The 70,749-nt window shown below is 47.3% G+C and overlaps 4 protein-coding genes across 8 annotated transcripts in view; 2 read left to right on the top strand and 2 right to left on the bottom strand.

The window, feature by feature from the left end:
* Positions 1-2,771, top strand: part of LOC130402989 (potassium voltage-gated channel subfamily C member 1-like) — a 12,321-nt gene extending 9,550 nt beyond the window's left edge. Inside the window, exon 4 of the mRNA XM_056607084.1 lies at positions 2,650-2,771. Coding sequence (XP_056463059.1) covers positions 2,650-2,771 — 122 coding nt within the window. The remainder of the gene's footprint in view (positions 1-2,649) is intronic.
* A 2,961-nt stretch (positions 2,772-5,732) lies between these two features.
* On the bottom strand, positions 5,733-12,594 carry LOC130403398 (tryptophan 5-hydroxylase 1-like). 2 transcript variants are annotated; one of them, XM_056607735.1, is made up of 11 exons: positions 12,470-12,594; positions 10,956-11,117; positions 10,614-10,797; positions 10,039-10,139; positions 9,849-9,916; positions 9,497-9,693; positions 8,565-8,700; positions 7,785-7,911; positions 7,161-7,256; positions 6,554-6,687; positions 5,733-5,907 (listed from the first exon to the last, which is right to left on the bottom strand). In XM_056607735.1, exons 1-11 carry the CDS (start codon positions 12,563-12,565, stop codon positions 5,733-5,735), a joined length of 1,476 nt encoding a protein of 491 aa, XP_056463710.1. In that variant the 5' UTR covers positions 12,566-12,594. The 2 variants fall into 2 exon arrangements, with proteins under 2 accessions (XP_056463710.1, XP_056463709.1); XM_056607734.1 differs by lacking the exon at positions 12,470-12,594 and having other exon boundaries at positions 10,956-12,385.
* Positions 12,595-28,295: 15,701 nt separating this feature from the next.
* LOC130403385 (AP-2 complex subunit alpha-2) lies at positions 28,296-46,444 on the top strand. Of its 2 annotated transcripts, XM_056607712.1 has the most exons (23): positions 28,296-28,586; positions 29,588-29,656; positions 31,552-31,694; positions 32,060-32,253; positions 33,463-33,592; positions 33,846-33,947; positions 34,143-34,251; positions 35,869-36,019; positions 36,514-36,682; positions 36,950-37,087; positions 37,882-38,064; positions 38,536-38,633; positions 39,140-39,371; positions 40,154-40,357; positions 40,798-40,935; positions 41,633-41,796; positions 42,103-42,185; positions 42,280-42,370; positions 42,614-42,736; positions 43,328-43,444; positions 43,562-43,631; positions 43,866-44,000; positions 44,265-46,444. In XM_056607712.1, the coding sequence occupies exons 1-23, from the start codon at positions 28,520-28,522 to the stop codon at positions 44,340-44,342; spliced, it is 2,988 nt and encodes a 995-aa protein (XP_056463687.1). In that variant the 5' UTR covers positions 28,296-28,519; the 3' UTR covers positions 44,343-46,444. The 2 variants fall into 2 exon arrangements, with proteins under 2 accessions (XP_056463687.1, XP_056463688.1); XM_056607713.1 differs by lacking the exon at positions 40,798-40,935 and having other exon boundaries at positions 44,265-46,442.
* Positions 45,013-58,950, bottom strand: usp8 (ubiquitin specific peptidase 8). 3 transcript variants are annotated; one of them, XM_056607710.1, is made up of 19 exons: positions 58,815-58,918; positions 58,085-58,255; positions 57,540-57,684; positions 57,333-57,418; positions 57,033-57,165; positions 56,417-56,459; positions 55,817-55,991; positions 54,855-55,017; positions 54,613-54,754; positions 53,808-54,115; positions 51,601-52,008; positions 51,431-51,505; positions 50,980-51,296; positions 50,646-50,864; positions 48,661-48,871; positions 47,840-48,076; positions 47,409-47,551; positions 46,913-47,045; positions 45,013-46,617 (listed from the first exon to the last, which is right to left on the bottom strand). In XM_056607710.1, exons 2-19 carry the CDS (start codon positions 58,189-58,191, stop codon positions 46,459-46,461), a joined length of 3,204 nt encoding a protein of 1,067 aa, XP_056463685.1. In that variant the 5' UTR covers positions 58,192-58,255; positions 58,815-58,918; the 3' UTR covers positions 45,013-46,458. The 3 variants fall into 3 exon arrangements, with proteins under 3 accessions (XP_056463685.1, XP_056463686.1, XP_056463684.1); XM_056607711.1 differs by lacking the exon at positions 58,815-58,918 and adding an exon at positions 58,679-58,808; XM_056607709.1 differs by having other exon boundaries at positions 45,014-46,617; positions 58,854-58,950.
* Between the last annotated feature and the right edge of the window lie 11,799 nt (positions 58,951-70,749).

The raw sequence follows: 70,749 nt of genomic DNA, 5'->3' as shown, positions 1-70,749 counted from the left end.
TGTCTCTCTCTCTCTGTCTCTCCGTCTGTCCGGCCCGTCTGTCCGTCCTTGGTTTCTCCTGCTCTGCGGTTTCCATCTCAGAGCTCCGCCCCTTGAACCTTCCCCTCTGAACAATAGCCCTGCACCCCTTTAATGGCCGGGGAGTTTCCCACTGACCCCATCAAACCAGGACAAGGACATGTTCTCTTTGTGTGAGAAGTAATTCTCCAATAGAGGGAAGCTCTCAAGTCTGGGCGCCTTTGTCCGTCTTTCTCTTCCTTTCTCTTTGTCTCTTCACTCTGTTGTCCTTCAATTCTTCACACTTACCAGCTCCCTGTCTCTCTCTCTCTCTCTCTCTCTCTCTCTCTCTCTCTCTCTCTCTCTCTCTCTCTCTCTCTCTCTCTCTCTCTCTCTCTCCATCTCTCCTCTCCTATCCTGAGAATGTGACGGGCGTGGTTGATGCAGCCGTGATCTCTGTCCCCACCCTTTCCCAGATGCTTGGGATTTCAACGCTGTCTGATTTAAATACATACCGACTGAAGTTCTGCGTGTGACCTGAAGTCACGACTGGGCCAAGTCCTTCTCCCGCTCTCTCGTACCTGAGGCGAGGACAGACGCAGCCCGCCCTCCTCCACAGACTCCTCCCACATTGGAGCGTCAACAACAGGGTGTTTAGGGTTCCTTGATGGTTCCTCCGGTCCAGATGTTCTGTGAATGTCTCTTGAGAACACGACCGTGTGAGCAGGCTCCGTCGAGTCAGTACAGGAGGAAGGCGGGTCAGAGGTCTATGAGGGAGCGCTGAACTGGTTTCAGTGTTAGTGTTGAGTGTGTTACTTTGCAGCCGCAGGCGCGGGTTCTGCTGGTATCTAGCTTATGTTGCACGGTGCACCCCCCCTTCACCATGGCACTAATGCTGTTACGATCGGTACGACCATTGCTTTTTTCTCTTTTTCCTCCTTCTTTGCACACAATCCATGTAGCTATCTGATGATATGGGGTTAAAGATCAATATTGAATATTGAATGAATTTAATATTTTTCTTGTTTGTTGTTTGATTCGATCTTTGTTTACTTTAATTTAATTATTTGGTTTTATACATTGTCATTTTGATCAGCAATCATGTGTTGGACAATTAGTGCAATGTCTGTCCTTTAATTTAGTCTCTCTTGTTTGTTTTTGTTTTTCATGAGACAATAACATTGTTGTTACTGCCATGGTATGAAGATGAACCAATATTGTTAATTGATTCACAGATTTTCTTATTTATCATTTATTTATGGTATCACTTTTATCCATGCTTCCAATGTCAATGTAAATGATTATACAATATATATTTTGTATAATCTTTGTATTTTTGTAATTATAATTTTTTTTACCCAAAAATATTCACAAACCACGAGCACCTCATAACGCAAAGAGCCACCACAATGTGCTCTGAACTGAAAAGCTAAAGATCTGATGCTCTCACAGTATCGGAAATCCAACACATGCACATTGATATGCAACGTGGAACTGAAAGAAAACAAATAAGACCAAAGACCGTCCTGAAATATGCATGAAATAAACTGTTCGTACGAAAGTAGTATTTCTGCTTCTTTTTGTTAATTTAACGAAAGAATCATGAATGCCCCTCCTTCTCCCTCTGTTGAGCTTCTTTGTTTCTTAGCAACCTGTGAGATGACCTTTGACCTTTGGCTCTGAGGTGAAAGGTCGTAGCAGGATCCCGGCGACCGACCAGGGCTGCATGGCGGAATGCATCTGCAGCATGGGCCGATGATGATGATGATGATGATGATGATGATGATGATGATGATGATATTTACTGACTCATTCCACCGAGGAAAACGCAGGTTCATGCATGCTTTGCCAGAGCATTCTCCGTAAGATGTTTGGCACTCGCCACCACCTCCACCCCCACACCTCACCCCCCCACCCGTAGAACCTCTGTCAGACACCTTCACGTTTGCAGGCTTGATATACGGTAGAAGTTCCCCCACAACAACCTGAGATGGAGGCGGAGAACAATCAGGAGCAACATCTGTAGTTCTGTATATTGGACACGTTTCAGAGGACACTCAAACACCCTCACACACATTCACATGCCAACCTCAGCTCCATGCTTTATCTCGGTCAGAGATACTATGTTGTGTACTATATGTTTACTTTTTGTAACTCTAGTTCTTTTTGACCATGAAGTAAGATCAGTCAGATCATATATCATCATATACCCAGCGTGTTGTGGCTCAGGTCCCATCGCTCGCTGAGGGCTGACCTCTCCTCTCCTCCTCTCCTCCTCTCCCCCTCTCCTCCTCTCCCCCTCTCCTCCTCTCCTCCCCTCCTCTCCTCCCCTCCTCTCCTCCCCTCCTCTCCTCCCTCCCCTCTCCCCTCATCCTCTCCTCCTCTCCTCCCCCCGTCCTCTCCCTCTCCTCCTGTCCTCCCCTCCTCCCTTCTCCTCTCCACCTCTACTCCTCTCCTCCTATCCTCCTCTCCTCCTCTCCTCCCCTCCTCCCCTCTTCTCCCCATCTCCTCCTCCCCCTCTCCCCATCTCCTCTCCTCCTCTCGCCCTCCTCTCCTCCTCTCCTCCCCCCGTCCTCTCTTCCCCTCTCCTCCTGTCCTCCCCGCCTCCCTCCTCCTCTCCACCTCTCCTCCTCTCCTCCTCTCCTCCCCCAGGCTCTAAGCGGCGGGGGCGGACCAAACGGGAGAAGCAGTCGGTGTGTGTGATGAACCAGGGCGTGCCCACCACCCTCTGTCGCGGCCACACCCTGCCCTCCCCCCCTCCCAAAGCGCCGTAGTGGGGGCATGAAGTAAGTCTGGGGGGGCAACGGACCCCGTAGGAGCCCCCCCCTGTGGGTCTCTCCCCGTGTGTGTGTGTCCGTCGCTGTGTGCCATCTAAAACTCATTTGCATAACGGGGCAAGAGGCCGTGCGCCGAACAAATTGAAATATGAATATGGACAAACAGGGATTTACAATACATAATATGGATGATATTCAAGCATCGGTAAAAGATATAAGCAATGACTGACAGAGTGTTACTGCTGGCCTGGACCGTGTTGCTCACACTCGTGTGTAATGGCCGGACACATGGAAGTGTGTATGTGGGGGTGCAGATGGAATTCTGTTTGTGTGTGTGAGTGCATTTGTTTGTGTGCGATTTCTGTTTGCATGGGTGTGTTTGTGTCTGTGTGTGGGTGTCTATGGGTTAATGTGTGTGTATGCGTGTGCATGTACGTGTATGTGTGTACACAATCAACCCTCAAGCTCCATCTCTGCCCGGACGCTGTGTCTGTCCTCGTTGTGAGAGGCCGAGTGTGATGTTCCATCCTGTCTGTTGGCATGGAGCCGGCCCTCCAGTACCTCCTGTGGAACACAGCCGGCGCGCCGTTGGCTAGTTCTTCTAAAACAAGGGGATATAGCGGCCTGGGGGAGGAGCGCTGTGATTGGTCGGTTTCAGGGTAGCATGGGGTCTTTTTGAAACTATCACAATGTATGCGTCGATAGACTTTCCTCTATTAGCATGGTTATTTATAAATTATGTACATTTATACTTTACACAAAATGTAATATTTACATTTTATTGGAAGAATGTCACCTCTGTGTTTGTTTTGTAAGTGTCCTATGTCCCCCACTAGACGTAGGACTGAAGGACCAGCTGTTTAGCGAGTACGTTGTGCCATATTCAATCTTTACCCAAGAGCAGAAGCTGCTCTGACCAGATCAGGCAGTCCTTGAGTTGGTCAGGGTGGACTCTCCTCTCTCTTGTGCATGATGTCAGGTGATGTGTCTATGCAAGGTATGATTCATGAGTTAGCTTTAAGTGAGTGTTGAGTGTTCTTGAATTGCATTACTGCTTGATCTGACTGAGAACACTTCACATTGGAGCCAGAGGCGAGATGCCCACGGAGGAGTCTAGGGCTAACAGCAATATCACCACAAACAAGGTTTTTATATGACCTATTTAATATGGATTCATATTTTCATGAATTAACATTTGGTATTCCTGGTAAGGGCAGGTTTGCTTTTTTTAGCTCTTTATCGATCTATCTTTCTGTCGATCTACCTATCTATCTTTCCATCGATCTAAAAATCTATCCATCTTCCTTTCTATCAATATTTATATCTATCTATCTATCTATCTATCTAGCAATACTAATCTCCGCTTTGCTCTTAAATTATAATTTCGAGTTTAATTTTATTTTCCCTGAAGAGACCCGATCACATCTGTTGAAACAAAAGAATCACGGACGCATGTCTGGTTATGATTGCTGAGGCAATTGTGTCTCATTTATTTTGTGTGTTGTAGTTTTACAATTGAAATAGAAATTAACAATTGAAATGAAAAATAAAGTATGCATCTATATTGTTGTTTATACACGTTGTCCTCTATTCTGTGACCCCCTAAGGATCAGTGTTACCTCCTAAATCCTTGTGGATTGTGAAGGTGAGGCGTGTTTGTTCAACTCGCTGGACCCTCTCTCTCCTAGCAGACACTTGAGGAGAAAATGTCCCGGCCAACAGTAGTGCCAGGTCTAATGCTGAGGACAAAAGGTTTCACTAGGATGCTGGCATTTAGGATCATGATGCCAGTCCTGTCCTAGGCGTGTGTATGTGAGAGAGGGAGAGAGAGGGAGAGAGAGAGGGAAAGAGAGAGAGAAAGAGAAAGAGAGAGAGAGAGATGCGAAGGGAGACAGAGGGAGTAAAGAAAAGAGGGAAGAGGTAAGAAAGGAGGCATAAAAGAAAGTTGGTCAAGCAAGAGTTGGTGAAGCAGCCACCTAGTTTGGTCAGGTTACCATGACTACACACCGAGCCAAGGACGCACGATTCAGAGGACCCACTAGCCAGCACCTAATTTATTTATTATCTATTTATTTATTATTATTAAGTTACTTGCCTATTTAATTATTTTTATTTATATATATTTTGGACTTTATATATATGCATTTATAGATCATTTGTATGTATGTATTTATTTATTTACTTATGTATTTATTTATTTATTTTCATCAACTCAGAGGTATTTAAAACTCTTATGAATGGACTGGATTCTTCTAAAATGGTCTGCTTGGAGGATTATAGAATTAATGATTAAATTAGGGTAAAATAAAGTAAGATGGACCTTACTTTATGGACATTACAGGTCATGATGTTGGAGAACAGCTGCTTTGGAATAGTTTAATAGACAGGAAGGATGAATAAAGCAACAAGCTTCTACAACAGCATTACAACTGCAAAATGTGGTTTCACATGCTAAGATACAGATGATAGACAAAGACACATTACAGAAGCTACTCTATGAAGCCCAGTTACCATAACTACCTTCTGATGCTCAACAAACTAAAGCTCTAAAATCAAAAGGGACACCAGCATCAAGCTGTTGTGTTTATATTCTCATCATCTTCTCATCCAACACGTTCATCGGTACAACGACAATCACAACACTTATCTTACACCAGCCACCAGGACACGCCCCCCAGCCCCATGACCCCGCCCACACCCACCTCCTGACCCCCCCACCGACATGACCCGCCCCCTACCTCCATGACCACGCCCATGACGCAACCCAGCCCCGTGACCACGCCCACATACATGACCACGCCCACCTACATGACCCACCCCCTACCTCCATGACCACGCCCATGATGCACCCCACCCCCATGACCCCTTAACCCCACCCCTCCTCAGACCCCACCCCCTGACCCCGCCCCTCCTCAGACCCCGCCCCCTGACCCCGCCCCTCTTCAGACCCCACCCCCCTCAGACCCCGTGGTGCACTGAGAGGCGGTTCAGGGCGTCGCCCACGATGTCCAGCTCGTGCCGGAGGTCCTCCACCACGGAGGTGATGCTGCTGGTGTCCTTCAGCACGTCCACGCTCTGCGTGTACGGGTTGTAGCGCACAGTGAATGGACGACGGATCGTCTTGGCAAACTCCCTAAGGAGACACATTAACATTTACATTTACATTAACAATTACATATAGGGCGTTTAGCACATGGTTTTATCCAAAGATACTTACAATAAGTGTAAGGGATCATATATCAACCAAGTGCTAAGCTTTAACAATCATTAGGTTAACCCATTCCCTGTATACAACACAGCTAGGTTAAGATGATACACAATGCCAAGTACGATTTTATGTGCAAAGATTTACAACACACAATAAGTGCGTACATTAAGTGCCAGACATGGGACCATATGGGAGAGACGTTGTTCAAGTCTTTCTGACACAAGATATAGTATATTGGAAACCAGACGGCGTGTTTGGATCAAACCGGATCTTCGTCGGGTGCTGGTTGAGATCTATTGGGATCAAAACACTGTTTTCCTTTTGATTGGTTGATCAAAACACTGATCTTCTTCTGATTGGTTGTTCTAAACCCTGATCTCCTTTTGATTGGTTGATCTTAACCCTGATCCCCCTCTGATTGGTCTAATCTAAAGTCCTTGGTAGGAGTAGCAGGCTACGGACTCTCCTGGGTCTACCTCACATGAGCTTCACTAGGACAGTGAGGTGAAGGTCATTCTGAGTTCTTCAGGGTGTCGTGGTGTCACCACCGTCTGGACGGCGCGCTGCTTACCTCATCTTAGCCTTTGCCTCCTCAAAGCTCTCGGACACAAAGTACACGTCTTGGAAGGTGGTGATGATGCACTCCTGGTTGCAGGTCACCGCGGGGTCGAAGGTCAGGATGTGAGCGTTTTCAGAGAGCGCATGCTGAGGCAGAAACAGAGTCCACCCCGACAGGTTAACATCCATTACACACTTATTATATTATTGTATTATTATAAATGCGTGCTCAGTCGTATATTTATGTATTGAAATGAAAAGTTGTTCATTTACCCTTTTTCATTGGCTTATAATAATTAGTATATCTTTGTTTCTTTCTCCATTATTGTATTATAATGATGGGGAGTTAAACAATACAGATGCTTAATCATAATGTACCAAACTCAGCCTCAACTGCACATTAGCTTCAGCTGCCTTTGTTTTATCCTGAGGCCCTCGTCAACCTTTAGAGGGCAGCAGACGCCCTTCTGTTCACTGCTGTGTGCGATGCTCTGTACGCTCAGTCTGTTCACTGGTGCTCTGTGAGCCCAGTCTGTTCACTGGTGTGTTCAGAGTCTCAGACGCCCAGTCTGTTCACTGGTTTAGGCGGTGCTCTCTGGTCTGAGTCTCAGGCGGCTCACCTTCAGCTCGCTGATGGAGGACAGCAGGCCGGCGCCGTACGCCCTCAGCCTGCCTTCCTGTTTACAGAGACCGAACTCCACCGTGAAGAAGTAACACTGCAGGAGAGGGAGGAGGGGGGCACAGGACATAAGTTAGTGACCGAGGAGGAAGGGGGAGGAGGCGTGGGTTTGGTCGCAGGTCATTTAGCACAAGGTTTCATCCCAGGCTCCTTAGCCGTCAAGAACAGTTAATTAAAGTGTGCAGTGTACAGTTTATTAGAGTATACATTTTATCAGAGTGTACAGTGTAGAAAGAGTGTACAGTGTAGAAAGAGTGTACAGTGTAAAATAAGTGCACACTTGACGATAACTACAGTGTAAAGAGTCTAGCGTATAAACTGTGTAAAGTTAGTCATTCGGGCATAGTGTACACTTTAGACTGAGTGTGCAGTGAACAAAGTGTATAAAGTGTTTAGGATAGTGAGCAGTGAAGACAGTGTAGAGTGAACCATGAGTGTACAGTGACCAATAAGTGGAGAGTGCTCAGAAGATGTGTGCAGTGAAGACAGTGGAAAGTGACCAATGAGGGGACAGTGTTAAGGACAGTGTGGACAGTGAGTGATGTCATCAGTGGGGGGTCCGCACCGTGGCCAGTTTCTGCACAGCCTCGTCAGAGGCCCCCAGTGAGGCCAGTCCGATCTCCTGGGAGAACTGGGCGAAGCTCGGCTCGGCCAGCAGGGGGACGTGGCCCAGCAGCTCATGGCACGTGTCTCTGTGTGCAGACACACACACGGCACGCACACAAAAACACACACAAACGCACACAAAAACACAGACAAACACACACAGACACACACACACACGCACACGCAAACACACGCACGCGCACACGCACATGCCCACACACACAAGGGATCATATATCATATATTCAAAACTTGAAATTGGTATCTGTGAACCTGTAAGGTAATCAATAATCAGAATAAGTTTTTTTGGGGGGACGTGCGACGTCTGGCCTGCAGGGGGAGTATGGGCAGGTTGGGATCGCCCCGGATTGGCTGGGGGGGGTTGGACCTGAGTGCGAGCAGGTGTCAGCACTCAGGCCAATCAGGGAGTGTTTGTATTTATGTGCCTGCTTTGTGGTTAGTAGGGAGCGACCGGGGAGCAGAGAGAGAGAGAGAGAGAGATCCAACGCGTTCCCCACCAAAGATCACAGGTCGCGGATCGCAGAACGCGAGGACTCTCCTGGACGTTAATTTCAATTTTAGTTTCAAGTCTCTGTTTTGTTTTGCTACGCTTCCAAATAAAGACGCTCCCAGTGAGGGAAGACGAACTGTGGCCTCCGTGCGCTCTCTGACCTTGTTACAGTTTTGTTTGATGTATATCTGTATGTGTGTCTGTCCTCCCCGTGCGTGTGGTTACTCACGGCTCCGGGGTGTACAGGGGGTCCGAGCTGTGCCGGACGTACTGGGTGCAGTGGAAGACCCTGAAGGCCAGGCCGGCCAGGAAGTCCCTGGGGGAGAGGTACCCCGCCACCGGCCGGATGGTGAACCCCGAGCGCTCTGGGGCACGGGACACGGACACACACGTCAACACATACAGATGCGCACGCTTAAACACAGACGCACACACATCAACACAGACAGACGCACACGTCAACATGGACACATACGCGTCAACACAGACGCACGCGTCAACACGGACGCACACGCCAACACACACAGCGCACACGCGTCAACACACAGCGCAGAAAGGTCAACACAGACGCACACACGTCAACACACAGACTCACACAGCGCATACAACTCAACACACGCAGCACACACACAGGGGCAGCATCACGGCCCACTCAGACGCACACACCTAAACACACTCGCACGTAAACACACAGACATACCCACGTAAACACACACAGACATACCCACGTAAACACACGTACACATTCATGTAAACACACACAGATGCATTCGCGTAAACACACAGCACACACACGTCAACACGCGTCAACACACATAGAGACACGCACACGCCAACAGTAACACACACAGCGCACACACAGGGGCCGGCATCAACACACGCAATATATTCTCACATCCATAAAGAACAGGAACCACTTTTTCTTAATCTGTTGTACGTAAATGTACGTTTATGTTTCTATTTTGCAATAGCAGTCACAATTTTGCATATTAAACTTAAAAATAAATGTACCCAACACATATATATATGTATATATGTATATACATATATATATGTTGTATATGTATTTATATGTTTATGAAAACAAGTCTAAATCCTTGTGCTCTACCTGAAACCCAGGTCTGGCCTGTCTATTTATTGGTAGGACCTTCCCAGCCCTACCCTTGAGGAAGCGGGAGATGTCCTCGAGCTGGGGGATGTTGTCCTCCCTGTAGTTGCAGTACTTGGTCAGCAGGGGGAGGTTCTTCAGGTACTCTCTGCAGGCGTGGCTGGGGTACAGTTTGTTGAGCTCCCTGAACACCACCCCCCACGTCCGCACCTCCTCCTCCGTGAACTCGATGCGCGGGATCGGTTCTCCGCTGGAACGGGAACACGAGTGTTCAAATAAAACAGGACTTTAGTGGGAAGAAGGAATATGATAGTAGAGTGCTACATGGTCACGTGTAAGATATCAACAAGTTATTTCATATATTGCACATTTCCCACTGATGCCAGCTGAAGGTTAACTACTTACTGTTTGTAGCACATGGCCAGATCAGCGAAAAATTTCCGCCGCTGACGATACAGATTGTCTTTGAAACCCTGTGAAAGAAAAATCCCAAAAGTCACTCGTTAATTATAATGAGGCAGGGTAGGTATTAGGGGTAAGGAAGGGTGTAGATGGTGGAGCTACCCTCCGAGCCCCTCCACATGGAGGTACGTACCGGGTGGTCTGCATCCAGCTCGGATCCGTACATCAGCACCCGGTTGGCACACAGATCCAGATCGGAGATCTTCTGGGGGAACCAGGGGATGTCCTCTGTTTCTGAAACCGGGTGTAGCACAATGTTTAGAACGGTGTGTATTGTAGTGTGTATCACTATGTGTAGTAGTGTGTATTGTAGAGCATATCTCAGTGCGTATCAGTGTGCGTATCGCTGTGTGTATTGCAGTGTGTATTGTAGTGCATATCATAATGCCTATCACAGTGGGTAGAAGTGTGTACTACATTGTTTAGTACAGTGTGTATCACAGTGTGCATTGTAGTGTGTATGACAGTATGTATCACAGTGTTGATTCCAGTGTGTATTGAGGTGTGCCTCACAGTGTGTTTCGCAGTGTGTAGTCCAGTGTGTATCACAGTGTGTAGTTCAGTGTGCATTACCACGGTGACCACTGTGTTTGGAGATATTAAGGCATTTATCGTAAACAATGATTTGGCCTTGCCTCAAGCTCATCAGCCTTTCCTGCGCGAGGCGGTCTGAGGTGGTCGACAGGGTGAATTCATATCATTTTTTACCTTCCTCCAGCACGGCGCTTTCGTCCGGCGGGTCCATCTCAACAATGTTGGTGTGTTTCCGCAGTAAGTGGGTCAGCTCCTTGAGCTGCTCGTTGTTGCTGTCGCAATCCACAAAGATCTCAAAGTCTGAATTCCTGCGCTTGGATTTGCGGGACTCGATGTGGACCAGGTTGACGTGTTTGTCCTGCACAGATGTGACACAAAACATGCATGTAGCGGCGGCCTGGGGCTGGGGGACGGCAGAGCGGCTGACAGATATGAGTGACGACGGCTCAACTCCGGGGGATTGTCACATGGAGTTGGAGGAGATGGAATGGATGAGTTTAACATTTGCGTAATTACTTGGAACAGTTTGAGCGCCTTCACCAGGCCCCCGACCTCGTTCTTCAGGGAGAACACGATGGCCGCCCGGCCCTTGGCGGAGCTGTTGGGGCAGTCTGGGGAGGGGCTCCGCGTCTTGTTGTCTTTGTTTTCCTTGATTTTACCGAACGTCACTTTGTTTATCTGGGAGAGAGGAACGGGATTAGGCCGTACACAGGATGAAGGTGTCAGAAACAGATCAGATGCACGGTTTCTGTATAAAGAAAGGAAAACACACAAGGGGATAACTAGCATTTGCAAAGTACATTTGTTAGTTTACATTTCTTGTTGTAAAAACACATTTCAGCTGCTGTTCAAAAAAATTAAATTTAAGGGCAAGAGTTCAGTACAAAATTAAAGATTGGGTTCTTACTCTGTCGGAACAAAATAAATGCAAAGATAACCTTTTCCATTGTATAAAACAATCACAATAATATCTTAATGTATCATTTTTTTAATATATTTGTAGGATCTTTTCATGTCTTTGTGAGGAGGACAGTGGGTCAAAGAAGACAGGGAATTACTAATAGCATCAGACCACCGGTGACATCGAACCCGGGTCGCTGCGAGACCCATCACCTCCGTGGTCTGAGCCCGGAGGCACCGTCACTAACACAAGACCAGACCCTCATACACCTCAAGTTATTCAAATAGAAAATAAGCATGCAGCTCTCCGCTCCCCGCGGCCAGGAGTGGAACCATGTGACGCTAATCCCCTCTGGAGAACGGCTTTCCAGCCCCACGGTCGTGCCAGCCCCAGGCCGCTTGACTCGCCAGCCCCCAGGGTCTGCGCGTGCCTCCTCAGGCCGGTTCCTCTCCTGCATGGACCGAGGTGTGCGCGGCCATCTCATTGAAGAAGGAGGCAGCTTTAATGATAGTGTCCCTCTAATCCCGGTGGCCGACGAGGGATTAGACCTGGGTGTTAGCAACAACACCTGGGCTGCATTCCGTTCTCAGCCGGTTGACGTACACGATGTCTGAAGTGAACCATGAGGGGTTCGATCGATGGACGGAATTTTTATGGAAATGAATTAGCCAGATCTTTTGATCAGTTCCTTCTTGCATTTTAGGTAAAAAAAAGAAATCAGCATAGTCAACGGGATAAGATTGTTATGCATATTATTACACAATAACAATACATCAATTTCAGGGATGATTAGTGTTTGGTAACCTATTTCACAGAGCAAAATGATTATTGGATGTACCCTCATCCAGATTTAGGTGGCTCAGCCTGTGAGTCACGCACGGACATCCAGCCCGGTTGGTGCAATGAAACAACAGACCGGCTACTATAGTCACCAGTCTTCAACCACGGGTACCACTCCAAAAGAGTAAAAGTCACTCCTCACATGATCTGATTTCAAACAAGAAGAGAATAAACCAAGAACATGACTCAATCATTTTGTCCCTAATTCCATTTAGTCCCGCGTGTCCAGGGGTCAGAGTGGAGTCCTAAAGGAACCAAACACCAGCCCCGAGGCCCCCCGGCTCCTCACCTCGTTGTGGATCTGCTTGTCTTCGTACCCCGTGTTCACCGAGTCGAAGGACCGGCCCCGCCGGGGCAGGGGCCCCTCCGGCTTCTGAGGGAACATGGCAGCTGGACGGACCTGATGGAAGGAGACTGGAGATGGCCGCTGAGGAACTGAGGGGAGACACGCGTCGGAGGGTCTGAGCGCTGGCCGAGCGTGGAGCTGTGGGGCTCTGGATTGATCGTCTAGTTTGCGAGGCAGCGAATCACGCTGTGCTATTTATCAGTCCAAGGTGGGGGGGGCGGAGGTGTAGTGAGGAGGGAGTAAAGCGCCTGGGAAGGGAAGGGTGAGAGAGAGGGAGAGAGAGAGAGGGAGGAGGAGGAGGGGGGAGGAGGAGGGTGCATACACCTCACGCAGGGGGAGATTAGGAAGAGGGTCATGATTAGCATCATGTCTGCAGAATCACATGGCCTGACACACACACACACACACACAGAAGTGTGCACACACACACACATGCACACACATACACACAAACATGTACACACACATCACACAAACATGTACAGACACACACACAAACAACACACACACATGTGCACACACACTGATGGTTATTGGTTGTGCAGACAGGTATCTATCCATTCTGGATTTTTTTTCTCTACCGAATCCCTCCTCCCCATCCCAACTCTTCCACATCCTGTTCTCCAAAGCTATCCGTCTCTCACCCTTGTTCTCTCTCACCCCTCATTATGCCGTTTATAGAAACCTGATTGTGTGAGCGCTGAGCGACGACCAGAGAATAGGCTGCAGAATCAACAGAGAGGAAGGTCAGTCGGAAGCTACAAAACCACACAGGTCCATCTCTGGAGGCTGAGTGCAGTCAGCTGGAGACAGCAGCAACACTAACCTGAGTTCACCCTGGTGCTGGTGAACACTGGTCTGAGACAGAAGTCCCATTTGGTAAATGGTAAATGGACTGCAGTTATACAGCACTTTACTAACCAGTGGCTACTCAAAGCGCTTTGCAATATTGCCTAACATTCAGCCATTCAAGCACACATGAATGGCTGAGTCAACAACGCAGGGCGACAGCCAGCTCGTCAGGAGCAGTTAGGATGAGGTGCCTTGCTCAGGGACACCTTGCTCTACCTCCCGACCCTGAGTTCACCCTGGTGCTGGTGAACCCTGATCTCCCGGCCGTGCTGAGGCGTGTTCTGGGGCGTCTCTCCTTGGTGGGCTGGGAAGTTGAACAGATTCAAGCAAAGGACGGATTTCCACAGATGCTTTGTATCCACACAGATGTGGTGATCCAGTGTTAAACTTGTATCCCCCCGCCCCAGCACACACAGCCAAACCTTTGCAGCAGTACGAGTTGTTCCACGTCCATATAGTCATCTTCATCTTGCTGCATTACGACCTCCAGAGCATATGGTCTTCATGTCTCCTGGCTCATTAACAGTGTTGGGAACGTTACTTTAAAAAAGTAATTAGTTATAGTTACTCACTACTTGTTCCAAAAAGCATCTGAGTTAGTTACTGAATTACTCTATATTACTCATATTGAGTCAAACATATAAAAAAAAACGAAAGACGACAGTTCAAACCGTAGCCTATTTGGAGCGGCGTTTCTGGCCAAGACCGGGTCGAAAATGATTAACCAGCTGATCAACTGTAAATATCATCTGATCGCGCGCCTGTAATCTAAACAGAGAGGCTTGGCGGAGTAACGTAACCATGACAACAACTGTTTATCAAAATAATTTCATTGTGGAACGTGGATGCAAAACATTCTGAAAACGATAGTGTGGACGGAGATCATTTTCATTGCAAATGTGCGTTTTTACATTTACCCGGGTTAGTGTGGATCAGAGGTGTCAAAAGTATTCACATTCATTACTCAAGTAGAAGTATAGATACTAGCATTTAAAGATACTTCTGTAGAAGTTGAAGTATCAACTCAAGCTTTTTACTTAAGTAAAAGTATAAAAGTACTGGTTTCAAAACTACTTAAAGTATTAAAGTAAAAGTAATGCAAGGGTGAAAAAATGCCATTAAGGACAAAAGCTTAGGCCGGGCCACAGGGGCCTATAGATTACAATCAGCTTTTTTGCCAAGTATGCCCACACATACAAGGAATTTGGTCTCTGCATTTATCCCATCCGTGAATTAGTGACACACACACACAACACACCTCTATAGCACACTGCCCCACTTCCCCCAAAAAAACATTTTTCTAAAGGCCATCTAATGACTATACAACCATTTCAAAAAATTCTTCCAGGTACGGCCAGGGATGTAGAAGGGTTGGCTGGTCTTCTTGGCTACCAACCTCCTCACTGGTGCTTGGTTGGGACATTTCGCTCATCTACGTCTGCTATTTCGTAGCTGGAATGTGCCGCGATTTATGTCATGTCAGAGAATGTACAGGCTCAGGTCATGCGCAGGTGCCATGGATCGCGTATAAACCAATAGGGTGTCAGATGTTTCTATTCTCATCCAACCAATCAAATTCACTCTATCCGATGGCGCGAAAAATCTGGATAGGTTTTTTTGTTTGTATTTTTTCGAACGGCGGCAGAATAAAAACAAGCCGAAATTAAATAGGAGTAACGAGGCCATTTTTAAAAAGTAAGGAGTAGAAAGTACAGATAAGTGCGTGAAAATGTAAGAAGTAGAAGTAAAAAGTAGGCTGAAAAATAATTACTACAGTAAAGTATAGATACCCAAAATTTCTACTTAAGTAAGGTAACGAAGTATTTGTACTTTGTTACTTGACACCTCTGGTGTTGATGGGGCCTGGATTTCAATTTGCTTGGTTGCAAAGGCTGTGGAACATCTGCCAGATACTACAGAAAATTCCAACTTTTCATCGGATTGCTCCGGACTCGCCATTTCTGCTGCTTCATCGAATCGGTTTGGCGTGTGCGTTTGCGTGTGTGTGGCGCGTGTGTCCTGGCTTGTGTGTAAAAAACCCTGGCTCCGATTGGCTACCATGAAACATGACTCTGCCTTAGCCAATCATAATCGCTTATCTCGTTGTTATTCCACCCCGGTCTCCTCACTAGTTTGTGTTTGGAGCCAGGGGTGCGTTCGGATTTTGTAGTTTATTCAATCAATTCATAGTAAAAAAGTACTTTGTTGTAAAGTTACTCAAATAATAAGTTACTTTAAATTTTTGTATTGGAGTGCTTGGATCAATGAAAAAGACATAACGTGTTAGAATGCGTGAGTGAGTGAGGGAGAGAAAGCGATGCACTCCTAAAACATTTATTCACAAGTTGTACAACAAAAGCAATATGTACAACAAAAAATGTAATTTCATTTCAAACAAATTTGCATTTAGCTCTGTGCATGTGACAAAAGGCAAGAGCTTTGTAGGAACACAACCAATACACAAACGAGACAGACTTGGTTGGCTGATTGGGCAATCAGATTTATCCAGTCTACGCACATAGCATGCACGCACACTCACAGAGCCAGACACGACAATGACAAACACGTTTGTGAGTGGTCTGCAGAATACAGTGTAACATAGTATCTTTAGAATTATATAAACCAGGGGTTTTCAAAGTGTGAGAGAGTGAGCCCCCCCTCAGAGAAAATAATTCAGCTGAGCCCCCCCCCCCCCTCCCCCCAAAAAAAGAATGTTCTAAAGACCTGTGTTTTGAAAGCTATCTTAATTATTTTACACATTTTAAACATCTCTGATCATAATTTTAAACATATTTCTGAAACATTAAAACATCTTTGTGCGTTTTTAAACACATTTCTTAACACAATTTAACAACTTTATCTAAGCATGTTTTAGCTAAACCTTTTTTAAATACATTTGAACATCTTAATCTGTGTAAACTGCCAGTTTACACAGATTCATTCAGGGTCCCCGACTCTGAATTTTCAGAGTCGAATCAGATCTGTTTTCTCAGTCCAGAGATTCGACCATTCGGCGGGGTTTGTTTACCGGCGTTGCTATGGTGACCTAAATTATTATAAGCAACTGAAAACGATGCCGGTTTGAAACTAAAACTGTGATTCTGAAAAAAGTATAAATGCTATCAAAATTCCGTTTCGATAGTATTGAAGATACAAGTTTGTAGATTTGTAAACGATGGTAAACGGTTGAAAAATGAATGAGTTACGATGTCTAGAAGTAGGTGTATCAGAATGGGCTGACGTCTTCAATGAAAACAGCTGAAAACGAAGCGGGATGAAACTAAAACTGTGATTCAGAAGAAATTTTAAATGATATCGAAATTCTGTTTCGATATTATTGAAGATACAAGTGTGTCGATTTGTTAAATGGTTTGCACGAAGATAAACGGTTGAAAATCGATTTAGTTAGGTTACTTCTACAGTTGAAGTACGATTGATGATTTGAATCATCGACTTTCAGGTTTTTCTTCGGGTTTATTTTTTTCTCACGTCGCGCCCCCCCTGAAGAACTCTGGTGCCCCCCAGGGGGGGCGCGCCCCACAGTTTGAAAACCACTGATATAAACTATACGTGGACCGTAACTCCGCACCTGAAGGGAAAAACGGTCTGTCTAGTTACTGGATCAGATAAAATGAGACGGAGAGGTAATAAAGTCTGTCGGCACGAGGACCTTGGATTTATTAAGTAAAGTGGCAACGGTTATACAGAGTCATAAAGCGTGAGAAATCGAATATGTCTAAGTCCCTAATCAGCGCTGATGGTTCGTCCAGAGCTTCGCCTCCGTGGAAGGTCTGCTTCAGAAGAAGTGAAGAGTCTCTGTGTGACACACTCTTATGCTGTATCTTCCTCTTGGTGAGGTGTGTGCGTTTTAGGTGTGTGTGGTTCTGTGTGTTTTGGCTCCCAGGCCCTGAGAGAGCTTCGTAACAGGGGAGAGTTCCTTGTGTCTCCGGTGTCATAAATTAAAACGGGGAGTGCCCCCCTGAAATGTCTCGTGTGTGATAATTTAATGTGGCTCTCAGGCCCCTGGTGTGGGCAGAGGTATCTCTTGGTTCCTCCTAACGGGGAAGAGCTCTCAAAATGTCTCCTGTGTGATAAATTAATGTGGCTCTCCCGTTCTGGAGATGATACTGGTGCATTGTCTGAGTGTCCACAATCTGTCGGCCTGGGAGATGGGGCCTTCAGCTCCGGCCTTGACCTGACTATATATTATCATGTTTGTGTTATGTGTTAAAAGTTGACTATATTGTAACGTGACTGCCATGTGTTGTGCTCCTCAAGCTAGGGTGGGAGTTAGCTATATTTATATGTGCTCAGCAGGTTATTTTTCCCAACATATCCCCCTCAAGTCGTCGCAAGACGACTTTTACTCATTTGGGGTACGAGGGATAGGACTCCAGCACGGGACTACCATCATAACACCATTAGAAATAACAGAAAAGAAGGCAAATGACCATAAAAACAAACAACCATGAGCATGGGACTAAAACAACTCGCTGGACCGGGTGTATGGGGAACCACGTGGGAGAAACGCTACCCATGCTTCAGACATGGGTATGCCATACACACCCCACCTAGGGGGTGGCATCCACCCCGGCCTTACATCGCGAGCAGACAATACCAACAATACTGGCCGCAGATAATACACAAAAAAGAGAAAAAAAAAAAAAAAAAAAATACAACAAGCATACAACAATACTAAAACAAATATCAAACGATACCAAAAAAACAAAAACAACCAACAACAAAGCTGGCCACACAACAAAACCAACACCAAACCATAATAATAACAACGAATTGCAACAATAAAACAAACTCCGAACAATAACAGTATCAGCAAAAAGCAACAATAAGACTAACAGTAAACAATAACAAAAATGCAACAATCACACAGACACTACACAATAATAATCACAGGAAAGAAATGCAACCATGAAACGTGTCCCTAAATAACAATAATAATATCAGAAAGATATGAGGTACACAACGAATGGCAATCCCCCTCAACCCATCCCTAGATGACCACACACTAAGGATGTGAGGAGGAGTTAACTGGTCGTGTAACAATAAGCAATCACACGCATGGGGTATCCAGGGTAGGCACGGGGCACGGGAACAACTAAGAAACCACGGAATGGTCCTGAGCGTCATCACGGGCAGGTGGTCGCAAGGCGCCACCTGAGCATTAGACCCTTTTATTCAACTGCGCTCAGGACCTCATCTGATAAACGGGCAATCAAGGCCCCTGGAATCTCGCCCGTGTGTATCCCCGAGCTCCATCTAGTGGGACAGCGATATAAACAACAACATTTGCGTTCCCGGCGTCGGTTGCGTAGACGCGGGCATAGATATGGGAGCGGCTAAAAACAGTGAAGCGTACAGAAGCGAATACAGCCAGGGGCGCCCTCAAGCCTTAAGGGAACGGGCCGCAGCCCCTGGTGCCGGAACGCAGATCCCTGGTCCGGGCGACGTGGGTGCATCAGGTGGGAGGGGGGTGGTGCCGTTGGCGGGGACGGGAATGGGGCAGACCACCTGGAGAGGTTACTAGCACGTCACAGGCGGGGGGGAGGGGCGTGGTGGTGGGGTTTCAGCATACGGTGGTGGAAACAGGACGCCGGGGCCGGATGATCTTCATGTATTGGTGCGCTGCATTGCGTGGGGGCTCTTGGACAATGGTGCAGGGGGTCTATTCTATGTTCTCCAGCCAGATCAGGTCGGGCCCCTCTGGTGGTCCCTCGTCCAAACTCTCGATCCCCAGGTAAGCTTGGATGGCACCTGCTGCACCTGTAGCGCCCATCGCTCATTGGGCTCTCCATCCATCCTGTGAAGGGGTCATTAATGCCGGAATTCTCTCTGCCAAATCTAATCTGAGGGACTGTAACCCTGCCAGCACCCTGGCCACCGACCCATCCGGTGCTGTGTTATTGGGGATAAAAGTACAACATGTCGTCTTTATCATCCAACACACCCCTCCTTGCTCTGCCAATAGCATATCTATATCTATATAGTCCCTTGACCTTATCCGTGGAAAAATTGACAAAACGTTGCTGATATAGTATATACTATTTATCCAAACAACATTTTTGTTAATAGTGGACCACCAAAACAGGACTGATTCAAACCCTGCCGAAATCTAATTGCATCATCCTTGGGTAGTTGGTCGGCTCCGGGCGTGTCAGCATCTGGCTCCTCCTCTGGCCCTGGAACTTTGTGTTTCTCTTGCTGGAAGTACAAACTTATGTACAACAGTTAGATGTTCAAACATATTTTCCTTAATCCTATTTCTAATTACTCTAATGGAAGTCCCTTTTGGCACCCTCGAATGTTAAGTGAAGGCATGGGTCGACCCTTAAGCATTTCATGCGGGGTTAGATGCGTCGTTCTGTTAGTTTTCATGCGATAACTCATTAGTGTCAGTGGTAGTGCATCAATTCAATTTAGTGCTTGCCCAAATGTTGTTAATTCTTTGTCTTGAGCGTCCCATTCACTCTTTCCACTATACCTTGTGGTTGAGGATTGGGGCGTAATCTAGTCTTTATTTGACATGCAAATGTTGAATCACTTGTTTGAGTGTTCTCTGAATAAACGTTTTGTCTGAGCTTATTTCTGACGGAAGTCCAAACCTTGCCTTGACTTCTCCAGTCAGAAACTTGATTACTGTAGTCGCACTTTGGTCTTTTGATGGGACTGCTTCTACCCATCTGTTGAACACTGTATTTCACACTCATTTAGCTGGATGTCAATCATTGTTTGCAAGTATGGTGAAGAAAAACCTTGTTTTCTAATTATTATTATTATTATTATTATTATTATTATTATTATTATTTTTTATTTTTTTTATTTTTTTTTAATTCTCCTCAATACCTCCCCCCTTGCGCAATGGTCAAAACCATGCGCATTAAATGATAAGCCAATCTAAGAACGCCGTTGGTGCAACCAACGTCGAAACGTCTAACCTTAAGCATCAGCAAACTGAAACCAATCTTTTGGGAAGGGAAATCGAAACCAGTATGTCCAAATCCAAAGCCCAATATGGGTGGGTTTACCATCAGCCGCCTGAAACCACGCTGTTCCAAAGTCATGCACTAAACCGAAAAAACGTACATGCGTTAGTGGCCTTCTATACCACAAAGGTAAAATAAAATAAAATAAAACGCGACATGCCCCGTTCCAAGACCACCTCTGCTGCAAGAGCTGACATATCTGACTCCTGTTCCTCCTCCACCCTACATCCCACCCGGCACTTCCTATGATTGTTGCAGCTCGTGACTTCATGATCAAGTAAGCCAGTGCCCACAGCGACTCTGCCAAGTAATCGTGACTGTGCCTGCCTTAGGTCGTCCCGGGTGTCAAGGTGGGATCTTACCCGTCGTTGGCTAACCAGCCTTCCATACTGACTCGCTGCAGGATGCCATACCTGGAAGATACAATCAATCCCCCCCATATGGTGGTATAGATCGCAAAGTGGAGGGATGGAGACAGAGTCTTCAGCCCCAACTGCCCTATGCAGCCAAATGTGTGTGCGTAATGAATACTCCTCAGGGAAACTATAAAACAAAAAGTCATTTATCAGAGTTAAAATTATTAAAGTGTTTGCAGCAGCAGTAGTGGCATTTGAAAGGTAAACCCACTACTTCCGAATCCAAATTGACAACATAGCATGTAGGATCCCTTCCCAGCAGATGTGGCATCAATCCACCTGTCATCCTTGACCAAAGAGATACACCCCATATTTTAATAGGTGTAGTCCTACCTGTACAGTTTATCAAGATTACGTTTTTACTTTATGTATATATATATTTTTTAATTATTATCTCATCTTTATCATATCCATATTTATTCAATTATTCTTTCCTGTGTGAAAATAATATGAATCACTTAGTTAATAGAAACACCTTCTTTAGTCCAATTGCATTAGATTAGCATCACTGTTGTCCTATTAAAGTATCAACGTTATTGTCCTTATAACCTCCTCATGAACTTCGATGTTCGTCATCATGAATGATAACTGTTGTCCTAGGAAGACAAAAAACAAAACTAAAACTAAAACAAATTAGCCATAATGTGAATATCCACTGTGTGTCTCCCTGCTTCTCTCTCCCTCCTTCGGGAGAACACGCTCTCTCTCCCTCCTCAGTACGGGGTGCTGTTTGGTGCAAGACAACAGATAAGGGTGGAATGTGGCTTCTCTCTCTCTCTCTCTGTCTCCCACCCACGTTGGGTGCGGCCATAACGCCTTGAAAGCGAGTGTGCTCTGGGGGCTGGGTGTGAGAGAAACCATGGGTAGTTCCTTTTCTCGGCCAGCAGAGGGGTTGTTCAGGTGAAACCTATGGACAGAGACTACAAGGAACTTCAAACATGGCAGACAGGGAACTACAAATTGATCAAAGCCTGAAAACTCAACAGAGCTCTACCTGCATTCCTTGGATATGTGGTATTTTATGGCGTATGGCCACCACACGCTTTCAGTTGAACACACTCTATTTCCTTTCTCTGTACTGTGTGTTAGTGTGTCTCTCTGTACTGCCTGAATGGTGTAGCTCGACAAATGGGGGGGGAAATGTGTTCTCTCCTCTCACCCTTCCTCACTCCCCTCAGGGTCAAGCAGCAGCTAGGACCGTTAACAGATAAGCCTGGAATGCAACATCCTCAACTCTCCATCATGGAACAAGGCCTAATAACTATCTCTCACACACAAAAAGATCCTTCTGTCCCTTCATTCACAAATAACTTTTCACTTTAATATATAACTTAATACTGCTCCCCCTTTCCAAATTTCTATATACACAAAACTAGAAGCTGACCACCGAAATTGGTACAGGCCTCGTCAGGCCGAACCAAAACACCCTCACAGGTTCTAACTTCCATACAATTCTAGGGAGGGGAACTACAACATGAGGTGGAGTAGAGGACTTCAAATATGGTGGACGGGGACCTCAAATGGGAGGACTACACATATGGGAAAGGGGATTACACTCTGGGCCTGAAAACCATGCAGAGCCCCTTCTCGTGGTCCTGAAACAACCGTTCATTGTTAGAAAAACACGCACTCTATCGCTACCTCCAACTGTCTAGAGGGAAAATGGTCCCTCTCGATCGTCCTTCGACTTTAGCTCTCCTTGCTATCTCTCCTTGCTATCTCTCTCGCTCCCTCTCACACACACACACCTAAACAGACCTTTCTCATTCTGTCTCCTCCAAACGCACACACAGAAACATATCAACGGACCTCTCGTTCTGTCTCCCGCAGACGCACACACAGAACATATCAACGGACCTCTCGTTCTGTGTCCCGCACCCACACTAATCAGACACGGCAAAATAGCGTTGGGCATAACAAAGCAGGTAAGCGTTGCACACATAGCCGGGTTATCATTGATTGATTTATTTCTATATTTCGCCGGCCCACAAATACGCTCGTTCTCTTCTCTCTCTCTGGGCCTCTTACACACACACACACACACACAGCCACTCCGTCACTCTCTCTCTGGGCCTCTTACACACACACACACAGCCACTCCATCACTCTCTCTCTGGGCCTCTTACACACACACACACACTGTCTCTCTGTGTGTCACTCGTGCCCCAGGCATACTGTTTCCTCTGCAAAGGGAATCTAACCCTGATAAAGGACTCTAACCTTCTTACCACATAGAATTATTTAATACACATTCATTACTTGGCCATCGGTAGTCTTGTATCACTATGACCGATTCTTATAGGCCCTTCTCTTTCTTCTCATTCCCTCTGGGTTCCACCCGCGGCCCAGGCATCCCTCCGGGTTCCATTCTTGGCCCAGGCATTTATTACTAGGCCATCGGTAGTCTTGTATCACTATGACCGATTATTATAGGCCCTAGTTTTTTCTTCTCATTCCCTCTGGGTTCCACCCGCGGCCCAGGCATCCCTCCGGGTTCCATTCTTGGCCCAGGCATACATTATTCGGCCATCGGTAGTCTTGTATCACTATGACCGATTCTTATAGGCCCTATGGTCTCGAGGGTATTCTTTCACCATGCAACGAGCCGATATTCGATGTGTCACGCGTTCAGGGTCAATCGGGTTTATGGGGAAATGCTGGGATACAGTCCTATTCGTCCCCACGAGATATCCCGTAGCGAACCGCTCTCACAGTCTCACCTCCTAATGTGGTTCCTATATAACTATGCAGAGTTTGGATTTTATCAACAGGTTCTGCCTACCTTTTGTTGGGCGTACGCGAGGTGAGACTGCAGGAATCGGTCCGGTGCTCCGGGGTCTCGAGGTCGTGCCGCTCTCCGTCTCTCGTTTCCCAGTTGCGTGTTCAATTCAGAAAAAATCACGTCGGAGGTCACCAAATTGAAGGGAAAAACGGTCTGTCTAGTTACTGGATCAGATAAAATGAGACGGAGAGGTAATAAAGTCTGTCGGCACGAGGACCTTGGATTTATTAAGTAAAGTGGCAACGGTTATACAGAGTCATAAAGCGTGAGAAATCGAATATGTCTAAGTCCCTAATCAGCGCTGATGGTTCGTCCAGAGCTTCGCCTCCGTGGAAGGTCTGCTTCAGAAGAAGTGAAGAGTCTCTGTGTGACACACTCTTATGCTGTATCTTCCTCTTGGTGAGGTGTGTGCGTTTTAGGTGTGTGTGGTTCTGTGTGTTTTGGCTCCCAGGCCCTGAGAGAGCTTCGTAACAGGGGAGAGTTCCTTGTGTCTCCGGTGTCATAAATTAAAACGGGGAGTGCCCCCCTGAAATGTCTCGTGTGTGATAATTTAATGTGGCTCTCAGGCCCCTGGTGTGGGCAGAGGTATCTCTTGGTTCCTCCTAACGGGGAAGAGCTCTCAAAATGTCTCCTGTGTGATAAATTAATGTGGCTCTCCCGTTCTGGAGATGATACTGGTGCATTGTCTGAGTGTCCACAATCTGTCGGCCTGGGAGATGGGGCCTTCAGCTCCGGCCTTGACCTGACTATATATTATCATGTTTGTGTTATGTGTTAAAAGTTGACTATATTGTAACGTGACTGCCATGTGTTGTGCTCCTCAAGCTAGGGTGGGAGTTAGCTATATTTATATGTGCTCAGCAGGTTATTTTTCCCAACACACCCCCTGGCGAAAATATATTCCTGCGCGTCTGCATCCATGCGTTTCTAGCTTATGTCCATGGTTTCTAGTCCTCAGTCCCAACGTAACGGTCGACTCGTCTCCTCGGCTATGGAATTGCAACAATGTTGCAACCTAGGGAGGTTGCGTCGCTAACGTGTACGCTTGTATTAGTCAATGAAGATAATGTCTTTATCAAAATACTCATTTTAATGAAGGCACAATGGAAAATGTAATTGAGTAAAGAGTAGAATTTTAAATCAAATATTTACTTGAGTAAGAGTAAAATTACAGACTTAAAAAAGGAACGTGAAAAGCACTCGTTACCCTAAAAATTTACTTTTTTACTCATTTGCGTTACTTGTAATGCGTTACTACCCACCACTGGTAACGCACTGCATTTTTCGTATAGTAACGGTAACGGTGGAAATAGTAATTAGTTAGATACCCCGTTACTGAAAAAATAACGGCGTTACGTAACGGCGTTCTTTTAAACTGCGTTATTACCAACACTGCTCATTAATTAAACTAGCAGCCTACCTCCCGACCCTGAGTTCACCCTGGTGCTGGTGAACCCTGATCTCCCGGCCGTGCTGAGGCATGTTCTGGGGCGTCTCTCCTTGGTGGGCTGGGAAATAGCTACAGGATGGTGGTGAATGTGCTAATGATTGCATGGTTCAGTGAATGCTTAAGCTTTATTGAGCAACACTTACTATCAAGCATGGAATTAATGGTGCAATAAGAGAGAGAGCCTTTCCTGTAAGGGAGGAGCAAAGGGTGAATCACAGCTTTCCTGGAACTGCTGAGTCGGGTTTCGCTCAGTTGGAGTTTAAACCTCGTTTTTATGCAGAAAGCCGTAAAATCAACCCTAAAGTATTGCTACTGTTATTAGTGAATACAGCAATGACAAATGTGTCTGTTCAAGTGTGTTGCTTTTGTGCCATTATAGAAAAGGACAATGTGTTGTGACTGGAGGTCAGTGTATAAGATATTCATAGCAAGCCCAGAGCTTCTCTGCTGGAGCGTCTTTTTAAGATTTATTTTTGCATTTTAATGCTTTATTATAGAGTGAGATAGACAGGGAGGTATGGGAGCCAATTGCAGCCAATGACCACGGGCAGGACTCGAACCCGGGTCGCTGCGCCTATGTGGTACGCGCTCTACCTGGTGAGCAACCGGGGCGCCCCCTGGTTGAACCGTCTTGATAAAAGCCCCCCATGGCCGTTTGTACTGCCTTCCAAAGCAAACTATTTGAGGTTGTTAAGTCACGTTGACTTTTTTTTGTCAATTTCATCTGATAGGAACAATTTCAATGTAGAATATTCGCTTTATTCCTCTTTTGCGTTGTCGTTGCGACCTGTAAGTTGAACAGATTCAAGCAAAGGACGGATTTCCACAGATGCTTTGTATCCACACAGATGTGGTGATCCAGTGTTAAACTTGTATCTGCCCGCCCCAGCACTCACAGCTGAGTGAACAGCTGATCCTTTGCAGCAGTACGAGTTGTTCCACGTCCATATAGTCGTCTTCATCTTGCTGCATTACGGTCTCCAGAGCATTGGGTCTTCATGTCTCCTGGCTCACAGACCTCCCGGTCTCCAAGGGCTCCTAAATTAGATCTGGTGTGCATACTCAAACACGGTTAGGAGGCAGCCTGCCCATCCATTACCCAGTGTCAGAGGACTCCCTCCTGCTGCAAGGCCCGGCCCCATCCGCCTGCTGGGCCGCCACATCCTGAAACACCTAATGAATAGCGAGCGCGAGCCCGACCCATCTGCTCTGTGTTACCTATAATCAGCGTGCCCACAACGCAAAGTACCCTGGCCCACTGAGGCCCTAATGGCCCCTATCAGCCTCTGTCCCGGCCGGGTCTAACGACCACATCATCGCATGCATCTATTCTATAATGGCTGCTTCCTGCTGGTCCAGAAATCCACTTTCAGATGAAGAGGTATGTAACATATGGTCAAATATGAAATATCACCTATCACACTTTAACTATGTGTATGTTTGTCTCTATCTATCTGTCCATCTAACTATCTTTATATTTCTCTATCTCTCTCACTCTCTCTGTATCTCTGTCTGTCTGTCTGATAACGTCCTCATTTGTTTTCTTATGAGGCAGACATTTTGATGAAATCCGAATGAAACGTGTAAATACATTGACTTGTCTTTAAGCATTTCTGTAGCTAATGTTTTGAAGATGAGAACGTTGCCTGGATCCACTGGACAGTGACTCACCGTGACCAGTTAGAGCAAGATGTATCTGTTGCCAGACAGCTCCTGCGTGGAGGAACGAGGACTGTGTTCAACCCCTCAGACCTCCTCAGCACTGCAGTGTGTCCATGTGCGTCTGACTGTGTGATGTTTCTGACCGATACGTGTTTGTGTAGTCACTGAATGAACCCCGTCCCTCCTGTGTCCAGGCGGGGCCCCCAGCCCACCAGGGCTAGTCTCCTGTGATTAGAAAGGTGGGATTAGGGGACAGTTTTACAGATCCACTTCATCTGTGTTCATCTCTCCCATGAGGCTGAGCCGGAGGCCTCAGCCCTTCCTCCTCGCTGACCTTCACACTCTTCCTCGTCAAACACAGAGAACTCATCATCTGATGACGCCTCTATTCCAACACGTTGCTGGTCCTGAATCTGAACTTTTGAACCTTTGAAGAATTTTTGATTTAGTTGAAAATAAAATAGCATTGATAAAGGTTTTTGACATGACTTAATTACTTATACCAAATATGTTTTATGATTGAGTTAACCCTAGCCCTAACCCTAATGTCGAACTACAACTAACAAGTTGCTAAAAATCACAGAGAATTAGAATTGATGTTGTCTTTAATATGTGCAATAAAATTATAGTATATTTCTTTCAGCTGAAACCAAATTATAGGCTGCGTGGAGTGTGGAGTTCATACAAATTGAAAGCAGAAGAAAGAACACGTTTTAATTTGGTTCATAAATAAACATAAATAGGCCTTCATACAACGTACATATAGCATAGACAAATACATAAGTAAATACAGTGTATACATACAAATAAATATCTCACAGATAAACAAACACGTATAACATGTAAACATGTATCTGTTGCGTATGGATAAGGGCAGACAAAATGAGGCTGCTCAATATTTTGTTAAAAAGTAATCTTGGCAGGAGGCAGGGCGCCAAACCTGGGGTCGTTATCAAAGGCGTCATACGTCATACAATTAGCTAAATACCGCTCGCAGGCGGTATTACTGTAATCGTGGATAGTCCACAGCGGGCGCTCTGTGCTTTGGCTTATTAAAGCAACTGAGCGTTCCAGGCTGCGCTCTGAAACTCATGATGCTGGCAAATGGCAAGCGTCCTAATCGGGTTGTCAATTACACATTTTCGATTGTTTTATAAATCACACAAACACGCGCGCACACTCTCTCTCTCTCTCTCTCTCGCACACGCACACGCACACACACACACACACACACACACACACACACACACACACACACACACACACACACACACACACACACTCTTCAAGGGATAACACCATGTCTAAAACACATAAATTGAATAACTTTACCAATCCATATAAATTACTTTATTACGTGACTACACTGGCACACTATTGGCCCTGTTTATAGCATAGTATAAAGAGCGCAAATTATCCAAATGTTCATATTCTTCCACTAAAGGACACCTTGCCCACAATGTTTGGAAAGAAGTGCATGGCCACTGGCTGCCATGTTACATGTTAGTGACGCAATGCCGCCTCCGCGCGGCGCGTCCGAGCGCAGCGCGCCGCCCCGAGCGCCTCCCACCGCGACTCTGACGCGCTAGCCGTCTCCGGTCTCATAGCCTAGCCTAGCAGCCTCCTAGCCTAGCCTAGCCGTCTCCTAGCCTAGCTAGCCGTCTCCTGGCCTAGCTGTCTCCTAGCCTAGCCTAGCTAGCCGTCTCCTAGCCTAGCCTAGACGTCTCCTAGCCTAGCCAGTCAGGGCAGCCCTACTGTCACAGCAGAAACTTTTCATCCCATCACCTCCAGTGTGTTCAGACCTCACAGTGAAACGACACTCCCAACAAGATGCCTGCGGTCTCCAAGGGGGACGGGATGCGAGGCCTTGCCGTGTTCATCTCGGACATCAGGAACTGTGAGTGGTGACTTTTATCCTCTTTATGTTGTCCCTGTTCACCACTCCACCGTCCCGGGGTTCGGCTGTCAGCTGGGCGGGTAGCATTAGCCGCCTCACCGCCTTGCAGCCGACCGCTGACATGTCACGGAACAAAAACTCCGATCTTTCACAGCTTTTGTTTCCACATAGTCAGACTAGTGACGGTAGAGAGCAGCAGTCAACAACCATTAAGTAAACGAGCCGTTTAGAGGAGTTAGCGGCGGGCCTGTAGCTAGTGTCCTGCCAAAGGGCGTGGGCCGAGTCTCCCACCAGGAACTACACCACGTATAACTTGTCTTAAACATAGCTCTCATAACTTTACTCATCAATACGAGTTACTTATTACTTGAGTGTACCATGTCTCCCACCAGGAGCTAAACCATGTCTCTAGCTATAACTAATAACTTTCAAAATCCACAAGGGTTACTTTATTGTGAGGACCATGTCTCCCACTGAACCGTGTCTAAACCATGTCTAACATCTATAACTCTCATAACTTTACTTAGCCATACGAGTTATTACTTGTTAGGACCATTACTCCTACCAGGAACGTCCCCATTGTCCAAACCATGTTTATCTCCAGCTATAACTGTAATAACTTCACTGATATGTCCAGTGAAACCTTAATACACAAATGGGTTCTGGTGTTTCCTCAGTGCTACTAAGATAACAAACCACTCAGCCTGTTAAGTTTAATGATTCATTTAAGTTGAACTCTTTTATATTTGCTATGTTTTTTAACTATAATTCTTGCATGTAAAGTCGCATAGTTCACCTTGTAATAACCACTAATAACCACTTGGAGAATGGAAGATGTGTAATGTTGCCATGTTTATGTGTTGGGAAAGACAAGCTGTAATCATGTAACTTGTTGGCCCATCAGCCACAGACCCAAAACTGAACCTTAATCCAGTATGCATTGTTGATGTCATCACACCAAGTCTCATAATCGGTGTGCGGTGTGTTTTACATCTTTACAGGTAAAAGTAAAGAGGCCGAGATCAAAAGGATAAATAAAGAACTGGCGAATATCCGTTCTAAATTTAAAGGTATGTTGATGGTATAACTCTGTTTTGATTAATATCAAGAAACATATTAACTGTTGTCTAATGTGTCGGATATTTGAGCGGATGAGTCTTTTGTTTGTCGGAAATGTGTTTGATGCAAGTCTGATAGCTTCAGTGCAGCACACACACACACACACACACACACACACACACACACACACACTGTCTGTGTGTCTTTATTCCCTCTTCTTCATGACATCTCTTCCTGGCAGGTTTACTTCCTGTTGACATTCTACATTTCCTCCAATCACAAATCTAGTTTGCATAATCCAATAGTTCAAGATACGATCATCGAGACTAGTTGGCGTTAGACAGTACCTATTGTGTGTCTGTTGGTTATAGGGAGCTTGTGTTGTTCGTGTACATTAAGGACAACAGGGTCCTTAGCAGGTGTTTGTGTTGACCTTCCAGTGCTGGCTGGAGATGGTTTTCTTCGACGTACAGAGGGTCCTCTGCACCTGTTGCATGGGGCCTATATTTAGTCTGCTGCCAGAGGAAGCTGTCTGCTGGGCCATGCCAATGTTTTGCTCATTCTCCTTGGCCTTAATCCACCCCCCCCCCCCCAGATCCTTTATCCTCATACAAGATTTACATTTCCATTTACATTTAGGGCATTAAGCGGACGCTTTTGCCCAAAGCGACTTACATAAGTCTGTTGGTCAGAAGAAGGGAAACAATATATCGCTGTCGGTAAAGTAAAGGATGTCCATTGAACCAAGTGCAAAGCACTAACAATCACTAGGTTAACCCATTCCCTGTATACAACAAAGATAGCTAGGATAAGATCTAATACACTGCTCAGTGATATTTTTAAGTGCAAGGACGTACAACATAAGATATGTGCGTACATTAAGTGCATGCAAGATTGTTTTTTATAAAAACTCTAGGACCCACACATGGATCTACATGACTTACCATGTAAGGCTCTGGGCTGCCACAATATACCACCAGAACAGCTTCAATGGGCCCTAGCCTGTATTCTACCATTTTCTGGATCTCTACTGGATATATTCACTCGTTTCCTGTTGACGCTGATGATAATGATGATGATGATGATGATGGTGGAGGAGAGTGCAATTTTAAACCCTTCCAAATCTCCAGTTAAGATTTGGTGGATGTGTTGACTGCGAGACCCATAGCATGTGCTTATAATACCATAATAAAAAAATGTAAGCATCGAGTGACTCCTGCATCAGGGCATCCAAGCAGTTATAGGAGAAACGTTATCATTCAGAGGAGCATTGATAGTAAGGGTTTACAGAGACTTTTACCTCTACATTTTCTTATGACCAATGTGCTTATTGTCAGCCGCTTTGGCTAAAAGCGTCTGCTTAATGCCCTGAATGTTAATGTAAATGTACGTGGATCAAACCGCGTTAGAGATAATGAACCCCAGGGACAGTGAGGGTCGAGAGCTGAGCCCCGTGATGCAAATCGCTGTCAGCCGGTGACTCACTGGAGCGGTGAACTCTCAAATGGGCATATGTCCTCGTGATGAAGGTGTATGCAATGCCTCCGTGCTACAGTCCTCCTCTCTGTGAGGTCCATGACAGACTGTGGTTGTGGATGTGGTCTGCCTATGTCCTAAGTTGACCTGCTTTGGTCAGAGTCAGGGAATGGAGCTGCTCAGTTTCCAACATCACAAATGTTAGCCACATGTGGTGGATGAGAAGTCTTTGTTATTGTAGCGTGTGTGTTGATACCCTGCATCTAGCATTGTATCACATGCCCCAGAGCATGATTGGGGGCTGTATTGTCCTATTGTATCATGCATCAAGTGTGTGTGTGTGTGTGTGTGTGTGTGTGTGTGTGTGTGTGTGTGTGTATTTGTGTGTGTGTGGGGGGGGGGGGGGTGTGTGGGTGTGTGTGTGTCACAGGAGACAAGGCTCTGGACGGCTACAGCAAAAAGAAGTATGTGTGTAAGCTGCTCTTCATCTTCCTCCTGGGACACGACATCGACTTCGGCCACATGGAGGCGGTCAACCTGCTCAGCTCCAACAAGTACACCGAGAAGCAGATTGTGAGCGACAGAACCCGGGTCACGGCCCGCACTCCCATCACATACACATGTATAGGTGGAATGAGCTCCCTGCCGATGTCAGGACCGCACAGTCGCTCAACAACTTCCACAAAAGTCTCAAGAATCACCTGTTCAGAGTTCACCTCAACTCTGCATAGCCTCCCCCTGTTTTTGCTAGTGCTGGGCACGTGGTTCAAAGAACATCCTTTTTGTACCGACAACGATATATTGTTCCTCTTTCTTCTGACAAATGTACTTATTGTAAGTCGCTTTGAATAGAAGCGTCTGCTATATTCCCTCAATGTAAATGGGTACCCTACCCACACGATGAACCCACCGCTGAGTGCTCCCCGTCTCTCCTCCAGGGCTACCTGTTCATCTCCGTGCTGGTCAACTCCAACAGCGACCTGATCCGCCTCATCAACAACGGCATCAAGAACGACCTGGCCAGCCGGAACCCCACGCACATGAACCTGTCCCTGCACTGCATCGCCAACGTGGGGAGCCGCGAGATGGCCGAGGCCTTCGCTGCCGACATCCCCCGCATTCTGGTGGCCGGGTAGGAGTCACCCCCCGCCACGAGTGTTCACGGACACGCCGGTCTACCGGAGCCTTTAGCTTCGGTTGCAAATGGACTGTATTTATACAGTGCTTTTCTAACCAGTGGCCGCTCAAAGCACACATTCACACCCCGACGGCGCAGTCAGCCACGCAGGGTGACAGCCAGCTCGTCGAGAGCATTCAGGGTGAGGTGTCTCGCTCAGGGACACCTCGACACAAGCTAGGAGACGATGGGGATCAAACCAGCAACCTTCTGGTTACCAGCCAACAGGCTCTACCGTTTCAACCACTTGCCTCCCTTGTTGTCTAACTACAGTTTTCTGTATCGATCTGGAGATAATGATGCACACGTTTTTGTTGGCACATGTGGGACAAGCTATCGGAGCCCATTCCCTTTCATGGTCTGAGGAGCGCTATTTAGACTAGCTGCTAGTAAACAGAACCAATGACATGCGCTTTGTCTCTGTTGTCCCGATAAGGGGAGCATGCAGTGACTGGTTGTGTTAACCCAATCCTTCCTCTGTATGAACTAAAGATATAATCTGGATAAATACCTTAGAACCGGCTAAGATGTGTGTTATACACACAGCTACAAACGGCAGGAGGGTGTGTACTAAATGCCGGGTTGAGCAGACAGTGGAACATTTTAGGGTGAACTGCTGCTTTAAGGTAACTATGTAGTTCATGTGACTGTCTGACCAATTGGATGGCCCACACACATTTCCCACGTGATTCTTCCCCACGAGGGGGTCTGTCAGGAAGGGCTCTGCTGACTGGGTGTATTCCAGACTGAAGGAGTGAACTTAAAAACAGGAGAGTTTGGTTTCCTTGAAAGCACTCGGTATTGGTCTGTCTGCAGACAGCAGAACATTACATCTGCTGTCGTAGTAGATCTAATTTAGTCAACCCCACATAAGCCTGCATAGCACATTTTTATACAGTTGCATCTTTTGTTCTAGTACTACATTGTGGAAGTGTAATACAGTATAATGATATGGTATTGATCGTTCTGATGGTACAGATCAGATCCCCGTGAGAACGATCCAACAATGCCTTGATCAATAACTTACGGAGAGTCATACTTCATGCTTGATGTCAGACTCTGCGTATTACTAGATACTACAAGAACAAAGCTTGGCCACAATGTCTACTGAAGATGAATGGTAGAACATCAGGAATGGAAGTGACCTTGTGCTCTGTTCTCCAGGGACACCATGGACAGCGTGAAGCAGAGTGCAGCGCTGTGTCTGCTGCGTCTCAACCGGACCTCCCCGGACCTGGTCCCCATGGGGGAGTGGACCGCCCGCGTGGTGCACCTGCTCAACGACCAGCACCTGGTAAGGCCTGGGCTCAGGCCCCCTAATGGGTCTACTCATGTGGTGGTAACAACATGGTCTTGATTAAAGCTCAACTTGAAAGTAGAACTGATTGTGATGTTCTTAACTAGTCCTTGTCCCCAGGGGGGGCTGAGTTATTAACTATTCCTTGTGTCGTCCTCGAGTGGTTGAGTTATTAACTAGTCCTTGTATGTTCTTTCGTCCCAGGGGGGGTTGAGTTACTATCTAGTTACTAACTAGTCCTCCTCTCCAGGGGGTGGTGACGTCAGCCACCAGCCTCATCACCACTCTGGCCCAGAAGAGTCCAGACGACTTCAAGACCTCCGTGTCCCTGGCCATCGCCCGCCTCAGCAGGGTAAGCCCCTCCACAGGGAAGCAGAATGCATCCTGGGAGTTTATTGTGCAGATAGTTGTGTGTTTTGTGTATAACTGATTTTAACTGTGCATGGTTGTATGTTTTTTGTGTAACTCTGATTTCTCTGTGTGTGGTTGTGTGTTTGTTGTGTAACTCTGATTTCACTGTTTTGTGTGTTTGTTGTGTGATTCCCAGATCGTGACGTCGGCCTCCATCGACCTCCAGGACTACACCTACTACTTTGTGGCGGCGCCTTGGCTGTCCGTGAAGCTGCTGCGCCTGCTGCAGTGCTACCCTCCCCCTGGTACCCATGGTTACACATAATTTATCCCCCTCCCCCGCTACCCATGGTTACACATCATTTAACCCCATCCCACTGGTACCCATGGTTAAACATAATCTAACCCCCTCCCCTGTACCCATGGTTACACATCATTTAACCCCTCCCCCTGGTACCCACGGTTACACATCATTTAACCCCCTCCCCCTGGTACCTATCGTTACACATAATTTAACCCCCTCCCATGGTACTCATGGTTACTCAATCATTGAACCCCCTCCCCCTGGTACCCATAGTTACACATCATTTATCCCACTCCCACCAAGGTACCCATGGTTACACATCATTTAACCCAGCCTGACAGAACACCTGGACCTAACCAGTCTACAGACAACTAGGGTTCATATTTTTATTCGTTGTATTTTTTTAAAGGTCCCATGGCGTGCTACTTCATGCATGCTTTAATATAGATATTAGTAGGCCCCTAATACAGTATTTGAACATGTTCCCGAAATTCAGCCGTGGTGCAGAATTACAGCAACTACGAGCCAGTCGCACATTGAGCTCTCCCCAAACGCGCCGTTTCGGTGTCTGTAGCTTTAATGCAAATGAGGAGGAGAGAGGCGGGTCAAGGAGGAGGGTGGGGGTGTGGCCCTGAGCAGCTTGCGGCCACGAGTACTATGCGCTCTGTTTATAGTGGATGTATCGCAATGGCGAGGCGCACAAAGCCTCTAGTTATCTATATCATATGATATATATAATCACGGCCAAAAGCTGTGTGTGCCTCCAGACGATATTATTCTCAAACGACTGTGTCGGGTTCTCCGACGTCTCTGGTTCTTCCACTTCCAGATCAATCTGAAGTAGACTGAACCGCTCGCTGCTGGCTGCCCGCTGCCGGCTGCCTGCTGCCGGGCGGTGGTGCCTCGTGGCGGTGGTGCCTCGTGGCGGTGGTGCCTCGGGGCAGCGGGCGGCAGGCAGCGGGGCTCCGGCGGGAGACAATCCCTTTCGCCTCCATGCGCAGTTCATTTACTTCAGGGAGTCAAAGCCAAAGTTATTTTCCCCCAATTCCTTCTCAACCATGGCTGAGATAACCCCAACTACAGTCTTGTTGTCGAAATACCAGAGACATCAAAGAACCTACTTGTTATGCGCCATAACACCAACAGCAGAATGGTTATCCAAATGTACAACACTTGCGTTACAGTGTGTGTAATCACACACACACACACACACACACACATGTGGCGCTCGCACGGTCATAGCTCATTGTCTCATGATGCCAAGTTCTCTAGGCGGGCAAGGCAGAGAAAGGGGAGGTAGCTTGGCCCCTTATACAGTAATGACATATGGGGCCACATTCCAAATCAGAGCACTCTGCTTTGCCTGTTTTGAAACAGAGCTAGTGCAACTCCTATTGCTTTTGGCATGCACACTTACTTTAAAGACAAATCAGGGAACACAGCCATCTGGATACACTCCTGAAGCAGCCATCAGGAATATTGCATTTTGGTAATGTAGGGTTTTAGGTTTCTCTGGCTGGTTTCTCGATGTATCAGAGTGAGCTGGACTGGGGTAAAGGGTGCTTCAGGCCGGTCTGTTGCTGGGCGTGGAACTTAAGTGCTGAGGCATGTGTTTCAGAGGACGGCGCGCTGCGGGGACGCCTCACAGAGTGCCTGGAGACCATCCTGAACAAGGCCCAGGAGCCGCCCAAGTCCAAGAAGGTGCAACACTCCAACGCCAAGAATGCTGTTCTGTTTGAGGCCATCGCCCTCATCATCCACCACGACAGGTCAGTGAGGCTAGTGTACATATTCAGCTGATCATCCAACATGACAGGTCAGTGATGCACAGTCATCATCCACCACGACAGGTCAGTGATGCTCTTTACACGTACAAAGGGTTTAATGAAACACTCTTTACATGTCCAGTTGACCTTCCAACCCACAACGGGTTAAGTGATGCCCTTCACATATCAGCTGACCAGCCAACCCATGAAGGGTTCAGTGACGCACGCTTTACATCTTCAGCTGACCTGCCATAACAGGAAGGGTTTAGTAAAACACTCTTTAGGTGAAACACACATTACGTATAATTTAAGTCATCGGGATGATTAGTTTCATATAAAATACTTGAGCTTATTGTGAACCATTTCCTTCAGTGGTGAAGCCAAGTGTTAAGACAACAGAGTGACCCACTCTGTTGTCTTAACTGTCCAACACCACTGGAGCCTCCAGGATGAGCAGGCCTCCCCCTGAGTGACGCCTCCTCTCCCCGTCCCACCAGTGAGCCCACTCTGCTGGTTCGGGCCTGTAACCAGCTGGGCCAGTTCCTGCAGCACCGCGAGACCAACCTGCGCTACCTGGCACTGGAGAGCATGTGCACCCTGGCCAGCTCCGAGTTCTCCCACGAGGCCGTCAAGACCCACATCGAGACCGTCATCAACGCTCTGAAGGTGAGTCCAGACTCTGAGAGAGACCGTCATCAAGGTGAGACAAGACTCCAAACCAAGCCTGCCAAACGCTGTTGATTTAGATTTGATTGGCAGATTCAAGGGACAACACCTTAACTAATTTCAGCAGAACCTGGTCCTGTGGTTTGATTTAAAGTTGAGTGTGTTCTTGAAATGACCGGAAGTGTGAGAGAGCTTCCTCTTCTGTGAGTGGTGTGTGAAGATGAGTCGTGCTCGGAGGTTAACGCCCCCCTCCCCCTCCCCCCCCAGACAGAGCGAGACGTGAGTGTGAGGCAGCGGGCGGTGGACCTCCTCTATGCCATGTGCGACCGCAGCAACGCCAAGCAGATCGTGGCCGAGATGCTGAGCTACCTGGAGACCGCCGACTACTCCATCAGAGAGGAGATTGTGAGTCACCAGGAGCTGGGCCCAAAGTGTTACCCATGTTTCTGTTTTAGTTCTGTATTCCCCCTTTTTTGTGCCAAAGGGAAACAAAGAAACCTTAAAGGTTGTATCAACGATGTTGGGTGATGTAACTCCTGTTGGTATTTGAAGCGAGTTCCCAAACAAACAGGGCCAGCTCGCCCCTCCATTCCGTGTTTCGTGCATCCAGTAAAAACGATAATGATCACTGCGCAAAGCCCCACAACACCCACCCCTTGTCGGTGATTGGTTGGAATACTATTTATCTTGGTTTTGAGTGGTTGGTAGTACCATTTGTTTTTGTGTACGATCTCACAGGCTGCCTACAGAAAAGCGTTCTTTTGACGGCCTGCTTATGGGGCAGGCAGCTAGCGGATTGTGAGAAAAGATCAGATGAATGTGATCATTTTGGTTTCGGCCTAGAATCGCTGATACAACCTTTAATTATATAAAGAGCTTTTCTGGCTTTGAATGAGCACTAATGTAATCATACTAACGATGAAACAACCTTTAGTGTAACCTCCTTTCACATCACTAAGATTATAGTTATGTAAACGGTTTCAAAACGTATGCGACACCACAGTTGCACAGCGGCCTCAGCCTTCACTGGATGTCATCTTATCCGCCAAAAAGCAAATGGTGTTAACTAGGCCAATGTCGGCACATACCGATGTTCAGCCGATAAATCTGCGCATCCCCACTTTGAAAGATGCAGCTGTTGGTTGCTAGGACACCGCTCCCATGGTAACCCTGTGCTCCTAACTGGCGCTTCCTCCCAGGTGCTGAAGGTGGCGGTGCTGGCGGAGAAGTACGCGGTGGACTACACCTGGTACGTGGACACCATCCTGAACCTGATCCGCGTGGCGGGCGACCAGGTCAGCGAGGAGGTGTGGTACCGCGTCATCCAGATCGTCATCAACCGCGACGACGTGCAGGGCTACGCCGCCAAGACCGTCTTCGAGGTGAGTGGGGCTACAGGATCTGGGGGACATTTTTGAGATCTCTTGGGGGAGTTGACGTTTACATACATTTATCCAAAGTGACTTACAACAAGTACATTGGAGAAACAATGGACATGGCTATAGTTATTTCTTCTTGTGTTTCTTGTTTCTCGTTGTTTGATAGTTATTATCAGTTGCCTGGCTGGCCCATTCCATGGGTGTCTTTTTATTTACCATGATTCTGTTCTGACCCTTATCTAGGAGCACTCAAAAATAGTGCGGGGGTGGTTTACCACGATTGACCAAACTACTACTTATATGCGTAGCGTTTAGCAGCACTCTGAGTGCGCTGGCCTCCATTTCCTCTGGCCTCCATTTGTACTGTCTCCCAGAAGGAGTCTCATACGTTGTCCGTACACGTTGTGGTGACGCCTGTTGTGGTGACGCCTGTTGTCGTGGTGATGCTTGTTGTCGTCTCCGTTGTGCTCCCAGGCGCTCCAGGCCCCGGCGTGTCACGAGAACCTGGTGAAGGTGGGAGGCTACATCCTGGGGGAGTTTGGCAACCTCATCGCCGGTGACTCACGCTCCAGGTGCCTAGTCCTCTCACACTACTGCGGTGTCCTCTTTAGTGTTATTAACTTCATGGGAGTTCAGAAAGACGTTAGATCCAGAGGGTTCTATTTGGAAGACCACACCCTACCTGCCATTGCATAGGAGTGTCCCACCGTCCTAACGCTTTTCTAACCAATGGCCACTCAAAGCACTTTACTATATAGCCCAACATCAGCCATTGATGCACACATTCACACACCAACGGTGGTGTCAGCCAATGACAGGTGACAGCCAGCTCGTCAGGAGCAGTCAGGGTGAGGTGTCTCGCTCAGGGACGCCTCGACACTCAGCTAGGAGGAGGGCGGGTCAAACTATCAACCCTCAGGTTACCAGCCAACGCGCTCCACCTCCTGAGCCCCATGCTGCCCACCGCCCATGGTCTTTGTGACGGTATGGCTACGGTACCAGTCCAGGTTCTGTGGAGGTCCTGGTCCCCTGATCTGCTCCGTGTTTGACCGACGGCCCCCCCCCTCCCTCCCTCCAGTCCGCTGGTCCAGTTCAAGCTCCTCCACTCCAAGTTCCACCTGTGCTCGGTGCCCACGCGGGCCCTGCTGCTGTCGGCCTACATCAAGTTCATCAACCTGTTCCCCGAGGTGAAGGCCACCATCCAGGAGGTGCTGCGCTCCGACAGCCAGCTGCGCAACGCCGACGTGGAGCTGCAGCAGCGCGCCGTGGAGTACCTCCGGCTCAGCACCATCGCCAGCACCGACATACTGGTGGGTACTGGGATATACTGGGAGACATACTGGTGGAGTACCTCCGTCTGAGCACCATCGCCAGCAACGACATACTGGTGGGTACTGGGAGACCTACTGGGGGACATACTGGGAGACCTACTGGTGGGTACTGGGACATACTGGTGGAGCACCAACGGCTCAGCACCATCGCCAGCACCGACATACTGCTGGGTACTGGGGGACATACTGGGAGACATACTGGTGGGTACTGGGGGACATACTGGTGGGTACTGGGAGACATACTGGGAGACGTACTGGTGGGAAACCAATGATAAGTTTGGAGTACCTCCGGCTGAGCACCATCGCCAGGACCGACATACTGGTGGGTACTGGGAGACATACGGGTGGGTACTGGGGGACATAGTGGGAGACATACTGGGAGACAAACTGGTGGGTACTGGGAGACCAGTTTAGGAGACATCACGGTGGTGCACCAGTTATATGAGTTCCACCGGTCAGGCACTGTGGTTTATAATAATACCTCCATGCTCCACTGTCTCTGCACTCTCCCAGCGCCCCCCTGTGGTCTTAGCAGCACCAGACGTCTGTGTTAATCCCAGGGAGATCTACCGATGGTCCAGATAACGATTTAGGCTCGGAGGGAAAGTAGACTCAGCTGGAGGAACAGGAGGAGATCAATACGCTGACGTTATAGAGATTGAAATGGATCGAACCCTCAACACTCACCTCACTGGAGGTGAAAGATCTCTGGCCTCCGTCCCTGTAACGTCCGTCTCCCCCCCCCCCCCCCCCCCCCCAAGGCCACGGTGCTGGAGGAGATGCCCCCCTTCCCCGAGAGGGAGTCGTCCATCCTGGCCAAGCTGAAGAGGAGGAAGGGCCCGGGGAACCAGCCCGGCGCAGAGGAGGCGCGGCAGGAGAGGGAGAGGGAGAGGGAGAGGGAGAGGGAGCGCAGCCTGAACGGGAGCGCTGAGCACAGGGAGGGCGGGGCCGCCGCCGCCGCCAAGGTAACCACTAATACTAATATACACAATGAGTACACGCATGTGTAACAACTCCTCAAACACTCCAACCCCCACAGGGACGCACTCAGGGATTGAGTTGTTTATCTTGACCTGGGGTCAGTCTGGTGCATACAGAGGGTCTTATTGTACCGCCGGACTGAGTCCTCAAAACACACAAAGGAAAACCTTTCATTCTCTTTTTCTGGTTGCATTTCTGTAGCATTTCCTTTGACTTCATCTCTGCTTTCTTCTGTCTCTCTCTCCCCGTCTGTCTGACTGTCTGTCTGCCTCTTAATGTCTGTCTGTCTGTCTCTCTCTCTCTCCCTCTCCCTCTTCTCCGTTTCTCTCAATCGGTCTCTCTCCTCTCTCTTTCCACTGTCATCCCTTATCGTCTGTCATCCCTATCTGCCTGGTGTTCTCCTTCCACCCTGCCCCTCCTCCAGTCATCTCCATCGGTGGACGTTCTCTCTGTGGCCGCCCTGCCCACCAACAGGCCCCGCCCCGTCTCCTCCGTCTCCCTCATGCAGACTCCTTTCCTTGCGTCCTGCGCTGCTCCTAGCAGCCTCTCCGCTGGACCCATGGTACACCTGCTGCTGCTGCTTGCTGCTTTGCACCTCAAGGGCCACTCAACCCTGAAACGCTCCCTTCTAGTTCTAACGTAGTCTTTTGTCTTATGATTGTCAGCGTAGTAATTTATACCACTTCATCACTGTCACTGAAATAAGTCCCCAAAACACGATGAGGCGTCCACTCTGCTGTGGTTGACTGTGGCGTCCCAGGCTCTGTGACCAGTGGCTACAAGAGGACACACCCTTCCTCCCAGTATAGAATCCCAGTCTCAGGCCAATTGGATGTTTGATGTGAAGCATCATCCACATTCCACTCTGCCTCTACCCCACATCACCACGCTAGGCCCCGCCTCCCCTCCCCTCCCCTCCTCTCAGCCCCTGAACAGAGCTCTGTCTGCTGTGTTCACTGTGTCTGCTGTGTTTGTATGTGATGGAGCTTCAACCACTTGATCTGGGTCTAAACACCAATGTCTTCCTTGTAAGAGTCCTCTATATTGTGTTCTTGTTTTAACTTGATCTTCAAGTTGGTGTATAATGTAACCCCAACCTCCTCCATCCTCCTCCTCCTCCTCTTCCTCCTCCTCCTCTTCCTCTTCCTCTTCCTCCTCCTCCTCCCTCCATCACCCTCCTCCTCCTCCCTCCATCACCCTCCTCCTCCCTCCATCACCCTCCTCCTCCCTCCATCACCTTCCTCGTCCTCCTCTCCCAGACCTCCCTCTACCCCTCGGCCGACCTGCTTGGTCCCACGGGCCCGCCCCCTTCTACGGGAGGCAGCCTATTGGTGGATGTGTTCTCTGACAGCCTCCAGGCTGGCCCCGCCCCCCTGGACCTGGCCCCTCCCAACACGGCCGTGTCAGAGGACAACTTCTCACGGTGAGGAAGCACATCACTGGTTCTACTGGGACTGTTTATACTGTTATTATGAATAAGAAAAGTATTATACTATTCATATTAATAATACTTTTGTTGTTGCATTGTACATTATTCATATTATTAATATTATTAATTATATTATCAATTGTTAATATTATTATAGTGTTATTATTATTATTGTTATTATTATTATTATTATTACCACTACTATTACAATTATTGTAATCATCATCATTCCTCCATGATTGGTGGTCCTCCTGTCCTCCCACTGAAGGTGTCTAAATAACTCTTGATTGATCTCTGCAGGTTCATCTGCAAGAACAACGGGGTTCTCTTTGAGAACCAGCTGCTGCAGATCGGACTGAAGTCTGAGTACAGACAGAACCTGGGTAGGGCCTCTTGACCTGAAACCACTCGACCTGAAGGATCAAGGATTTATTATTAATGAATTATTAATATTAATCTAAATGTTGTCTCTCCTAGGGCGCATTTATGTGTTCTTTGGCAACAAGACGTCCACCCAGTTCCTAGACTTCAGCTCCACGGTCAACTGCCCGGACCTCCTCAAGACCAATATCCTCCAGCCCCCAGGCCTGCTGCTCAGTGCCGACCCTCAGTGCTGACTCTCAGTGCTGAGCACTGATGCTGCTAGAGAGGGCTTTCTACTGTGGTTAGACTCTTTACCATGGGGATGGGACACTGGTGGGACCCGGTTAGTGACCCAGGTTAAACCCGGTTAGTGATCCAGGTTAGTCTCTTTAGCAGGGGGACATGACCCTGGTGGGACCCGGTTAGTGTCCTTAACCACCCGTCCACAGCTCAACGTCCACACCAAGCCCGCTGACCCCACCATCGACGCCGGCGCTCAGCTGCAGCAGATCCTTAACATCGAGTGTCTGGAGGACTTCACCCCCGCCCCGGTGCTGGACATCCAGTTCAGGTGAGACCCCCCCCCCCACCCCCCGGTGCTGGACATCCAGTTCAGGTGAGACCCCCCCCACCCCCCGGTGCTGGACATCCAGTTCCGGTGAGACCCCCCCCCCCACCCCCCGGTGCTGGACATCCAGTTCAGGTGAGGACCCCCCCCACACCCCGGTGCTGGAAATCCAGTTCAGGTGAGACCCCCCCCCCCCGGTGCTGGACATCCAGTTCAGGTTAGGGTCCAGACCACAGGGGGTCCAGACATCAGGGGTTCCCTATGCTCTGTTAGTCTGAATGCTCTGTCTGAGTGAAGGCTCTGTCTGTGTGAAGGCTCTGTCTGTCTGTGTGAAGGCTCTGTCTGTCTGTGTGAAGGCTCTATCTGTGTGAAGGCTCTGTCTGAGTGAAGGCTCTGTCTGTGTGAAGGCTCTGTCTGTCTGAGTGAAGGCTCTGTCTGTCTGAGTGAAGGCTCTGTCTGTCTGAGTGAAGGCTCTGTCTGTCTGTGTGAAGGCTCTGTCTGTCTGTGTGAAGGCTCTGTCTGTCTGAGTGAAGGCTCTGTCTGTCTGAGTGAAGGCTCTGTCTGTCTGAGTGAAGGCTCTGTCTGGGTCTCCAGGTACGGAGGCACCCTGCAGAACTTCGGTGTGAAGCTCCCGGTGATGCTCAACAAGTTCTTCCAGCCCACGGAGATGGAGGCACAGGACTTCTTCCAGCGCTGGAAGCAGCTGGGAGCGTGAGTTGGTTAAAAACAGTTAATAATTTAGCTTCTGGTATTAGATAGTGAGTTAATAATATTTAGGTGTGTTTTTAATAGTTGTTTAATATCCGGCTGTGTTGTGATTCTCCTCAGGCCGCAGCAGGAGGTGCAGAAGATCTTCAAAGCGAAACACCCGATGGACACGGAGGTCACCAAAGCCAAGGTAGGTCACACACCACTGCCGCTCATCACTATGTCTCACCCATACGGGGTACAAATGATAACCTGAACAGGGCTGCCTGGTGCTCCGAGCTCAGCTTTATCAGTGCTGGTCAGCCGAGGCCGGCTGCTGTTCCCTCTGCCAGCATCTGACCTGGACGGTGTGGCTCAGTCACAGGATGGTGTAGTTCTCCTGAGTCACCAGGAGGTGTCGTTGTGTTACGTTGTCGTGTTTCAGATCATGGGGTTTGGCACCGCTCTGCTGGACGGCGTGGACCCAAACCCCACCAACTTCGTGGGGGCCGGCGTGATCCACACCAAGAACACCCAAGTGGGCTGTCTGCTCCGACTGGAGCCCAACACACAGGCCCAGGTACACACACTCACACAAACATACAGGTACACACACAGGCCCACACGCATTCACTGACCAACACAGGCCCAGGTAGACACACGCACACTCACTTGTATGCACTTAAAGGATTCGTCCACTTTTTGTGCTTCATCTTCATCGTTGAATGCATTTATTGAACGTCCCTTTGGACAAAAGCTTTTTAATTGAAGTCTGACTGATGTGGTTTGTCCCTCTCACGCTCTGTCCCTCTCTCACTGTCTCTCACTCTCTCCCATGCTGCAGATGTACCGTCTCACTCTGCGCACCAGCAGAGACACCGTGTCCCAGAGGCTCAGCGACCTGCTGTCTGAACAGTTTTAATCTCACCCCTTCACACACACACACACACACACACACACACACACACACACACACACACACACACACACACACACACACACACACACACACACACACACACACACCCCTCCCCCTCATGTTACACAATACTTTTTGTCTCTGCGTCTCACTTGGATTAGATTGGAACTGATGTACAGTGTAAATTCTTTTTTTTATATATTTTACTTATTATAAATGTATATGAAATGTTTATCTTTTTTGTTTCTTAACAAACCCCTCTACTAACTTCACTGCTTCTGTCTGTCATGGACTGTGATTGGTTGTTCTCGGCGTGTGCCTGGTGAGGCGATGACGTTACTACATCCCCCCTGGTGCCGTAGCGCTGACACTACTCTCAGGCTCCTCTCTTAACGTGGTTGAATAACGACTGTAAACTAAAGTCCTGTTTGCATACTTATCATCTCTCAAGACCTGTAATGTCCTCAGTGTCACTTTGCACGGCCGTGGTTTGACGTTGCTGATCAGTGAGAGAACGTGGTACTGAGAACCAGCATCAGGACTACAGTAGCCATCCCCCAAACCCCAACCCACACACCACTGCCTGGCCACATGGTGCCTTCAGAGATGGCTGTTTGTAGAGTGAATGCCAACTTTGTACGATTGTTGCCAAATATAGCTGATTGTCACTTTTAATGTGTGTTGTGTGTTTTACTTTGCTCACAAACACAATCCATACTTGGTCTCATTCTTAGTACTTGATGTCAATATTGCAAAATGTGTCGCAATGACTTATTTATCCATTAGGAGGTGCAATTTGCTTTATATTAGGTCTGTTATCTGGTGCCCTGAAACAAATGATGAAAAAGTATTGCACATTTCATTCTATAATAACATTTATTTTAGCTCAAATACTCACACAAAAGGCCTGTCCTTCCCAGTAAAGTGTCGGACAATCTACCCAGGAGAGAATAATGAAAAACGAGTCCGATGCAACGTTTAATTGAAGCAGTTTTAATAAATATGTGTAGTTCGAGGTTAGCATAATAGATAATTATATTGATATAAAGTGAATTTACATGGCTATACAGTGAACATATTATGGTCTCATGCTAAACAAGAAAACAGTTTTCAGACAGAAGAGGCGATGTGTGGGACAGCTAATCAAACATCAGCGCATAGTCCGTCAAACAGTAGATTCAACTCCAGACCTTCAGAGAGCTGGGGACATGAGTATATATGGAAAGATCATGGCTCAGCCCCAGCTCTCGGTGCTACAGATAGACTAACATCTAAGCACCAAGCTGTGGAGATATGAAGATAGCGATCATCCAGGATGAACCATCACACTGTCTTAGTCACATCTGCATTTTCAGCTGCAGCAGTTTACTGGTTCAACCCGCTGATGACATTAGTATTCCACAGAGAACCACACTGTACATCAGGCTGATCTACACCAACGTGAACCCAAGTTCAGGCCTATTCTGTCCTAAAGAAGAAACTCTTAAATTGCATACTGGATAAGTGATGGATTAATATGGTTAACATTAGAACGCCCCTAAGAGCTAAAGGCAGCTTTACTTTATCTAGTGTCATAAAGAAAATCAAGTTGAAATCCTCAAACCAGATGGTTTATTAAAAACTAGTATGGATAAAACCAAAAATAACTGTCATTTGACAACCAAACTTCCTTCCAACGAGTGCAATATTAATTGGTATGAAGTATAGACAAGTTTATTTCCAATCAAATGCTAAATATATTCACAGTAATACAAGAATAACAAAAGTCCCGCAAAATAAAGAAAACTAAGGCCTGCTAACACCGAAAAGAGTCCTGTCTCACACGGGACCCCATACAGTCCCACCCTGGACCTCCACAGGCCCCCCCACGCGCTTACCATGTGAGCTGCGTCGTTAGCCTCTACGTGTGTGTGCGTATGTGTGTGTGTGTGTGTGTGTGTGTCTGGGTGGGGGGCAGGTCTAGGTAGCAAAGCCTGACAGAACAGTGTCTCGTGGTTCCCCCAGACCGGGCCGCAACCCTCCCCCCGTCTCAGATCCCCCCCCGCGGTGTCCTGTTCAGAGTTCAGAGCGCCACTGCTCCAGTTGTGTGTCGGTCCGTCCCGCTCGCCCCCCCGCCCCGTCACAGCGTGGAGTAGAAGAGGATGTAGGCGGCGGAGGACTTGACGTGGGAGGTTGAGATCTCCGACACCTCGTGGTCGTCGAACTTGTACCAGCGCTGCTTTAGGGCGTTCTTACAGTAGGCGGTGTAGTGGCCCCCGTCCAGACCCCCGTAGTGGTTCTGGGGTAGGGAGAGAGAGGGGTGATGAGGAACTAGACCCCTTTGGTCTACACCTGCTTTTAAACAGTATAATGGTCCGGCGACCCTCTGGTTTACATTATACTGACCAGATAAAACACAGTTTTATCTATAAATGTATTTTATTCATTAATTGTGGTGTTCCGCAAGAGTCAGCTATCGGTCCCTTGCGCTTTGCATTCTACAGCGAGGTGACCGGTGGTTCAGAGATCATCTTGATTGAATCAGACGCTGAACGTTTCTAACATGTTGGAGCACAGTGAAGGGTTCTACTCACAGACACCCCGTAGAGGCAGTACTTCTTAAGGTTCTGTCGGGGGGCGATGACGTATTGTGATAGGTCCAGGCCCTCCAGGGGGAAGTCCACGGTCGTTTGGAGCTTCTGCTTCCAGCGGCCCTCGTAGGAGAATCTGAGCATGCAAGACACAAGGAAACAAAACTTAATCAGGAACAATGTTTGGTTCAAACAACCAAATGATTGTTCAATATGAAAAAATACTAAACATATCAGTAACTATGATTACAACCCAACGCAGGAAGTTGGTAATGCATTAGTATCCATATAATATGTACTTTACAGTCGTGAATTCCGGTAATCTGTCTGTGTGCAGCAGTCAATACCTAATGGGAAGCATCTTTCCGTAGTCATTCATTCCCATCCATTTAGAAAGCCCTGACTCTGTAATTGCAGTCAGCGGTCTGTCTGTGGTCGTCTGGTCTGACTGGGACTCCTACGGACTTTAAAGGAACCCAACGAGAGAGGTCTGACATACCGTTTGAGATGCACCAGCACGATGGGCGGGACCTTCCAGATCTCCAGCTTCTTGGTGGAGTCCCGGTGGGCCTTGCAGTGTCGGCAGAACACCTTGTTGTTGTCCGTCAGTCGCTCCTCCTTGGAGAACAGCCGCAGGCAGTCCTGTTCCATCGCAGCAAACACAGAGGAAATACATTTAGAGTGGACTGCACTGACTCTAGATCGGTCTGCATGGTCTCTGTGACTGCATGTGTTCTTGTGTCAGTACTGCAGCCCGGACACAGGGTTTCAGTACTGCAGCCAGGAAACATACGTTCTGGGTGCCAGTAGTGCAGCCCAGACACAAACGGCCTGGGTGTCCGTAGTGCAGGCCGGACACACTTCGTCTCTGTGACCATATGTGTTCTGGTGTCAGTAGTTAGTTCTGGTTGTCAGTACTGCAGCCTTTACCTGCAGGGAGCACTTGCTGGTGGAGGCGAGCGGCAGCGACAAGTACATGAAGGTCTCGAAGGTGCGGGACTTGCGGTGGCAGGTGAGGCACTGCACGGTGGACTTGAACTGGCCCTGGAACAGCGCCACGATGATGGACTCGTTCAGCAGCTTGTGTTTGCTCCAGGCCAGGTCCGCAGCCTTCTGGTCGTCCAGGTGGTCGTTCTCCTCCTCCTTGTAGCGCTTCCTGTTGTCCGCCTGAAAGAGGGAAAACCACACGGGAATACCATCAACACAACGAAAACCACACAGGAATACCATCAACCCAAAGAAAATCATACAGGAATACCATCATTACAAAAAGAACCATACGGGAATACCATCAATACAACGAAAACCATCAACACAATGAAAACCATTTGGGAATACCATAAACACAACAACCTGGTGTCGTCCTGTGATTGGGATAACACTCCACCACCACCAGGCAGTCTTTTTCCTACACTGTTGTCTCTAAGGCGGTTGAGTTCTTCTTAGTCAGTTGCCTGCCCTGTTAAGGCCTTCATTGAGGCCGTCAGACATCAGAGCCTCTTAAAGACCTTCAGATCTCTCCCTTGTTGAGATCCTCTGATCCCTACCTTGTTTAGGTCTTTATGGAGGGCTTCAGACCCCTACCTTGTTGAGGTCTCTAAGACCTTTAGACCCCAACCTTGTTGGGGTCTCTAAGACCTTTAGACCCCAACCTTGTAGAGGTCTTCAGACCTCCAGAACCCTACCTTTTAGAGGTCTTCAGACCTCCAGAACCCTACCTTGTAGAGGTCTTCAGACCTCCAGAACCCTACCTTATTGAGGTCTTCGTGGAGGCCGTCCATGAGGAAAAGCAGCAGCTCCTGGGAGTCCTGCTGCTCGCAGCCGGAGAACTGGTCGTTGATCTTTCCGATGGTGATCTTGAAGTCGCGGGCGCTGATGATCTTGTAGAGGCCGGACCAGAGCGCCTTCATGATCACCCCGAACTCCTCCGCCACCTCCCCCTTGTGGCCCAGGATGTTTGCCCTGGGGAGCAGGAGAGAGGGGAGAACCTTACTACAGAGCTCTGGTTTTGACACCTCTGGGTCTGACACCTCCGCCCCAAACCAACGCCCCCTCCGCCCAACCATACGCTGCCCAACCCAATCGGATTCTGCATTAAGCAAATACCAGGAGGGCTTTCAGAGCAGCTTCTGGGCGGAGTCTTTAGGAGAACAACAGCACGGCTGAGAGGCTCCAGCCTCACCGCACCAGAGCCGGCTCAACAGGCTGTGATCCGGGGTGATGAACTCAAACAATAAATTCACCTCTCTCTCTATCCATCTATCTATAAGAGTCGTGATGAGATAAGAGTCGAGGGCCTCAGCCTGGCCTCCGGTACCTGTTGATGTCCTCCTGGTAGTAGTTCTATATATATATAGATCTATACCTGTTGATGTCTTCCTGGTAGTAGTTCTATATATCTAGATCAGGGATGGGCAACTTTCATGATAAAGAGGGCCACATTTTTCATCATAACCATCAGAGGGCCACATGACTGCACACTTCAACTAAACGTGAGCTGAGAGAAGCTACACAATTTTGAATTTGGTAGATATGATTTCCTGTATTGTGGTGCATTTTGGGGATGGCCACTACCTAAAAAATTACCAGAATCATAACCTATGTACGGTATGTTAAATGAACCAACATACATTCATTTCATGTTTTCCATGCTCAAACAGCCACATGAATGGTCAGTATTTTTATCAGTGCAAAGGGCTCACATACATCATCATTCAATGAAGTCAAAAAACTGAAAAACAGTGGCCCAACATTAAGTGCAACAACTCAATGAACTCAAACCCAACAAGCAGTTGTAGTAGTTGTAGTGGCGACTTAAGTGGATATCTTTAATGACCGATATCGCTTCTAAGCAAACTAGACGCATGGGTTTGCCTTCGAATTCTATGAATTCTTCTCATCTTTCTTGACCGAGTTTTCTATAACTCGATCAATTATTATTATTCTTTTCTTTTTTTTTTATTATTATGTGCGGGCCTGACTGAGTGAGGATGCGGGCCGCACTGAGTGAGGATGCGGCCCGCGGGCCGCCAGTTGCCCATCCCTGATCTAGATCTATACTTGTTGATATCCTTCTTGTAGTAGTTCTATATCTATATCTATATCTCAGTACCTGTTGATATCCTCCTGGAAGTAGTTCTATATATCTATATATTAGAGCTGTCAAGCGATTAAAATATTTAATCGTGATTAATCGCATTAATGTCATAGTTAACTCACGATTAATCGCGTTTAATCGCAAATTATTTTTCTATGCTAAATATCCCTTGATTTTTTTGTCCCAGAATTGTTCTCATTTTAATTATCTTATCAGCATGGTGAATTGCATCGGCTTGCCTTGTGCAAATGATTTTTTATTGATAACAACATTGGCATATACTGATCAAAACAGGACGATACAAAAAAAGTGCCTATAGTGCAATTAAACGACTGCTTTGAACAAATGTCATTTGAACATAGCAGTCAGGCTACTGCTTCTATGTTTTGAGCCAAAGAAAAAAAAAAAATATATATTTTTTTTTTTTTTTTTTTTAAATAAAACAATTGCGTTAATCGCGCGATAATTTTTTTAACGCCGTTAAAATTGGTTTGCGTTAACGGCGTTAATAACACGTTTAACTGACAGCTCTACTATATATCTATACCTGTCGATATCCTCCTGGTACTAGTTCTATATCTCTAGATCTATTCCTGTTGATGTCTTCCTGGTAGTATTTGTAAATCTCTAGATATGTACCTGTTGATATCCTCCTGGTAGTAGTTCTGGTTGAAGTACTCTGCCATGGCGGGGGTGTTGCACAGACACTGCATGATGGAGTTCATGTAGCAGGTGTTGCCCAGGTTACGCAGGCCGGTGAGGGAGGCTCCAACCCCCCCGAACACCGGGTTGAGGTTCCGGATCTTGGCGGCCGACGGCCGGGCGATCTCCACCTTGGGGTAGGCCTTAGTGGCCGGTCTGGAGGGGGGACAGACCGCGGTGAGGACCCACACTGTCTGTGTGTGTACTTGGTGTCTCTGTTGATGGTGGGCGTGATAGTGTGTGTGTGTGTGTTGACGGTGTGTGTGTGTACTTGGTGTCTCTGTTGAAGGTGGGCGTGGCGGCGGCGGCGGCGGCGTTGGCGGTGGTGGTGCTGCTCTTCTTCACCGCCTCGTCCCGGAGCTCCTGGCTGATGTCCGGCGACGAGTACGACCGCTTCAGCTTCGACTGCTCGTGCTCCGCCCCCCGGTCGGCGCCCGCGTCCGGCCCGGCGCCGCGGGAGGTCCGGGGCTTGGCGGTGGGCGGGGTGGGGGGCGGGGTCTGGGGCACGGTGACCTCGGGGGGATACAGGTGCACGCGGTTGGTGGGCGAGTGGTAGTAGCGATACGTCCCCGTCACCGTGTCCAGGAACTGAAACACACGGAGAACACCAGGAACCGTGAGCGGGAACGAGAGGAACCGCTCACACCAAGACCAGACGGGGTGGAGGGCGCAGGTTGAATTCTGGCTAAGAGCGTGTTGCTCGAGGGAAACGCGTCAGGCACCTTCATCCAGCCATTAGGAAGTCCCGGAATACTCCTGCCCATCTCCTCACTCCTGGCTCTGGTCAGGGGCTCTCTCTGTGGGACACACACACACACACACACACACACGTCTTTAGGGAGAACTACAATAGCACAGCGGTCTCATCTGGATGGGTCCATAACGGACGGACCTTGACCTCGCTGACGATGCGGTTTGCCGCGGGAGAGTCCAGGGACGCGCTCTTGCCGGGGGAGTCGGAGCCAAGCTCCCTCCCCCTCCTCCGCCTCACCCCTCCCAGCCCGTTCACCCTGTCCCCCCCCTCCTCCTCCTCTTCCTCCTCCTCCTCCTTGGCGGTCTGCCTCTCCAGCCTCTTCCTGTCCAGGTGAGACTCCTCCTCCCTCCTCGCCGCCCCGCCCTCCTCCCTGTCTTTGGAGCCGGGGTCCGCCTCCTGGGGGTCCTGGTCCCCTGGGACCCGGTCCTCGCTCTGGACCGGGGGCTTCCCCGAGCGGTCGGGCATCGAGGGGCCCCCGGGATCCGCGTCCGGACCGGGACGAGGGTCGCCCGACACACGCACGGAGGGCTTCTTGGTCCGGTCGATCTGAGGCCAGACACAGACACAGACACAGACACAGACACAGACACAGACACAGACACAGACACAGACACAGACACAGACACAGACACAGACACAGACACAGACACAGACACAGACACACAGACACACACACACACACACACACACACACACACACACACACACACACACACACACACACACACACACACACACACACACACACACACACACAGAATGTTTAAACAATGTTAGATACTCCAAACATGTCTATACACATTCAAATATCCCGATTCTACAGCGGTTTTGTATGTAGAGTATGCCTTGTGTGTGTATATATCTGTTGAGGGGATTTTGTGGTCTTCATCTCTCGTATAACTGAGCATTCGGGTCGCGATCAGATGGCGATGCCAATGAGAGGTTTCCTCCTGTCCAAACAGACGGACCTCTCCGTTGGCATGGTGATCCGACAGCCGTTTCCACACGGTGCTTTGAAGGGCGACTACGAGGGGTATGTGAACCCAGGGGTCAGATAAGAGGTCCGGTCACGATGGTCAGTAGCTCACGATGCCCCTGGGTGTGGAGGGGGTACTGAGAAGCATGTGGCCTGGTGTGAGGGGTGCTGGAGGCAGGCTCCCCAGAGTCCAGCAGGGACCTGGGGGGGGTCTGGGGAGGTCCGTATGCTGACCTGGGGGTAGGGCTGCAACAACGAATCGATAAAATCGATGCGTTGGCATCGAATTTGGTCATCGATTCGTTGAGTCGTGCGATTAATACGTCACTCGTAGGCGCGGCACTGTTTACAGCCAGCCGCCGACAGGTTGGTTCATGGTTCATGCACGCCCACAGCGAGCTTTAGTGTGAGCGACCACAGCTTGTATTTTGGTCATATCTTAACACTGGACTGTAGGCCTATATAAAAGTGTTGTACCTTCACTGTCTTCGGGTTAAAAAAACTCCTTCAACTCAGTATCCCTCTAGTCCAACCGAAAACTGTCAGCTGCGGCTGCTGCAGACGGTGTGCAGACGGGCTCGGAGTTCAAAGCAGCGGTAGCAATCACACAACCGGACGGTGTAGAAAGTCCCGTCAGTTAAAAATAGTAATCCAGTTTTTAAATCCATGTTAAAATCAGCGGGACATAGAGCTAGTTAGCTTAAAAAAGAGTCGCAAACAGTGTCAAATGTGATGTGTTCAGATCAGCTCAGTAATATGATTGATGTGTTCAAATGCAACACACAAAAAAAAGAATTTTGAGATTTTGGCGAAAACCTGTTTTCCCAGCAATATAAAATAGATAGTAAAGATGGAATTATGACCTGCTTAACGTCCTATTCTGAACTATGATCATCTTATCAGCAATTAAAGCAATAATACAAGTTATATTTCAAGGAGTCTCAAAAATGGTATCAATATCAAAAAAAATGTACGATCTCCTGTCATCTGAGAGAAATTAAGATGATTTAATTTATTTTTAACCGTTAGTATTTACCGGTTAAAGATCTTATCGGTTGAGCGGTTAACCATGGACATCCCTTGTACACTGTATATATAGAAATGTATATCAAACGTTGTATGTATTTTTTTGTGTTATCCCAGTTATGTTGTCTTATTTTTTTTTGTCATTAATAGTTGCGGGACGTTGGAGCAATAACCTGGTGTTTTTACACTTCAGTCTGCACTGTGAATTTGAAGGAATGTTCAGTTTTTGAATAAAGATGCGGCAATTACAAATGTTTATTTTTCTTATCCGATTAATCGATTAATGGAAAAAATAATCTAACGATTAATCGATTATTAAAATAATCGTTAGTTGCAGCCCTACCTGGGGGGTGGCCTTAGCGGCCGAGACCGGAGCGGGGCTGGGGGTGGTGGTGGTGGTGGTGGGGGCCGCTGGGGGTCCTGTCTTGGCCAGGTCCGGGGGGGCGCTCTGGGAGGAGCTGGCGGGGGCGTCGGTGGAGTCCGGCAGCCGGTCTGGGAGGACGTGGGTCTCAGGGACCGCCTGCACCGGGGGTCCGACCCCGTTGACCTGGGGCGGGGCCGGAGGGGCCTGGGGCTCGGGGGCCGGCGGGGGGTCCGGCTGGGCGGGGGCCGGGGGCTTCGGGTCCTCCAGGGAGGGGTAGCTGAAGTTCACTGTTCAGGATGAAACACATCTGCTGGTTCAACCGGTTAGGGTTAAACATCATCTTTATATCGCTATTGTTATGAGAGACTAGGTATCATCTGGGGGTTAGGACGTGGTAATATTGTGATATTTAATATGGTGATGGGGTACAGGTGTTGTCTGCATCTGGTTTTGTAGGATGCATTAAACTAAAGTCATTCGCTGACTTTATCCAAATGTTTCCATCAGTTGCCTTTACCCAGCGAGTCATTATATCCACATTACTGATCATCACTTAGCAAATATATTAATTGTGTCAATATTTTGTGAAAGCACCAATAGTTCTTTTCTAGATGATCAATATGGAGGTGTTTGGTCAGAGATACAGATATTAGATGTGGTCCCTGTGGCCTGGCCTTGGAGTCTCCGACAGACCCGCAATGTGGAGGACAGTCGGTGGGGCTGTGTTGGATGCTGTGGTAGGTTGGTGTGGGGATGGCTGCTGCTATGTTGTGCTGGTACCCACACTGAGGGAGCAGGCTGATGACGTCCTGTCTGGGGGGCCGTACTTTGGCCCAGGTGGTGTACATGGGGTAGAAGAGCAGCCAGTTCTCATAGCCCCCCTCCAGGACCAACGGCTCGCTGCGGATGGCGGTGATGCTGTCCCACTGGACACACACACACACACACACACACACACGTCAAGGAGTATCCAGGTGTATAAGTGTCGTACCCTAGTGCCCCCGTGGTGACGCTCATTAGCCGTACCTTGTAGAGGGCGTCCTTGAGGCTGCGTAGAGTGGTTCCCAGTTTGAGGTCCGGGACGGCGCTGAACCAGTCCAGCAGCACCAGGTAGTCTACAAAACCCCGCCGGCGCCATTGGTCCCGGGACGACTCCGGGAGCTTGGCCTCGATCTGGTGGACCGTGCTCCTGGATCACAGAGGACCGTCAGGAGGTGAAGTAGAGCTGTTCCGATCACATGTCTAGCTCATTATCTACACAGGCAGAGAACATCACCAACACTAAGGCGTTGTGCTGCGTTCGTTAACGGGCGGAGGTGGAAAGTCCGAATGGGAAATGCGTCATCTCCGACATGGAGGCTAACTACAGGAATACAAATGTCTCGTTATAATTATAGATTATAAATGTAAATGTATTAGTTCTGAAACAATCTGTTATCGACAGTAAGTGAACCGGCTATACATAGCTGTCATCATAAGAGAACCATTTAATAAGAACTAGTGCTGTTAGTAGTCACAATGCTGGATGCTGTAACGGTATATACTCGGTAGTGGCCGATACTAGGGCTGGGCAATTAATCGAATTTTGATCGCGATTTAGATTTTACAGTCAGAGACACAAAATTATCATGATCGAGTTTTTTGCTTTATAGAAAGAGCCGAACAGCTGGATACATATCTGTACATTATTTTCGAATGGAACATTTTCTTTTTGACCATTTTGTGTAATTTTTAAGGCGAAAAAAAAAAAAAAATCTAATCTTTTTGGGAGAGACATGCTGAAGAAATATTTGAATAATCATGATTTCAATATCGACCAAAATAATCGTGATTATGATTTATCCCCCATAATCGAGCAGCCCTAGCCGAAACTCAATCAAATCGTTATCTGTATCGGGAAGGAAGAAATGGTATGGGAACATCTCTCCATTAAAGTGCCAGGGATGGCCACCGATGGCGTGAGAGCGGCGTGTGTCCGGTAGTCTTACCCCGGGCTGACCGCCTCCTCAGGAACGCTGATCACCGTTTGGGCAGGGACCTGGATGCGGGACTCCTCAAAGTCCTGGTGGCTGCGGGCGTCCATGACGATGAGTGTGATGGCCTGGTCCTTCATCATGTGGAACAGCTTCTCCGCCGTGATGCCCCCTGGTGGCGTTCCGGGCACTAGGGGGGGGGGAACCAGGGCAACAAGCATCAATATAATATACTAGATTTAAAGTTAAGATATATCTTATAAAAAAAAAAAAATAAGGTTAAAGGGATTAATATAATAAATATATAAAGTTAAAGGGATTAATCTCATATAATAAATATATAAAGTTAGAGATGAATCTAATATAATAAATATATAGGTTAAAGAGATATCTAATATAATAAATATATAACGTTAGATTATATCGAATATAATAAATATATAAAGTTAAAGAGATAAATATAGAAAGTTAAAGAGATGTATCTAACGATCACACAATTTAAAATGGAGGAATAACATTTTTTGATTTGAAATAAAGATGATAAAATAGTATATATAATTCCAGAATAAGATCATTCTGATCGTTTTGGAATCCTTTTAAATGTGGCAGCAGTACCTTTAATCAGTGCACTCTTCAGTTCATTCTGCTCTCCTTTGACCTAAAACAGAGAAATTTAATCATTAACTTTGGTTCATCTAGTAGTACATTGCCCCTTCCAGGATTAGCCTTGTTTCTTCATGTGTCTTCATGATTCACACCTCGATTCATTAGAAAAACACTGAACTAACACTAAACTCTTGACCATTTCCAATCTATAACATACTCGAGCCATCGGTTTTCCAGATCACTCTGTTAAATTGTTGTATCATAGAAGTTAATCCCATCATTGATCGTGGGTCATCCCCGAGTCAGTAACATGATGATGAACACATTGTTCTGTACCAGCTGAATGAACAGAACGTTACCGAGCCAGTTAACTGAATAGAGTTGTATTCTGTGGGTCATATGGTCTTTAACATCGGTTGGTGGTGCGTTGGTCAGGTGAGGTAGGTATTGATGGTGAACTGTGTGTGAACACCTAACAACAGCTGTTCTCTGAACACTGTTGTTTCTAGCACAAACGTGGGCCAAAACAATCAGCCCTTCTCTGCACAGTCTGGGGTTTCTAAATACATTACAAACGATTTTATGAAGAATTTCAGAACGAGAGACGATGAAGAACGAGAGACACCTTTTTGGCGTTGGCTGAGGTGCCTTTGGGAGACAATCTGCTGACGTCCTTTACAGCCTTCTCTTCTTTCCTCGCCTGCAGCTCCTGTCTCTCCTTCTCCTCTAGCTTCTTACGAACCTCTGCCTCTTCATACCTGTTGGCAAAAAAAACGCAATGAACGCAATCCTTTCGGATCAGACCATGAGGTCGTCGATTTGGTTAGCCCACTAACCCTAACATTTTCTTATTGATTTATAATACATCTATCTCTATGCAATAACACACACACTGTGCCTTTAAATAGTTTACAAATGACCAAACCTGAGTTTGAGGCTTTCTGCTAGCTTCTCAGCCTCTTCTATGGCTTTTTTGAAGCTGGTTGGCCCCAGCAAGGACAGGAAGTACTCCTGGGAGGAATGAAGGTGGTTATTTTTTTGTTAGAAAGCATTTGGGTCACTGAGCCTAACCGACCTCTTCCCAGCATCAAACCAAAGCCCTCCTGATCGCTACTGATCATGTTCCACCAACCTGCTGCAGCTTGAAGTCTGGCCGTTTCTTGAGGAGGTCGTACACAGTGAGATACTTCATGTACAGGACGTAGGCCCTCTCCTCATCCCGGTCCAGACGCCCCTCCTCTGCGGCCTTAAAGATCTTACAGGCACTTTGAACGTAGCTGTGGTACAGTCAGGAAACACTTATTGTATGTTGTACGTCCTGGCACTTAAAAAATAGTACTTGGCATTGTGTAGCATCTTATCCTAGCTATCTCTGTTGTGTACGGGGAACGTGTAAACCTTACGATTGTTAGTGCTTGGAACTTGGTACTATGAACATCCTGGCTACTTTCTTCTGTCAAATGTTCTAATTGTAACTTGCTTTGGATAAAGGCGTCTGCTAAATGACCCAAATGTAAATGTCAACACTGGGACCAGTCCCATTAGAGAACGTTATTCAGTGGATTTCAACTCCAGTATTGTTCCTCTTAAAATATCCCAACATGGCCCGGACTAGAAGCTCTTAGCCGTGTTAATGTATTGTGCGTTTCTCTCTCTCTACATTTGTTTCCAGATTACCTTCTGGTGCCTGTCTTGTCAGGCTTGATCTCAGCCTTCTTGTTGAGTTCCCCCAGAGACGTAGAGAGGTACAACTGCTTCGCACCACTGGTGGACACTGCTGGCATCTTGATGGGTATGATTCACCGCTGTCCGAGCAAGCACACCGTGGATCACCTGCTATTCACATAGCTGTGAAACAGAGGGGGTCAAACGGTGAGTCAAATAACCAGAACCTCCTTTATACCCACAGAGCACATTGTAAACACAAAACCAGAGTGGACCCAGCGCGCAGGTACCGCGAGATGCGTCACACTTTCGCGTGGTGTGGACAGCCTGACGTCCTGACTGCTGGACTGTAGTCCAAATTAACCACCAATAGACTGAATAAAAGGGCCAAAAGTAAACTTTTGCCCTAGGATGAGCGTTAAAGGGGTCATCGTGTTATCATGACGTCGGACCCAGGACATGTCACCACATCCACCAGGGACCAGTGGCCCAGCGGGCCTACAGAGCGCCTCACTGGACCCAGACATCGCACCGGACGGTCAACGGACCACAGCGGGGATACAAAACGAGATCGACAGTAAACTACACTTAAGTTCGGTCATTTACCCTCCGATGACCCACAGTTGGCCTGGCGTTAGCTCACAGTGGGTTAGCTCTTGTTAGCTCCGCAGCCACAGCTCGCTCCCCACACGCTCAAACTTCACCGAATGTCATTTATTTATGTAGAGATAATAAAACTCACAGGGGGAATAAAGCAGAATGTGTTCAGAGTGAGCCCTACCTCTCCCCGGCTCGGTCAGGGCTTGTTGGGGACTTTTTTTTCTGACAGCTGCTTCCGGGTTCCGAGTCTTCCGGGAACCAATGATAAAACGCATCGGTCAACGACGTCATCGCAGCGTCACGTGACTGTTGTTGTTCTTTTATGTCAATAATCTTCATAACAGGGCTGCCTGAAGTCACAATGTGGCTCTATGATCGCCTCAGGTAAGCCTACCTGCTTATTATGAGTGTATATTAACAAAGGAGCTGACAGCAGAGCTATCCCGCGGAGCCGTCTGCGAAGTATTGATTATTGTATTGATTTTAAGGTGTGGCAGCCCAGCCTTGATACAATAAATTGTGATGCGTTTTGAAATGATTGTGGAATTATAGAAAAATATAACTATAATACGTAAGGAAAATTAAAATTATACAACATACTAAATAATAGCCTTTATATAGCCTATTAATAAATTATAACAATTTATGGTTGTATGAAAATAAACTATAACTATTGAGTCAGAATAAATATTGAGACTTTCAAAACACTTGTGTTTAGGATAACTTACAGAGTGTCATTATAGCTTGTTCCTCCTATGTTTTTGTTTACTAGGGGAGGAGGGACGCTGACCCACTCTGTCATCTGAGACGGCCAGCCACTATGCCCAGGCCCTGGGCATAGGCAGTATAGGCGAATGCTAAGGGCGCATCCAACCGCAGGGGGCGCCAAAAATATGTCTTTTTTTTTTACTTTAACTTCAATGTTTATATTACTTAGTACCAGAGTACCAGTAGTTATGTCGGAATAAATATTAGACAACATATCATAACATGTAAAATAAAAGAGCTATTGGTTTAATTTATTCACTTATCGAAGCAATCTGAGGTTTTAAATGTGGTTTTATTATTTAGTAAATACAAATAGTCCGCCAACAGTTGTCAGGGCGTTGCCAAGCAACGTGTAAACAACTTAACCGGAGTAAACTAGTCATGCAGTGTTTGTTTTAAAAAAAGAAAAGGAACGGCAGTGTCACGTTAAAATTGTACCGGGGGCGAAAATTGTACCGGCCTACGTCATCGTTTGTTTACATCCTGACAACCTGCCCGGCAACAGACGACGCGATGCAGAAAACATGTTTCCAAACGACGAAATAACATAATACAGATAGCGGATCGCTATCTGTATTATGATAGATAGTGATAACACTTGTTTTTACTTTATATTTGTATTGTATTTAATTGTTTAATCGAAACAATAAAAAAAATTGCCCGCGAAACGGGCGATCGCGTCAAATGACAAATGTTTTGCCCGCGAAACGGGCGATCGCGTCAAATGACGTAGGAGGGTTCTTGAAACACAATACAGATAACGGATCGCTAGAAAACACTTGTTTTTACTTTATATTTGTATTGTATTGAATTGTTTAATCGAATTTAGCTAGTAAACTGAGTGTTTTAAGCAGGTTTGTATTGTATTTAATTGTTTAATCGAAACAATAAAAAAATTTGCCCGCATAACGGGCGATCGCGTCAAATGACGCGTCAAATCACGTAGGAAGGTTCTTGAACATTCTAGACTATGAAACCTGTTTAAAACACTCAGTTTACTAGCTAAATTTGATTAAACAATTCAATACAATACAAATATAAAGTAAAAACAAGTGTTATCTAGCGATCCGTTATCTGTATTATGTTTCAAGAACCCTCCTACGTCATTTGACGCGATCGCCCGTTTCGCGGGCAATTTTTTTTATTGTTTCGATTAAACAATTAAATACAATACAAATATAAAGTAAAAACAAGTGTTATCGCCATCTATCATAATACAGATAGCGATCCGCTATCTGTATTATGTTATTTCGTCGTTTGGAAACATGTTTTCTGCATCGCGTCGTCTGTTGCCGGGCAGGTTGTCAGGATGTAAACAAACGATGACGTAGGCCGGTACAATTTTCGCCCCCGGTACAATTTTAACGTGACACAGCCTCTAGCTGGTCCGCTGCTCAATCCAAACCCACACGCTTCAATGAAAATCAAAACATGTCAGCTATGTACATAGGTCCAAAACAGTTTGTAACCCTCAGTAAAATGGGGGTGTTATCCTTAAATTATCCTATGCATTGTAGTAACCATTGTTGGAGCAGTGTTTATTTTCAAGCTGATTTGGATGATAGTTCGTGGTTTGCATATCTTACATTTCCCATATCTTTCACGTAATATTATATTATTGTATTTTTTTTACACTTCACTTGAGTGCTTGTTTAATCTCTGGTTAGAAACAAACTAGATAAACCATACTACATACATTAATTTGAATCTGAACTCATATCTATTATTTTGCTCATGAATGCCTTTAGTAAACATCATGCATTTCTTTGCAGTATTTTGTGCATACCTTATTGTATGAGTGATTCATTGTCACTTGTTTTGCAAGACCTTTTTTTACTGTGTTTGATTAATAAAAGTTCTAACGTCTGCAGTATTTTGTAGCATATTGTATTTAGGATTCATTGCTTGTTACTTGGTTTGTAATCCGTTTTGTGTGTTTAATTTTCTATCTAGAATAAAAGAGTCTCAAAGACATAGCTTTGCAGCTTCTCTGAGTGTATGAACATTGGTAGTCGAATTAACTGTGCGATCCAAAGGGGAAGTGGGCGCCAGCAAAAATCTTGCCTAGGGCGCCAAATTGGGCAGGGCCGGCCCTGGCTCCTGGCGTTCTTCAGCTGGGACACTGCTCATCCTGCCCATGCCCATCCTGGGTCTCATCGCTCCATCGCGTAACTCCTCCCCTTCCGGTGGATACATCACCAGGACGGTCAGGACCGACGCAGGGCTAAGAGGTTACTCCACCCTCAGAGGGGAAGTCGCTGTGTTGTGAATCCTGTCTGCCTCTGAATGGAATCCCATCATCCCCATTGGAAGCTGTACGGCTGTTCTGATTGGCCCTTCATTAAAGTGATCTACTGTCAATTAAACTCACAAAACTCTGAATCCCCCAAATCAACGTGAGGCGCCTAAAGGCGGGGTTAACTGAGGGAAATCATCACCATGGTGTGAAAGAAACAGAGGTCAAGGTTAACCAGGCTAAATTTAATCCAACTAGCACTGTAGGGGGCGCTACAGTGATCGTTGAAGAAGCGGAGCGCCTCAGGCTTTTGACATACAAGTAGGCTTCCCCACCATCAACTGATAAAAAACAACAAGGTAGTTGTGGTCTGTGATGGGCATGGCCCCCGATTAATGATGCTTGCAGTTTCATTTATCAATCAATTTTATGAGAATTTTCTTCTATATTCATTTCTAATCTCGTAATCTCCAGAAACCTTATTATTGTGCACGTGTTGGTAAGTGAAAAGGGATCAATTGAGATGGTAGGGGTTCTTTATAATTAGTCTATCACAAAGTATACTTGCATATTGTCATGGTCCGCCCCTGGTTTTTTCCATTCACCTGCATGCCACCCTGATCTCCCTAACCCAACCACCTTCACCTAAATCCTCTCTCCACAAGGGATGGGCAAAATGATTATTTTCCGGGAACTAGTTCTTTCAGTTCAGTTCACTATAACGATTTGTTCGTTTTGATTAGTTCGTTATGTCAGATTACGTAATTTGACAGGGAATCTCATAGGTGTCTGCCCCCCCGCGAGATGGCCCTGAGCATAATTTAAGCGATCTCTAGGCTCTACCCCCCGTGAAAATCGACAAGATATACTATAATGTATAACCAGGGCTGTAGTGGTCAAATTAGAGGTGGGTAAACTATGATTTTTTTGATCAGACCGACCTCGACACAACGCAACGCAAAGTGTTGCGACTCTGTAAGGCTAGCCTGGCTATATTCCATTATGTTATCAATTAAAGTCATATTAAATCAATCAATGACAGTGAATTAATGTGTTTGTAGTTTATTCAAGTTATTCAAATTTCAACAGTAAAGAAAAGTATGTGTAGATTAAGAACTATCTATCTATGGCATGTGTGTATGTGTGTATTAGTATGCATGCTTTTCACAGTAGTACCCAGAGGGCCTCCTTATCCTCCACGTCAGGTCCTGCCTTGCAGGGGCGTGTTCTGGAGTTCATGGCTCCCCTGTGCTTCACCAGCCAGGACTTCACATACGTGTTGGATTGAACTTTGTGGTGGCTGAGTGGTGGGCCATTCAGTTGAATAAACATCAAGGACGACACTGTGACCAAGTACATACTGCATCTCAGGGGGCACACTATGATGTTCCTTAAGCTGAACCCCCTCTCACACTCAGCAGTGCTAACTGGAATGAGATGGTCGATATTCAGGAGTGGTGCAAGGTTTTCTGGAATGATGCTTGAGTTATCCTTAAAATCCCTATAGCCTTCAAGAATTTTTCTGTCATCAAGTCTGAACCTTTGGGCAAGTTGTTTCAACTTGGTTTCCCCATACTGCTCCTCTAGCGAACAGGCCAGTTTGCTGGGAAAATAACTTTAAAGAAAATAAATAATAAAATAAAAATATTTATAATACATAAAATACAAATATTTATAAATATTTATATTTTTATTGGTTTAACCGCCAACCGCCCGAATTTAATTAAAATATATTTTTTTGTCGCGTCATCCGCCCGATCCACGGTTCAGCCGCGGAGTCCACGGCTGCAACCGCCAACCTCGCATCTCCAAATTGAGGCTTTAACATAGCGACCAAGCTATAGCGAAGTTGATACGCCGAAACCGGAGTTTAATATGGATAGTAAAACTCTGACTGACTTTCACTCATTTTGACGTGGGTAGTACACGGATAGCATGACTACGCATTGGCCAATCTGAATGCTCGTAGTCACTTAATAGTTCGTCAAGTAAAATTGATTTATAAATCACAAAAACAACTCATGTGAATTGATCATCTTCAGTCTTACTTTGTACTTGAGGCCTTTTTCGGGCATCTGTTGGAGTGGGAGCACTCGAAGGTCTCTTCAAAAATTGCCTGATATCCATGGCTAATTAATGACAGGTAGGCAGGCATGATAATCCACAACGCGCAGTGCCATGTGTTTACATACTTCCTGTTTACATATTTTCCTGGATCCTGATCCTGATTGGTGTCGCTGCCGCAGCCGCAAGGCACTGATTGGAGGGTCACAGACCATAATAGCATAGGCCTACACAGCGCAGATGAAAATGATTCAGATTACAGCGTTTATTTGTTCAACAATATGAAACCTTGTCTTAGGTGTTTTAAAATGATGGTGAATTTACTTCCGATTATTCCAACGGCAGAATACACGGCGTTTACGTGCGTTTACCCTCCACTACAGCCCTGTGTATAACCAAACGTCCCACCAATATTTATACCACTTGCTTACTCTCTATATGTCATTCATGGTTTTATATTTATAATTGTTATTTTACTTTACATTTAATTCTTCATAATTCAGGCATTACAGAACTTTCATGGTCATAAATAAAAAATACGAACTGCAGTTTAATTTCTTTGTTTGTTCTTGAATTGACGTAGAATGGAGCAAAGGCTCCTGGGATTGGGAAATGCGTTTATCCAATAAACAGATGGAGGTCAAGTCTATTTTCGGAAATGTAGGGGGATATATGAGTGGCCCCACGTCGAATGGTATGACCCAAGATACGTCAGACAGAGAAAGCGCACAAATTCGACGGTACCACCTTGTCATTTGTTTACCCAGGTGCCATGGCAACACCATTGCTACCTCTTATTGGCTGAATCTTTGAGAACGTTGTAGACTCAATCGATATAAGGTCGCGGGGAGACGAAGCTCTGTTCGTTTGTATATTTTATTTACGTGACCATATTTTTGTTTTATGTTAAAAAAAAAGACTCAAAGAACCTGATACCGACCCCTCGCCTGCCCGACTATCCGCCCGCCGACGGAACCCCCAGTCTACCTGATTGCCTGCCGGTCCCCGAACTCTGGCCTGCCCCCGTTTACTCTGCCTGCCTGATCCTGATCATCTGTGCCAACAATAAACCTTTAGAATGCCCTGTCACCGTTGTCAGTCTGTGCACTTGGGTCCTGCCTAACCCCCCCGTTACACATATATCCAGCAGTTATTATTATTGAGACATTATCAATATTTTGTTCAGAGGCTCCGTCACGTCCTACCCAGCCACGTAGCCCTCCTCTCCCCAGGTTCCCAGTAACCAGAGGCATACTGGTGAGCTCCGTAGTAGACTCTACCTCTCCCAGAAGACCGAGCCTCTCCGGTGAGCTCCTGCTAACCTCCGGTTCCCCTCCCATAGCCGCCCCCGTCGATTCAGGTGCCGACTAGAGCATCATGGACAGGTCCCTCGCTCTGCGGCTGGGACTCCGGCCAGAGACTGCCGTCGTCGATTTCTGCTAGAGCCCTGGATGGACACGTGCTGGGGATGGTAACTTCTCGGACAAACCCTGTGCACATGCTCCTGCCGGGGGGCCACAGGGAGACCATCCAGTTCCTGCTTCTGCCTACACCCAGCCAGCCTGTCATCTTGGGTTACTCCTGGCTTCGCAGGCACACCACCAACATTGACTGGTCTACTTGTTCCGTCCGGGATTGGGGAGTGACCTGTCAGCAGTCCTGTCTCAGGACGCCTGTTCCCCTCGTTCCTGCCCCAGCCTCGGACATCTCCGGGTTCCCTGCAGCTTACCATTACCTGAGGGAAGCCTTCAATAAGGCTAAGGGTACCTCGTTGCCTCCTAACCGTCCCTACGATTGTGCCATCGATCTGCTTCCGGGCACTTCACCCCCAGTGGGGATGTGCTCCAGTGGGGGCATGCTTCCCGGCCCATCTGCCATCCCGGCATCCAGCAGACCCGGGACTTCCTGCAGCGACGCTTCTGGTGGTCGTCTCTGGGGAAGGATGTCCGGGGCTTCGTCAATGCCTGCCCTGTATGCAACCGGAATAAGACCTCTCGCCGCCCACAAGCCGGCCTCCTGCATCAATTGCCCATCCCCCATCGTCCCTGGTCGCACATCTCCCTGGACTTTGTGTCTGGTCTACCTGCGTCCAAAGGCCACACTGTCGTCCTCACCATCGTCGATCGATTTAGTAAGCTGGCCCATTTCATTCCCCTTGCTAAACTCCCCTCTGCCAGGGAGACTGCGGAACTGGCCCTCCACCACGTCTTCCGCCTCCATGGACTGCCTACTTATGTCGTTTCTGATCGGGGGCCCCAATTCACGTCGGTCTTCTGGAGGGAGTTTTACAGCCTAGTTGGGGCTTCCGTCAGCCTGTCTTCCGGCTTCCATCCCCAGTCCAATGGACAGACCGAGAGGGTGAACCAAGATCTGGAGAGCACACTCGCTGCCTGGTGAACCGCAATCCGGCTTCCTGGTCCGACCAGCTAGTGTGGGTAGAGTATGCGCATAACACCCTCACCTGCTCATCCACAGGCCCAGGCCCGGAGTGGCTAATCGGGAGGACCGGGACAATTCCCGCTGGGCCGGTCTGACTTTTGGGCTGCGAGGGCCGGTGTTCAATTATTATTTTGATTTATTTTGTGCCGGTGTTCAGTCATGGCACTGAGTGGGTATCACGTGTATGCTTTTACCGCTGTCGCTGGGCCGTCTCCACTTGCAGCTCTTTTCTTTTGTCATCTGTCATCATATCAGGGAGCTGGCGGTCTTTTTGATCATGTCAATGAAACTGGGACGCAGCTTAAGGGCACGCCCACCAACAAGAAACAGACGCAGACGCAGCCTGACGTAACGTCCGTGCACAACGTCCGTGTAAGGAAAATAATAATGCAACATGGAAAATAAAAAGAGCAAGGGTGGCGCAGAAAAGCGAGGATTAAAAATAGAAAAGCCCTGGAGACACATGCAGCCAAATGTGCAAACATCGGCAGCTTTTTCAATCAAACGTGCTCGCGGTCTAAAACGACCAATGAAAACGATGAAACGGGTACGACAAGATGTTGAACAAAATGCAACTTTACCTGCATCGTTCAAGAGAATTAATTAGCCTATCAAGTCAATGAATTGGTTGGCGTTGTAACATATAGCCTGTCTAACCTCACGTTACATAATTTAAATAATATTATGATGCGACGCCACATAACTGGCCACAAACTTTGTCTTTGTCTTTGTCTCAGATACAAGATGCATCACCAAGCACCATGAGCCCACAGGTCCAGAGTGTGCAGGTAGGATTGCTCATTAAGAGAATATTATTAGAATTAATATAATGAAGAGTATTGTGTAGACCTAGCCTGGTCCTACCAGACTCGTGCTTCATTTCATTTGCACAGAGAGTCTGGACCTACTCAATTGACAAACGTTAACTCACTTGAAGGCGGGTGTCTGTTGAAGTTTTATCAGCCACCCCTGTTTCCCGACATAGAGAAGGAGTCCTCCTGTGCCTCTGCACAAGCCCTCATTCGCCGCTGCAGACGCATCTGGGACCAAATCCGCGGACCGCCACGCTGCCGCCGCCACCGCTCCACCCGCGACCTCCCCCTTAAGTTGGAGAGTCGCAAACTGGCCCCCAGGTTTGTAGGCCCCTTCCCCATCACTCGTGTCATTAACCCGGAGGCGGGACGCCTTCGGCTCCCTAGGTCCATGAGGATCCACCTGACATTCCATGTCTCCAGAGTCAAGCCCGTCCAGGAGAGCCCTCTGGCTCCTCCCGTTCCGCCTCCTCCTCCTCCTCTGCTCGTCGACAGCGGACGGGTGTACACTGTCTGGCGCCTCCTTCGTTCCCGCCGCCGTGGACGTGGGGTACAGTACCTGGTGGATTGGGAGGGGTAGCCTACGGTCCGGAGGAGCACTCCTGGATCCCGGCTCGCTTCATCGTGGACGCGCGTTTCATCTCTGTCTTCCACCGGTCCCATCCTGACCAACCTGCCCCGTCCTCTCGTCTGCCCGCTACGGTTCCATCTGCGGGTGGTTCTTCTGACCTCCCGAGGAGAAGGCACTCGGATGTCGCGTCCACCTCGTCTACGGAGGACGCAATCTCCAATGCCTCGGAGGAATTCTAACCCTCCTCCGGGCCCCCTCCACCCTCCCTGTTCGATCTAGGACGCCTGGAGCCGTCCCTTGCCGGGGGGGGTAGGCCTAAGGCTACTGTCATGGTCCGCCCCTGGTTTTCCCATTCACCTGCCTGCCACCGTGATCTCCTCTAATAAACCCAACCACCTTTACCCGTGCTCCCTCTATATAAATCCTCTCTCCACTCAGCCTCTACCAGATCGTCTCTCGTTACTCAAAGAACTTTCCCGCAACTCCAGAACTGTTTCTACAACGCTGATCCTGCCTGTTTCCGAACCCTCGCCTGTCTGACCACCCGCCTGTTGTCGAGTCCCTGCCGGCCTGTCTGCTATGGCGAGTGGATAGTGCCAAACCTAAGGATTCCCTGGAAGAGGCGAAGGAGCAGCCTACCCTACGTCGCCGTGGGAACGTGTGAAATTTTGAATGGGATTGATTGGGACTGCAGACGAGAGACCAGCAGCGACGTCACGGCGACGGCATGGAAGATCCGTCCACCGGCGGCGGTGTCACGGCGACGTACATAAGGAAATTCAGACAAAATGTACGTCTACTCTCGACGTGTGGATAAGTTCGTCGCCACTAAGATGCCTGCTACCCTACGTCGCCGTGAGAACGCCTGAACTAGAGAGAAGGCTATTTAAATATATTAAAGATTTGCGTGAGAATCTGTATCTCTCCAGCAAAAAGTCATCCGAATATAGTCGTGGTCTTATAAATCTCTCCCGGTGGATTGCACGAATAATTGGCGCTCCGGTATCAACAGGGCTCTCATCAAAAGGGCATGCCATTGTGAACACATGGAATCTGCGGTGAACGCAGCTTTAAATCCCCAAAACCGGGTTATGTTCCAAACTTAACCTGCACAAAACCTGGTCCGAAGCCTCATAGGCACTATCCACTCGCCATATCCACTCGCCATAGTCTGCTTCCCTGTTTCCTGCTCCTCGCCTGCCTGTCTGCCCTCCTGATACGACCCCTCGCCTGCCCAACTAGCTGCCCGCCGACGAAACCCCCAGTCTACCTGATTGCCTGTCAGTCCCCGAACTCTGGCCTGCCCCTGTTTACTCTGCCTGCCCGATCCTGATCATCTGTGCCAACAATAAACCTTTAGAATGCCCTGTCACCGTTGTCAGTCTGTGCACTTGGGTCCTGCCTAACCCCCCCGTTACACATATATCCAGCAGTTATTATTATTGAGACATTATCAATATTTTATTCATATTGTATCTCAACAAAAGCATCAAAACCGAAGCTCCGATGAAACAGAACTGACTTTGATGCCATGTGATGCGTCCACACTTAAACTTCCATTAAAGAGCTGCCATACTGCAATTACCAAAAGCCGCTTTCATCAGCCTCGGCACGGACGTCAGCAAGGATGGGCAGAACTCAATGGTCCCATTGTCTTCTGCTTTATTTCCCATCGCAAACATCGTTTTTTCAGTAGCCGTGCTGTTTGTGTGATCAGACTTGCAAATGTTTGAAGTCATTGGTTTGTGTTGTCATCTTTCTTTGAGAAGGATCAAAAGATACATAAGGTCCTTTACATCAATCTGAAGAGCCACAACGCTAAGGTTGGCTCTCTGGATTCAGTCATTTGCCCTCAGATTTGGATAACATTGTACAGCAGCTAGGGAGACTAGAAGAAAAAGGTTATTTAAATGTGAATGTAAATATTTGGAGAGATTTGGCAGTCCAATCTTTTTTATAGTTCAAAACCTATTGAGTATCTTTCTTAAAAAGTTATTTTCCCAGACTTAAGGTCTAAGGTCTTAATTTTTTTAATGTTATTAGCTAGTGATTTATAAATAGGTTGGAGCACATAACCTAATCTGACCATTTATTTGAATCCATAATATCTGCAATTGTTCCTCTAATGATATTTGTCGGCTGCATAATAAGGCGTGGTGATCATCCCTTCGAGCGTGTTTGCTTTAGTCCACCGTTCGCGTCATCCTGCGGTCCGTCTGCGTAAACCCAAGTCCTTCTAGGCACAATGCACAGCAAACATCCAGGAATGTGAACCCGCCAGGTGCTGCTTCATCTTTTGTCCGGGCCTGAAAGGAGATTTGAAATCTGCCTTAGGTAGCTTATCCCCTCCTCATCCCGTTCCTCTCCACTCAGGACGGACTCATTCATTCATTGTGCTTTTTGTGTTTGTTTTTAATCATTGTCCACTGCAAACATCCTCGGTAGCACTCCGCTGCTGTGGCCCAATACACCCCAGGAAACAATAGATATGCAATACCAATGTTTGTTGTATCAAAACGGTTTCACCAGCGCAATTGCTTTGTCCCATAGAGCTGTTCATTTTTAGTTACAATAGCCTACTATTTTATCCACTATGCAATAGGCCTATGCATGCTGTGAAAACACCTGCACCTCAAGGAACATGGAAATGACACAAGACATGGTCACACATTTGAGCTATTTGTGAGGAGGATCACTCAGGATCACTCAAACGATTATTCAAACATCCTTTCTACAGCGTTTCTTTATACGAACGCAGACCATTATGCCCATTTTGTATTACAGTTTAGTAAACAGACAACTATATTCACATTTTCACATTTAATAATTACAAAATTGATGTTAGTAGGCCTACAGAATAATAAAAAGTTTCAAATGAATAGTGACACTGCATTAGTCTGAACAATGTGTGGGATAATTCAGGTTTTAACGTTTGTTCTTTGGCCTCATAAGAGGTTTATTGAATGCCATATTCCTTGATCAGTCACTCAAGTTAAAATATATAGTAAATATATATATATATATATATACATATATCACTTATGTAGGTTTGTTAAAATGTAAATTAAAAAGTTATGTAGACCTATATTTGTTGTTTTGACATTTCTTTTGCACTATTTACAATACGCCTACAGAAGGGAGAAGGTTTCTATTTGTTAAAAAAAGACAGAAGATAAAAGCAAGCAAC

The sequence above is a fragment of the Gadus chalcogrammus genome, chromosome 14 (assembly GCF_026213295.1).
Source record: "Gadus chalcogrammus isolate NIFS_2021 chromosome 14, NIFS_Gcha_1.0, whole genome shotgun sequence".
NCBI classification, from domain to species: Eukaryota; Metazoa; Chordata; class Actinopteri; order Gadiformes; family Gadidae; genus Gadus; species Gadus chalcogrammus.
This window is presented reverse-complemented; position numbering and strand designations above follow the sequence as displayed.

Bases quoted from the DNA above. Each gene is read 5' to 3' on its own strand.
- LOC130403398 (XM_056607734.1), bottom strand. From the start codon at position 11,228: ATGCTAGTTATCCCCTTGTGTGTTTTCCTTTCTTTATACAGAAACCGT. The intron at 6,688-7,160 runs GTGAGCCGCCTG...TTTCTGCCTCAG, and splicing joins CCTCCATCAGCGAGCTGAAG to CATGCGCTCTCTGAAAACGC. The intron at 5,908-6,553 runs GTAAGCAGCGCG...GTGTCTCCTTAG, and splicing joins GAGGCAAAGGCTAAGATGAG to GGAGTTTGCCAAGACGATCC.
- LOC130403385 (XM_056607712.1), top strand. From the start codon at position 28,520: ATGCCTGCGGTCTCCAAGGGGGACGGGATGCGAGGCCTTGCCGTGTTC. The intron at 34,252-35,868 runs GTACCCATGGTT...CATGTGTTTCAG, and splicing joins GCAGTGCTACCCTCCCCCTG to AGGACGGCGCGCTGCGGGGA. The intron at 42,371-42,613 runs TATCCTCCAGCC...CACCCGTCCACA, and splicing joins CCGGACCTCCTCAAGACCAA to GCTCAACGTCCACACCAAGC.
- usp8 (XM_056607709.1), bottom strand. From the start codon at position 58,191: ATGCCAGCAGTGTCCACCAGTGGTGCGAAGCAGTTGTACCTCTCTACG. The intron at 57,685-58,084 runs GTAATCTGGAAA...ACTGTACCACAG, and splicing joins GACAAGACAGGCACCAGAAG to CTACGTTCAAAGTGCCTGTA. The intron at 48,872-50,645 runs GTACATATCTAG...CCTGCTCCCCAG, and splicing joins TACCAGGAGGATATCAACAG to GGCAAACATCCTGGGCCACA.